This window comes from Taudactylus pleione, unplaced genomic scaffold (assembly GCF_031769625.1).
Source record: "Taudactylus pleione unplaced genomic scaffold, aTauple2 ptg000073l, whole genome shotgun sequence".
Classification (NCBI taxonomy): Eukaryota; Metazoa; Chordata; class Amphibia; order Anura; family Myobatrachidae; genus Taudactylus; species Taudactylus pleione.
Window position 1 is genome coordinate 7,311,917 of NW_028284475.1, and position 72,089 is coordinate 7,384,005.

The 72,089-nt window shown below is 46.2% G+C and overlaps 1 protein-coding gene across 3 annotated transcripts; it reads left to right on the forward strand.

Annotated features, from left to right (window-relative positions):
* The first annotated feature begins 3,899 nt into the window (after positions 1-3,899).
* GOLPH3L (golgi phosphoprotein 3 like) lies at positions 3,900-28,888 on the forward strand. Of its 3 annotated transcripts, none has more exons than XM_088467656.1 (5): positions 3,900-4,014; positions 6,466-6,634; positions 21,381-21,512; positions 25,020-25,134; positions 25,770-28,888. In XM_088467656.1, the coding sequence occupies exons 2-5, from the start codon at positions 6,467-6,469 to the stop codon at positions 26,195-26,197; spliced, it is 843 nt and encodes a 280-aa protein (XP_088323782.1). In that variant the 5' UTR covers positions 3,900-4,014; position 6,466; the 3' UTR covers positions 26,198-28,888. The 3 variants fall into 3 exon arrangements, with proteins under 3 accessions (XP_088323782.1, XP_088323783.1, XP_088323781.1); XM_088467657.1 differs by having other exon boundaries at positions 4,011-4,076; XM_088467655.1 differs by lacking the exon at positions 3,900-4,014 and adding an exon at positions 5,090-5,133.
* The last annotated feature ends 43,201 nt before the right edge of the window (positions 28,889-72,089 follow it).

Genomic DNA, 72,089 nt, shown 5'->3' on the forward strand with positions numbered 1-72,089 from the left:
GTCGGAACTTGGAGCCTTGTCCTGCCGTTCCCCTTACTTGATTTTTCACGAAGATCGGGCGGAACTTCGTACCCGGCCTTCCTTTTTGCCCAAGGTGGTCTCGGGTTTTCATCTGAATCAGCCGATTGTAGTGCCAGCGTTGTCGGACTCTTCTGGGGATTCTCACTCCTTGGATGTGGTTCGGGCACTTCGCATTTATGTGTCCCGTACTGAGGGGCTACGTAAATCAGAGGCTCTATTCGTCCTTTATGATGCTAATCGGCGTGGCTGGCCTGCGTCTAAACAAACTTTGGCCAGGTGGATTCGTCTGACTATTCGTCAGGCATATGTTGCTTCTGCTCGACCACCGCCGGTATCCATTTCTGCGCATTCTACGCACTCTGTGGGTACTTCTTGGGCGGCACGTAGAGGTGTCTCGGCTTCACAGCTTTGTAGGGCAGCGACGTGGTCTTCGGTTCATACTTTTGTACGTTTCTACAGATTTGACACTTTTGCGGCTTCTGCTTCAAATTTTGGTCGTAGTGTCTTGCAGGGCGTTCAGCACTCTCCCCCCCAGGAGGGTAGCTTTGGGACGTCCCCACTGTCATGAAGCTCCAGTGTCCCCTAGTGGATGAAGGAGAAAACAGGATTTTGGTACTTACCGTTAAATAATCCATTTCTCCGATTCCACAGGGGACACTGGACGCCCACCCAGTGCTTCTTGCCTGTTCTCAGTTGCTTGTTCTGCTTCAGTTCTGTTGCAGTTTTGTCTGTTTTATTGTGTGACTGTTTATCACTGCAGCCTGCTGTGTTCTTGCAGTGTGTCAGTATGTTGGATGTTTCTTTTCCTGTTCTCCTTCTCTGTTCTTCAGTCTGTTCTCCGTCTCCTCTCGGGCTCAGTTCTTTAAAACTGGGGTTGATGGGGCATAGAGGGGGAGGAGCCAGTCACACTTGTAGATTTTTAAAGTGCCAGGCTCAACTCAACCCACCGTCTATACCCCACTGTCATGAAGCTCCAGTGTCCCCTGTGGAATCGGAGAAATGGATTTAACGGTAAGTACCAAAATCCTGTTTTATCTCTTGCCAACATATCTTGTCCCATCTGTAACTCGGCATGCCTACAATAAGTGGTCTGGGTGGTGCACCAGAGCTCACGTAAAGGACTCTGGGACTGATTCAGGGACGGTCGCAATGCCAACGGTTTCGCAAATGGACGATTTTTTTTCTACTGTGCAGGCCTGGACTGATTGTGGGCAGCAATACGGGGTGGCAACTGAAATGTAGGCGCGTCGCGGACGCTTTCAGGGTGGATCTGCAATACCAATGGTTGCGTCTCCACACGAATGCCAGCAGCTGTGACATTTACATATATGAGTCAGGCACTCTGAGCCTTGTTGTCAAGTGACATCGGATGAGAAAGCTCCTGCTTACAATAATGTAGCAATGATCCATGTGTCCAGCTTCTCCTTCCGCTGGGTGTTCTTATGTCTCAATCAGCTCTCTAAGTCATCCCATTTCTAAAGGCATGCAGGTACCCTCCACTGCCCCCAAACTTCCGTGGTGTTGGCTGTGAGTTTAGAGGAATCATCGTTTACAATGGCAGATTCATCCCATAACTCATCTTATAATTGCTGACAGTGAATCTACCTGCTGTGGCTATGTGGGGTAGCTGCTTCCAGAGGGTGACCCACAGCAGGGCCTGGTGGAAAGATGGTCGCTGCATTGTCATGCACAGTTTTTTGCTAGCTTGTGCGCCATGCCCTGACCATACACTGATGGGGCTGTTTGTGCTCTGTAGCGCAGGCAGTCCTTCCCCAGATGTTGTGTGGTGATGCTCCATTCAGCTGCGCACCATCGGGCATCTAGTGGGGGCCATTTTATGCCTGCAGGTCCTTGTATGCACTTTTTGTGTTCTTGATGAGTGATCAGAGTATCAAACAGCCTCACACATCATACAGCCTGTGAGTTTGCCGATATACACGCTCCTGGTAAAAAAATGGCAACTGTCTCCAAGGTTCTCAATTTGTAAATAATCTTTCCCACTGTTGTATGATGAACTGCAAATTGTTGGGTAAGAAACTTCTAACCCGTTCCAGACGGATGAGTGGAAACAATGACCTTTCGTTGGCATGATTTTCATCAGAAGCCTGACTGCCCCTGCTAGCACTGCCAAAGGGTCAGCTTGTATATACATGTGGTTGCACTTCCTGGTGATCAGATAATCTATCTTATATTATCTTATTAATTAACATGGATGTACAGTAGTAAGGCCGTACTTACTACTAGCTATCATGGAACTACAGCTCAAGGGCTGACAGGGGCAGCTGGTGGTGCAACGGTTAGCCTTACTGCCCTATAGCCTGGGGTCATGGGTTCAGTTCCCACCAGGCCCCTATCCTTGTGGAGCTATTATGCTCTCACATGAGCCTCCTCCAGGCACCCCGATTTCTGCTGCGTGTATATGCTAATCAATGCATACGCACGGCAACCGCAGCACAAGATGCAGACGCCCAGCACTACACAACGCTGCCCACTTGCCTTTACTCAAAGCCTGAGTAGTCCACAAGACAGTGAAAACATCGATAATATCGTGATCCATCGGAACCAGATGCACAATAGAGGATGACCTGATGTCGTGCAGGATTTTGGCCACTTCCTGCGTGCATCGAGTCGTCTGGCTGTGTATGCCGCCGCACTGCCTTAATTATGCACGCCCTTATAACGGTGTCCCAACGCACAGGCACGCCTGCGTTCGTCCAGCCATCACATGTCACCACCCACAAATGGCACTTCCTGTCAATCAATATCGAAAGGGTCTGCGTACACACTGCGTGTAGTCTGCGTACCCTTATACGATCGCACTGGCTAGTTTGCGCACGCACAGTGCGATGCATGCGCAGTGCAAAAACAGGCCGAGGCCCTGGCTTACATATAGGGATGGCCATCAACAATCGATGGTTAACAACCATTGATGATATGCCCTGAAGGTTGATGGTTTGTGCCATCAATGGCATAGATCCAATGGTTCTCCATCGTGTGTACAGCAGACAATGTTTTCCCCACCCCATTTGGCGCCGGAGAACAGAGCTAAACCCGACTCCCACATATGGGCTGCCGAGTCTTTCTTAGGGATGGACATCGATGGTCGATGTTTGCCGACTATTGTTTGGTAATGATTCGATGGTGCTGTAATGGTTATTTTTATAATGCTGAGAGCTGCGCTGTCCCTGCCTGCAGCTCTTAACATCGTGCATCTTGCCCCACATCCGATCCCACCCCCATCCCGCCCCCAGTGCCATCCCCTGCCATCCACAAAATAGGGCTATTGCGTATGCGCAAAAAGGGTATTTTGCGCATGCGAATATCAAATTAATAAATTTTTTCATCTAATACTTTTGATGTGATTGTTATTTACCATCGCATCAAAAGTTTTGATGGTGGAAGCCCAGCCATCATTTGATGGTGGGCTTTCGATGTCCATCCCTAGCCCTACTCCCCTTCGGTGATTTGCCGCTTGCCAATCCCAACACCATCGAAAGTTCCCTGACAGGGGTTTCATACCATTGAGGTTAACCACCAATAGTGACCATCGATAATTATCCCACCGATGGCCATCCCTACAGTGACAGGGGAAACAATAGAAACAAAACTCAGCCAATAACCTTCCGCCCTAAAACAAGCCCCTCCCCACTCCCCACCGCAAAATTCCCGTCTCTCCCTAAACCAAGATGGCCGTCGGGCAATGACAACAAATCGCGTAGCTCCCCTGTCTCCGAGCAAGCCCCGCCTCCCCCACCTTCCCATTGGCCGTTGTACCCTGTCACCGTACAGGTCACCTGTACACAAGCTTGGCAGACGTGCAGCAGAGGCGGGCCCGTGGATGGGGACTGGACGGTGCGCGTCGGAGTCGGCATGTGATTGGACGGCTTCCCTTGTCCATCAGTGCGGATGGAGGCAGGGTAGGCTGCGCTCAGAGCTGATGTGTCCGATACCAGGAAGTGAAGTTTTTGAGCAGCTCGACTGAGAGCGGACCAGGTGAGACTCGGGGGGCGGGAGCGGGGGGCTCCATGTTCCTGTCCTCACATGTAACGTGTCAGGTGTGTGTGTGTGACTGCATGTCTCCTCTCTACACTGTCCCTGCTCTATAGCCCTGGCCGACTGCCCCCACTGCCTGTCTCCTAGGTGTAACCCTCATATATTACTAAACTCTGCAAGCAAGACTTCCTAGGCTCCTCTAACACACTGCAAGTATTCTGGTGTCATCTCCTCTCCTCTATACTGGTCTAGTGTCAGGGGAGATTCACCTAGGAATGCTATCTATCTGTGTGCATATATATTATATATATATATGTCATGTTGATTATATGGCAATTTTGTTTTTAGCTTTGTAGTGTCTAAAACATAACAAGGGGTGTGTGTTTAGCTATAGATCTATATCCAGACATCTGCATTCTAGTCCCATCCAATGCTGTTGTTATTGGGCTTTCCAATGTGTTGTCCATCCTGCCCACCAACCTGTTTCCCCCCTGCCTGTCCCACCATCCAGCTGGTGTGATTCTTCTTATCCTTTTATTTTTGGAAGCATTTACATTGTTTTTGAAAGTCAGGTAAAGCTCCTTTCCCCATTACTGGAGAGGTAGTCATGAAATTATTCCCTACGTAGCTGTGTGGTGACGTTTTATCCGGCCACTTATAGTGAGGTCACTGTCCTTGTGTCTGTACCCAGCGGTCCCTTCAGCTCACGCGACAGAGGCAGTCTATCCGCATGCTGACGCCTTGTAATGTTTCTTAGTGCTCCATTGCTACACACTGGCTCTTTGGATAATGATTATGATGTATCCCATGTACACATATTGGGATGGGTACGGGATCCTGGTGGTCAGACTCCCAACGCCGGCTTCCCGGCAGGGTTAGAATACCGACACTTGTCTGTCAGTATTCTAATCCTCTCCCTATCCCTCCCTCCCCTAGTGCTTAAATCTAACCTCCCTCTTCCTGCACCCTAAACCTAACCCTTCCCCCCCTTAGTGTCTCCTTCCCGCTAGTGCGTAACGCTAACCCTCCCTGCTACTTGCCTTCGGGATTCTGGCGGACCGGATGCTTGTTAGGGAGCCCCCACATGATGCATTCCCCTGTTGTATTAAATAAGGAAATGTCAGTGTTGTCTGCGATGCTTGTGTCTGGAGCACTGAATAGCTACTTGGTGTGTCATCCAGTTAGTGTCCCTATCACAAGATTGTAGTGAAGTGTCAAAGTAAGGCATGTCAGACCTGTCCTGCAACATACGTCGTTTTACTAATTTAGAAAATACCATATTGTTATTTGTGGCCAGAGCTTTTTTTTTCAAAACAACTGCATAGGGAATATCTGCAAAAACCATGATCTAGACTTGTATTTAATTTCTAATTATTTTAGATTGTAAGCTCTCAGGAGCAGGGCCTTCTTCTCTCATGTGCTTTTGCCTCCTTCGCTCATGCCGTATACCCCATTGCTGACAGTGCACCGACCCTTTGGGTTCAGCTGCTTCTGTGGCTGTTGTGACTGCATGTGCAGCCATGGTTACATATCTTATATCCCATATTCTGCAACGTTTTGTACTAAGTCTTTTTCTCTTTTTTGGTGTTTTGTTTGCACCTTTACTGGTTATGTACTAGCATTCCTGCTAGACTATTTTAGCGGGGCACAGCACCGGTGAATACATTCCGGGCACATGCGCCCGACATCTTTTCACAGAGACTTGCCTGCCTTCACCGCGCGCAGTAGTGCCCGTTTCTAGGTCCGACACCCTGCGTCCGAAGATGCAGCATCGGATTATGGCCGCAGTCATCGCCCATATGAGTCTAAGCTTACTCAAAATGGTCGATGGGACTCCTCTGCTGGGGACAAGAAACCTGCGTCCCTGTCGCTGCCCATTCCCCGCCCTCGGGCGGCCACAGTCAATATGGCTGCGGGATCCTGGGTACATGTGCACTGCGGCCCCGTTGCATACGCAGACCCCCACCAGTGGATTTGTACGCAAACAATCGGGGTGGTGGGCAGCTCGCTGGAAGGAGGAGTGGGCGGAAAGGGTGGTGAGACTGATCAGAGGTGTGGCGGAGCAATGAGGGAGTGAGCCGTCATGTCCCCTTAACTAGTAGTAATAATAATAGTAAGTGGTTGTGGTGTCTATTTACTAAGCAGTGTTAGGAGACAGAGTGAAAAGTGGTAAGGTGCCAGCCAATCAGCTCTTACCTGCCATCTCACAGGCTGTGTTTGAAAAATGACAGTTGGGAGCTGATTGGCTGGCACCTTATCACTTTTCACTCTGTCTCCTAACACTGCTTAGTAAATAGACCCCTTAGTCTCCATGCTGTCAAAATCATTAATGTTAAGTTAAATTATTAAATGTACGTTACTTATGCTGTCCGAGTATTTAGCCATAAAATATTTTTGTTAGCCATTGTGTACGAATTTAATCTTTTCTACCCTCCCTGCTTCCTTTTAAAGAATGACCACTTTAATACGGCGCGGCCGGCGTGGAGAGGAGGGGCAAGACAGAAGAGTGGACACTGAGGACTCCAGCAAAGACAAAGATGACGAGAGCTCGGGGGATTGCAAGGACATGAGGCTAACCCTTATGGAGGAAGTTCTTCTATTGGGACTAAAAGACAAAGAGGTACTGCAGTTAGTATACTCCTATGGGGTATAGTTACTGAAGTGTTTGTTTTTTGAAGTGGGGTTGTTGCCCATAGAAACCTATCAGATTCTAGCTATTATCTTCTAGAACAGTGGTCAGGGAGCAGGGGTAAATTACCCCACATGGGGTAAAAATGAAATTCCTGAGGGTAATGGACGGACAGCCGGGCATGCATATGAATCATATAGTATAATATAGAATGGTTCATATGCATGCCCGGCTGTGCCGCAGGGAGGCTCTAAGCCGGACGCTCGCTGAGATGTCATTGCCAGCGTGCACCCGGCTCCGTCTCTGCAGCGCCACGTTAGCCGGAGGCTGGAGTTCTCTTCTAAACTCCAGCTTCCGGCTCTCCCCATGTGCATTATGGGAGAGACATCATGACGTCTCTCCCATAGTTCCGAGGAGCAGCCGGGCGGACAGGACGGCGGCGGATGCAGGAGCGGGGATTAAGGTGTTTTTTTGTTTTTTTTTGTACAAGTGGCACTACAGGGGCATTATATGGGGACACTACTACAGGGGCATTATATGGGGACACTACTACAGGGGCATTATATGGGGACACTACTACAGGGGCATTATATGGGGGCGCTACTACAGGGGCATTATATGGGGGCGCTACTACAGGGGCGCTACTACAGGGGCATTATATGGGGGTGCTACTACAGGGGCATTATATGGGGGTGCTACTACAGGGGCATTATATGGGGGCACTACTACAGGGGCATAACGATGGGGACACTGCTATATGATTTCCTTTCAAATCAAGGGGGTAACGACGGCGTATCTAAATATATTTTTTGGGGTAAAAGGTAAACAAGTTCCCTGACCCCTGTTCTAGAAGGTGCTAGTTAAATAAGTATAATCTGATTGGTTGCTATGGGCAACAACTCCACTTCTATAGACCCGCACTTCAGTAAATATACCCCTATATTTCTTCATAGACCAGCACTGGTAATGCGGGGGTGGTTTTAAAAATGTGTTGTTAGAAAGCCATGTCATAGGTGCTTTAGTAGGTAGCTAGGAGCCTCCCATGTAATCCATTATTTCATTTTTTGTCTCTTTTTCAATGCTCAAAAAGAGGACTGGTGTCACTAGTCATCAAAGGATGATAATTCCCCCCCCTCCCCTTTCTACACACTTGTGCTGCACCTGCCCCGTCAGTCTGACCTGATCCGGCAGGGCGAGGTGATCTGTGACCAAAACAAATGTATGAAATTCAGGCAGGAACAGGAATCTCCAATGGGCGGAAACCATTATTTGTTCTCTGCAAGTGATCTACCTATCATTAACAAATGTACTCGTACAATCTCTACAACGGTCCGACACCTGGTTCTTACCATCTCCTTGAGCAGGAAGCCTACTTATGAGACTTATGTTACTAAGCAGCCAAAGTTCGCTAGCTTAAGTCTGTTGCCCAAGTGAGAAAGGAGGGGTACTCGTGTATGGGGCGTTTTTTGTGGGATAGGGTACAGTGGCGATTTTTACATTGGCGCAGTCTTACGTGCCTGCTCATCACTTCTGACACTTAATCATCGCATTTTTTAGTTTTGTTTTTTAACTTTATTTAGATGCATCAGACGTTGTCATCACACAACTGTTCATTCTCCCTGTTGCCCCAGCCTTAATCACCGAACTTGAGCTTCAGCCTATTAAGAGCATCCACAGAGCTCAGTGGGATAAGTTGGGGACCTCAAGAGATTCTGGGTAATTCTTGGGTATCGACGCTGATTTGCAATAGAGCAATTCTATTAAACATCTGGGCCTCCAGCTGCTGTGGAACTATACTTCCCAGCATGCCTTGCCACAGTTTGAGCATGCGCTGATGGCAACACTGTGGTAGGGTGCGCTGGGATGTGTAGTTCCACAGAAGCTGGAGGGCCGCATGATCAATACCCCTGCAGTAGTGAGTAGATGAAGATTTAAACACAAACTTGCATTCCCCCCCCCCCCCCCCCCCCCATGCTGGGTATTCCAAAAAGGCCACTAACCCTCCAATTGTGAATTAACCCTTTCACCACTGAGGCTTTTCCCACCCTTTGTGCACTTTTTGGGCTTGTCACATTGCAGTATCAATATTGGTACTTTTTGTTTGTTTCTTATGTTTATGCAGTAATCGCACTGCTTGTGCCATGTGTTTTTGCAGAATGCTGAAATTTTAGAACATAGTGCTTGTTTGACTTTTTTTTTAGTACATCAGGAACAAATGTAACCAGCAATTAAAGCTTATTGTGTTTGCATAAAGCCTGAAGTTCAAGAATGGCCAATTAGACAGGGTGTTAAATGTTTCCTGGTTTTTGCTGCGAATGAAATGCACATTGTGTGTAGGAATAATATGGTAGCCCGCATGGACAAATGTTGGGAACCCCTTCGTTTATTAAAGCCAGGATGGGATATCGGACCACCTCCCCGTCCCATCTCTGGGCTTTTTGGTCTACAGGCTGAACATGATCCAATTTGATCAGCAACTTTAATTTGAAACATTGTCACCCTGGGGTGGTTGCAAAAGGGTAAGTAACTCGCAAATGCCAAAATGGTTCTAATAAATATAAAGTTCATTATTTTGGAAACATGAATCATTTTTCCTTTGACGCACAACTTTGTCACTAATAAAATATATATATATATATATATATATATATATATATATATATTTTTTTTTAAATACGGTCATTGTAGAAAAGAGATATGTAAATGGCCTGCGCAGGTCATCAGTGTCGGCTACGTGCCCCCATGCAGTCGTGTCGGCTACGTGCCCCCATGCAGTCGTGTCGGCTACGTGCCCCCATGCAGTCGTGTCGGCTACGTGCCCCCATGCAGTCGTGGAATGGTGAGGATGTTGTGGTCCGTCCCGTTGTTCCCCTGCGTAACTGCAGCTTAGTGCGGACCGTCAGAAGTTACACCCTGCGCCCCCTCCACAAGTGTACAGGCAGTCGGCAGACCGCCCATACACACAGCACGACGGACAGATATATCTGCCATCGGCTGTGCAGCAGAGCCAACGTGATATGTATGCGAACGACGTCGTTCACAGACCTATCGCTGGTACACACTGGCCGACGGGCACCAGATATATTGGCCAATCATTTGATCATCCAATATATCTTCCAGTGTGTACCCAGCATAATACTATCTATACCCATTTGTAAAAGGAAAATATGTAGCCGTTGATTAATTACACCTCACGAAAAACAACTCTAATTTTAAATAACCTTTGGGATTGCTGAACTCGTTTTAAAAGACAGACATGAAGCACAATAAAGTCTGATGAACAAATGTATCAGCTGTCCTTTTGTGTGCCTAGTATGCTCGTATATGTCTTTACTGAATGTGCTTCTATTTGTTATCCTATTAAAGGTGCCTATACACTAGAAGACAGGCAAAAGACTGCACTATTACCACATTGTAATCGTGCAGTCCTTTGTCAGTCTGTGATGAGCCTGCACTGAGCGAGCAGTCATTCAGTGCAGGCTCCTCAATCATCTGCAAACATGCTCATCCTGGCGTTATAGTCAGGTTTTCCAGCATGTTTGCCCGATGATTGATAGGTGTCTAAATGGCCAATTTTTCTTTAAACAAACGATTATCGACTATCGTTCAATCGCTCATTTTAATCGTCTAGTGCAGTGGTTCCCAAACTGTGTGCCGTGGCATCCCGGGGTGCCTCAGGGCACTTGCAGGGGTGCCTCAGGTTGGTGGTACAGTACCAAAGAAAATGATTTTTAGTCAATGTGACCAGTGCTGATCGCTGCCAATCCAAAAATATGTGGACAAAAAGAAGCACAGCCCTGTCAGCCACCACATAACTGAACCTAAGGGTGACCTATAGCACAATTTACTTCATTTCATTTTTGCTGAACTTCTCAAAAAATAAATGTTTAGCCCAAGGGTGCCATGGTAAAGATGCTGGTACTCTAGTTCAGTGGTTCTCAAACTCTGTCCTCAGGATCCCACACAGTTCACGTTTTGCAGGTCACCCAGCAGGTGCACAGGTGCATTCATTACTCACTGACACATTTTAAAATGTCCACAGGTGGAGCTAATTATTTCACTTGATTCAGTGTGGAGACCTGGAAAACATGCACCGTTTGGGGTCCTGAGGACCAAGTTTGAGAACCTGTCCTCTAGGGCGCTGCGATTAGAAAAAGTTTGGGAACCACTGGTCTAGTGGATAGGCACCCTAACACTTGTGGCTATTGTTCCGTTATCAGCCCGTGCAGACGGGGAGACTGCAGTGCTCTTCAGTGGGATCTTTGTAAACCAGAGTTATTCAAATGTATCTGCTGTCCTTTTGTGTGCGTAGTATGCTCTCATGTCTTTACTGTATGTGCTCCTATTTGTTACGGTATTAACACTTGTGGCTATTGTTCCGTTATCAGCCCCTGCAGACGGAATCTCCAGTGCTCTTCAGTGGGATCTCTGTGAACCAGAGTTATTCAGCACGGGGGCCCCCCGGCTGCTGTGGAACTACACATTCCAGCATGCCCTGCCACAGTGTTAGCGTGCCCTAATAGTAAAACTAGCAGGGCAATACTAAGATGTGTAGTTCCATAGCAACTGATGGCCCATATGCTGAATACCCCTGCTGTAAACTCTTCCAGCAGGTTTAGTGACACATTTAGAGAAATTGGGTTAAGTCCTACAGCAAGAATATTATACACTCATTGCTTAATATTTGCTAGACTGGTGTGCCTTTAGTGTCTCCGCTGGTCTGGTGTGCCTTTATTGTCTCCGCTGGTCTGGTGTGCCTTTAGTGTCTCTGCTGGTCTGGTGTGCCTTTAGTGTCTCCGCTGGTCTGGTGTACCTTTAGTGTCTCTGCTGGGGTAGTCTGGTATTTAAAACCAATTCCCCTTCAACCTTCTCTGGTTATTCGTACTGTAATCTCATGTCTCTAATGTCGTTACTAGTACTATAAACTGTGTGTGTAATAATGTGCCTTATACAGCAGACGTGTACATTAAGGATCACATAGACCCAAGACAAGTGAAGCCACTGTGTGGTGTATAGGAAATGCTATGTCTTACTGAGGAGAGTTATAGACCTGAAATAACTGCAGTGTTATACTTTGCTAAATCTGCTCACTAGTTTGGCACTGCGATTAGTGGGGCATCATTGACCAGAGGGGCAAGATTTGGGTGACCGCAGTGCCCAAATGCCCTGTGTGTATTGGTTGGTTGACGCATGGGAGCAGGGCCATTGGTGATGCACTAAATCAGATGTTTGCCCAATTGGCTTTTGACCTGTATCAGAAGAGCCAGCCCTAGGGATATGGGAGGAGTTACAGCTTTCCCGGGTGGGGGGGGGGGACTGTGCTCTTTAACTGTACTGCATTGTAACATCGGGGTAACGCAGAGCAATGTAATTTACCCTAATGGTACATTTCTGGGAATGTGGGCTTGAGGGTCTGGTGCTATTTATTTTATATATTTTTTTAAAGGAATACTGTGCATCAGATTGGGTGGTCTGACTTGGATTTTGCTTGAAAGTTGTAGAGTGACATTGATGGGAATGGTGCAGAGGCTCCTCTACAGGCCACCCCGGTTCAGCCAGTGCATTATAATAATGTGTTTGATAAATGCAGCCGTCCTGTGTTCCCCTCCCTGACCTCCAGCTGTATTGTGATGCTCCCTGGCGCTAAAAAAGGGGTGTGGTCACTAAAAATGGGGGTGTGTCCTTGAGACACCCACTCTTTTCATCTCTGTAGGGGGCATGCCCGACACTCGCGGAGATGCCGGGCTGCCCACAGGCTCTCATCGCGGTCTGAATAGATGCTGTGCGCATTTCAGCCACTTCAAATTGGGCCGGGCGCTGCGTCCTGCTGAAACAGCCTAGTGGGAACACTAAAACACACAGGGGGAGATGTATCAAACCTTCTAAAGTGGTTACATCCAATCAGCTCCTACCATTCATTTTATAGAACGCACTTGAACAGAAGAAGCTGATTGGTTGCTATGGGCATTTTCTCTAGGAAGCTTGTTACAGCTCTCCCATTTTCACTAACAAACTGATAGTGTGGGCTATAGCCTGGCTAGCCTAAACTACCGAGGGATCGTAGCAAGGTGCACAGTAGCTGCCCCTACAGAATAGTGCTGAGACTGTGGAGGAGGGGTCTAGACTTGTAGCCTCCCCATGGCGATGCTGTAGGGATCTGTATGATCCAACGCCAGAAGACCGGCAGTGAAGATCCAGACAGGTAAGTATTTCAACTATTATTACGCTAACCCTCCCTTAGAGGTGCCTAACCCTAACCTCCCCACCAAGTGCCTAAACCTAACCCCCCCCCCCCCCTTCACTGCAGCCTAAACCTAAGGCTCCTGGGGTGGTGCCTAAACCTAACCTCCCCTGGGGGTGCCTAGCCTAACCCTCCTGGGGGAGCCTAACCCAACCCTCCCCGCGGCTGTCCGCGCCTGGCTTACCCTCGATCGGTATGTTGGGCGTCGGGCTCCCGGCGTAGGTAAAATGACAGGCGTCGGGATTTGGACGCCTGTCATTAGACCACTGCCGGGATTAGACAGACGGGAAGCCGGCGGTCGGCATTTCAGCCGTCTGCTTCCTGACTGCATCCCATGCTTGGTACCTGGAGGCATAGTATGAGCCGTGGTTAGTGGGCGGATGTCGTGGCCCCAGGACATACAGGTCTATACATGCGGTGTGTATTAGGTGAGGCGCTTGCTGTTCTCCCCTGTCTCCTTCTCCTGGTAGGTAGAGCTCATGTAATGCAGACTGTCTGGCTGCTCTCCAACCACCCAAGTTAATATTAACCCAGATGATCATAGCTGTGCCCTCTGTATCCTGGAGGAGATGCAGACTGTATCCTGGAAGACCTGCAGTGCTGGGAAGATCCTGAACTCTTCTGATATCTTAATGTGCGGTGTATTTAGTTTTTTTTTCTTTTTTAAATATTTTTCTTTAATACATTTATACTGTACATTGTAACAAATAATTTTACTTCCATATTACGCAGCGCTGTGCAGAGTCTGTTTAGTGACTTGCATCAGCTCCTGCCCCCCTGCACTCTGTATTTCCTAACACAATAATACACAAGATAGGTTAGCTGGCTTCTGACAAACTATCGGTGTGTCTTTTGGAGAACACAGGGAGAACATACAAACCCCACACAGACAGGGCTCTGGTCAGCATCAAACCCAGAGTAGTGACTCGGCAATGCTAACCACTGTGCCTACATGGCGGCATACATATGTTAAGGATCACATGGAACAGTCTTGTGAACTGGACTGTGTTAGCAGCTGGTTATTGCAGTGCACATTTAGTTTTACCATGTCATAATGTAATGCACACACGGATGGCGTAAGGAACCACCGATGACTTGCTGGTAGAGCTCCCCCACCTGTATACTCTCCTGTGAGCACAAGACCAGTATACGGCTTGTATGTGGATAAGCCCTGCCTTTTATCCCTTTATGTAACCGTTTAGCGTTACTTTCTGTCCACTCTTTGTGATGGTTAAATGCGTTATACTAATCTAATTTTATAAGTGAGTGACCTATTATTAATCTCTCTATTAAAAATATTGATACTTTTATAAATAGTAACTAATAAGCCAGAAATGCGTACAGCTATTCTAACCATTGTGGCTGTAACACTTGGGCCGGGATCGATGCCAAAACAACACGATGGTCGGTCCGGTTTCCCTTCATCCCAGAACACACGATACTGAGTCTGCACACCGTGCAATCTTTCATGTGACGATTTAACGCGTTGTTTGATCCTATACGATTTATCGTTGCTCCTGTACGCACTAGAACCGCCATCTTTAGATCACCTGCTAATTTTAAATAACGTCCTATCGCCCGGTCGTCCGGGTATCGTGACGATATCTTCTGATTGACAGTGCAGCACAGCCAACCAGAAGATGTCGTATAAGACACACAGGAGCGCGCAATTGAGCGCAAACTCTGTACAATCCCCACGATAGGTCAGTCCAGTACGATCCGCATGATAGGTCAGTCCAATAAATTTGCCTTAAAACGACATATCGTGCCAATATTGCTCTAATGTGTAACCAGCCTTACACAAACGTGAGACCATAAGAATGAGGTACTTGCTCAAAGAGCTTACATTCTAAAGGGGGTGGGAACCAGGTGACATCAGTGTATTGTGAATGAGATGCCTTGTAATAGATCAGATAAGTAGAACAAGTAAAGGCTTAATTAGTCACCTCTGTTGGATTACTTGTCATGCTGTCAAACAGGTTTTAAGGATTCTCTTGATTACAGAATAGATCATGGAAATGTATAACGAAAGGTGGGTACACACCTAGCAGATATATCTGTAGATGATGGTCGTTCATACACACGACCATCATCTTCCAGGCAACCGCGTGGGAAGTGTAGTTCCACAGCAGCTGGACTGCCACAGGTTGCCTACCACTGGCATATATTATATAAGCACTTACTGGTTGCCACAATAAATCCACAAAGCGTGCCAAGCGTCTCGTACCATCGTCTTGGAGCTTCTCTGGTCCTTTCATCATAAGGTTCTGAAACATGGGAATAACTGTGTTGTCACTTTGTAAAAGGCCTGATGAGCTGAGGTCCCATGCTGGTGAGGACGTTGTACATGTTACTCTGCGTTCCAGCAGACGTATATTGCTGCTCCACTCAGAGGTAGTGTGGCAGACTGGCTCTTAATCTTAGATGACTTGTGCCAGAGATGATGGCAGTAGCCCTTGATAGTGCACTGTGTTTATTTATGATATAACTCTGCTACCTTGTGCTGTTATATGTGATAGATCAGTGTTTTGTCCACAACGTTGAGAAAACGGAGGTCCCATCCTATGTTGTGTGTAAACTAGGTTGCGTAAGAGTCGGGGCGCGATGAACGCCATGTACACTGGTCGTTACATACAAGGAAAGATTGCGTAATACGTACAGCAGTTAGAGCAAATGTAGGTTTCCAATTTCTTATTTAGCTCCTTTTTCTCTTTTGTAGCTCTGCCAAGTATACGTCTATTAACCATTCAGTTGCCCCTTTTATTTCTGTTGTCTTGAAGCGTTTCATAGTAATTTGTATTGTAAGGCTCCCCTACCTTCATTCCCAGCCCCTAAGATGCCACGTGTGCTTCCACTGCAAATGTTTTTTCATTTATCACAGTACTGAGGTCACCAGTTAAACTTTTTGACCAAGACACAATCTGTGTTGAGTTTGTATGTTCTCCATGTGCATGCTTGGGTTTCCTCCTGGTACTTTTGGCTTTCTAACACACTCCAAAAACATACTGGCAGAGTGATTGGCTTCTGACAAAATAAATGAACCCGTGTGTGTGTGTGTCTGTAAATCGCTGCGTTGTGTGTTTGTGCTGTATAAATAATGTTAATAAATAAAAAAAAAACTCCTTAAAAGAAGAGTATTTCCCAGTTACAGCACATGTAAGGGACTTACACCGCCCCAGCCCGTGTTGTGGTTTCCTCTTTGTGTAGGTCCTGTAGCTTAGTGATAAGGGCCCAGCCCATGGTACACATTCCTCCTGAGTTCCCAACCTGCAGCACTGGTACAACCAGTAGAGCGGGGACCAGCTATAGCCGGCAGTGCCTGCACCGTAGCCAGTGACATGTCACTGCTTTTTGTTAGTCAAATTGAAATTCATGAGTAATGTTTCAGCTTTGCCGCCCAGTCACTGTTTTAGCATTTCTACCATGGGCTGGCTTTGATATGGTGCTGTGTTTTGTTTTTTTTTCTTTAAATTGTTTCGTGTTCTTGGGGGGGGATAGTAAATTGTTTATTCTAATTGGCGTGAGTGCCGGGGGTGGGGGGGTTAGTAAATTGTTTATTCTAATTGGCGTGAGTGCCGCGGACGCCCATAATTTGTGCTCGTTTCCTTCTGAGGTGGTGAGCAGAGAAGACTGGTCGTTTTGGCAGTACACCCATTTCATTGCACGGGTTTAGCCGCTTTATGCGTTCAAACAGGCGCGGTAAATAATGGGTGCTCGCGGGCATGCAAAAACAATTTAGTTCACCCCTTATTGTCATTCGGACTTTTAAAAACTAAGGCCCTCATTCAGAGCCGTTCGCTATTTGCGGTCGTTCGTTTAAAAACAAGGGGTGGCTATTCAAATGATCCGTACGCACATTGCTGTCTGTTCACACCTCTAAGTCTGAACGAGCGTGCAAAACATACGCTCGTTTATTTGTTAAAAACGCCCCCTGGCCGCTCGCATCCTACGTCATGTCCGCTATTTATTAGATTAATCGAGTACATCGACCAGCGTATGAACTGCTCGCTATTCTTGTGGTTGGTGTTTGCTACCACAAATTTGCGTGCAGTTCTGGCTATAAAATAACCCAGTGACGTGGTCAATGACGCTGCTGTTTTAAATATACACACCCATAAAACGCCCGTTTTGACCTTTAAGCACGCCTGCGTTCGGATCTCCACTCCCCATTTTCAAGCACCTTCCCCTGTTACCACCCACATACGCCTCATTCTGTCACTCAAAATAGCAGGCACTCGCTATATAGCGTACAAAGGATTTTCGGCCGCACTGACTGGTTCGCGCATGCGTACTAAAACGCGTACGCATGCGCAGATGTGCAAACATCGCTCGGAACGAGCGTACTGCCGCTAACGAGCGGCTCTGAATGAGGGCCTAATATTGGATAAATTGTCAATTAAAAACAAAACAAAAACCTGTGCCCTTTTGTGAGTATACTGTTTCCCAGTTCCAGTTTAGAGCTACAATTTGAGGGTTGTCCCTGTGGGGGTTGTGGCTGAGGGTTGGCCCTGTGGGGGGTTGTGGCTGAGGGTTGGCCCTGTGGGGGGTTGTGGCTGAGGGTTGGCCCTGTGGGGGGTTGTGGCTGAGGGTTGGCCCTGTGGGGGGTTGTGGCTGAGGGTTGGCCCTGTGGGGGGTTGTGGCTGAGGGTTGGCCCTGTGGGGGGTTGTGGCTGAGGGTTGGCCCTGTGGGGGGTTGTGGCTGAGGGTTGGCCCTGTGGGGGGTTGTGGCTGAGGGTTGGCCCTGTGGGGGGTTGTGGCTGAGGGTTGGCCCTGTGGGGGGTTGTGGCTGAGGGTTGGCCCTGTGGGGGGTTGTGGCTGAGGGTTGGCCCTGTGGGGGGTTGTGGCTGAGGGTTGGCCCTGTGGGGGGTTGTGGCTGAGGGTTGGCCCTGTGTGAGTGTAATAAACTCCAATATGGTGACCTTATGCAGTACACAGGATGCTCACTGCCATCGAATGATGGTCTGATGATAAAATGCAGCTGTTAAAAATACAGTACGACCTCTGGTCTCGTTCAGTCACAAACCTGGATTCCTTTCTTGTGCATGCAAGAATAATTGTGATGGTCCTTCCATCAAATGGGTTTGACGCATTGGTTAGTTACCACCGCATCGCAAGATTCTATGCCTTAAGACTGTCCACCATTCGATGACTGGCTTATGACCATCTCTAAGTAACACCAAAGCAGCAAGCTTGGAGAACTGATAATATTTTGGTGGTGTTGATGAGGCAATGGGAAGGAGCTTTAGTTTTGGACATGTTGAACTTTTAGTTAGCATCGGAACATACGTGTGCAAATGTCAGAGAGGCGATATGTCACATGAGATGTTAGGTATGGGGGGAGAGGCAGATTTGGCCTTGTCAGTGTAGAGGTGGTACTTACTGAAGACCAGATGAACGACAAGATCAGAAGTGTACAATGAGACGAGCAGGGGCCTTACAGCAGAGCCTTGTGGGAGTGGAGGGGTGGACGTGTCGGAGGTGACAACGGTGCCGTGGAGGCCAGTGGAGTGAAGGGTGCACAGAAATGGATGCAGTGGTGAGGGCAGCAGAGCGGTACGGGCAAAGGAGGAGTATGGAAACGTGACCAACAGACTAGAATTGTGAAGATGCCACCAAAGCTGTCTCCAATGATCTCCTAAATAAAGCGAAACTGATAGGTAGTGAACCAGTTTGTTACTGTGTGTGTGTGCGTGCGTGCGTGTACATATTACAGTTCAATTCTGAGCAGTTTGCGAATGCCCCGAATTACAGTAGAGCGACATGTCTCGCGTTCCTGCGATGTTCTGGTATGCCGCCATCCGGAGCCTTCGGACGGTGTGTGTATCTGTATCATTCGTCAGTGACTGACTGACTGCACACCACAGCCAGGTTAGAACCCATGTACAGGTGTCCTCATACACTATTGCTGCAGTTGCGCCTTCTCGACGTGCCAGCACCCATGCGACTCAGATTTCTTACATCTTTTTCACTCAGAAAAATGCCTCTTCGTCACAAACAGTCTCGTAAAGGTGTTTGTCCCATCGGTATGCAACTGAGACACATTTTGGTGCAAAAAAAGTCGCTCGGCGTAACCCCATTCGCATGGGAGCTCGTGACGCATGCCGGCTGGGTGTATGAGGACACATCTGTACTTGTGTAAAAAACATGAGGATTTGACTGCAGGATGGAGTCGGGTGTCGTCCTCGTTTTCCAGGCTTGTCATTCACTTGTGGCTCCAATTTCTGTCCTGCCCGTGACGCCATAATTGAGTTGTTTTTAAAATAACAATATTAATACAGGACGGGGGGGCATGGGGTCCACACATCCCTTCTCCGTTTACTTCTCCTAATTTGCAAAAGTTTAGAGTCAGATTATACCTGGTACTTTAGATTGAGTTGACTTCCAAGTTCATTTTTACAGTTGGTCACTACAGTTCCCTTAGCACCGTCCTACAGTTAATTTCCTGGGGCTAATTGTATCTCTGTCTGCATGTGCGAGAATACTAGGTCATGCTCTAAGTGGGATGACGCAGGCGAGTTTTCTGTTTGCCGAGTGTGACACATCCGGGACAGGTTGGAGAGGTCTGGGTGGCTTTGTACATATGACCAGCAAAGAGCTGCAGTAATTAACACTTGAATATTTGCTTAATAAAAATGTATGTAGATCATATTTTTTTTACTATGTGGAATTCCTATTGAATGTCATTCTTAGCTGTGTCGGTCACACATGGTCCATAGTTTACCATCACCTTGTATCGTGTGCATTTATGGAATTTGGGTCATGTGACCCGTTCCACGAGTAACCCAGCGATGTCTTGTCAGTGGTTCATTCTTCACCTAGTCTTGTAAATATTCATTCTGGAGCATATTTTTTTTTTTAATGTTTGCTGCCATAGAACTATCAGGTCAAATATGGTTTTTCGTAAAGCACGATTTTGGAAATGGTGCCGGGAAATTAGCACAGAGCCGAGAGAGCCTATTACTCTAAGTGATGGCGAGGCCTGTGTAAGTGGCACGGGAGCCATAACACAGTAGCCAGCTGACTAGCAGGCAGCGGTTCCACAGAGATTCTGACTTAAGCAGTAGGTGCTGCCTTTAGGGCCTGGTTCAGGTATGGACGGTATAGAGAGAACTCACACAGTTTTCAAATTATTGAAAAATTTCGCATGTGCAGGTCTGGTCCTGCGATCTCGCTCGCAGATTCGTCACCCCCACCCCACGCCGCAGCATGATCGAGGTGCTGCAGCGTTTAGGGGAGGAGTGGGGGCGTACCCGGGCTGCAGCCCCTGGACACGGGGGCAGAGCCCCTGTTTTTCGGGAGTGGCGAGGCCAAGGTCTGCATCAGTGGTCGCAGATTTCCTGGCTAAGCAACCTGCCAGCATGAGTAAGCTGAAGCTTGCTCAGACTGGCCGGTGCTGCTAGTGGTCCGATGCAGCGTCTACTGACACTGCACGCTGATCGCTATTGCTGTCAGGAGGCGTCTGCTTTCTTATAGATGCCTCCTGCAGTATTTAAATATTTGCTGGAGGGTATTGCCCAGCCGCTTCCTTGGGCTGTGCAATACAGTCTACATCTCAATCGGGCCCTTAAGCTGGTTGTGAGAGCTCCCAGGATACAATAGATGACCACAACACTTAGACCCCTTTTACACCAAAATCCCGGGTTGGAACACGTTTCCAACCCGTGCCAGACCGCTTTTACACCGCGGCATATGCCTGGGTCGGCACCGTTCACACTGGAGCCGGGTCTGCAGTGACCCAGCCCTTCCGGTGTTACAGTGAGCACTTGGAGATTGGCCGGCTTCAGTGGTGCTTGGAGATGACAATCGGGCAGCATGCGGCACGATCCGGGTCATCGTGACCGGATCACACCGTTTACACTGCATGGTGACAGGGGAACGACCCATGGCCATCCCTGCAAGCTACCGGAGTTGGATCCCTGGCCCCGGGTGGATCCATGTACACTGACAAAAATCCCAGGTTGATGTGCCTTCACGCGCGCCAACCATAGATTTTCAGGTCGGTGTAAAAGGGGTATAAGTGTGTGCTCTGTTGTGTATATTGTTTTGTTTTTTTATTCTGGTGCCTTTCTTTGTATATATTTGTAGAAAAAAACGAATTGCGAAGCTCCCATAATGGGATGGATAGTATCAATTATGGTGGTAGCAAAAAAAATATATATTGATTGCATTATATTGTCTAAATGGGCAACAGGATCTTGCCATAGAGCGGTGCCCTAACACTGGTACCAGGTCTAAATGGGCAACAGGATCTTGCCATAGAGCGGTGCCCTAACACCGTTACCAGGCTCTTAGGGACCTCAGTGTAGGTGACTTGTGTGATAACTGGAGTATGATCTTAAAGTGAGACCTTTTCCTGCGTCATTGATGTGCTCATTGCCAGCCACATGCCGACCATGTAGTATGTGTTTAATGTTCTATCTCATTATATTACTATTGCACTTTCCTCACGATAGCATGTAATTAATTTGCTGGGATGTAATGCTTTATCTCATCACAGGGTTACACCTCCTTCTGGAATGACTGCATATCGTCAGGGTTACGTGGAGGTATCCTAATCGAGCTAGCCCTCAGGGGCCGCGTAATTCTGGAACCAGCTACCTTACGGAAGAAGCGCCTTATAGATAGGAGGGTAAGATCCGTAACTGTATGTGTCTCCAATTCCAGGGTGACCAGAATGGTATTGGCAGGTGTTTATCATCTTGTTGGATATATGCTATATGTGCGTATTTTCTGCACCTTACGGAGCCGGTTCAATGTAGCGCGCTGTGCCGGAATTTGGCTGCGCAATTTTTTTTTCGCAGTTCAGTTCCAGAATTCACAACTATTGTCAAAGCAAAATCTCCTTTTTGTTTTTTCGCAGCTCCCCTGAGCAGGGGTAAAGGTGGGGATAGTTCTTATTTTAAGTTAAAAATGTCGAGACATATGGAGCGTACACACTAGACGATATGCTCCCTGAGTGATATCGTGTAGTGTGTCTCCGGCAGGCTGTGCTCAATGTCGTTCATGACATTGAGCACAGCCGCTGAACGATATCATTAACGATATTGTTCAGCACCGGGCTCTCTTCCCCCATTCCCTGACATGCAGCAACCTGACGAGGTCGTCAGGTTGGGCTGCATGTTAACCTGACGAACGACCCGCGGGAACGCGCGTCGTCGTTATCGTTCATCGTTTTGGGGTTAAAAATGGACGATAAAGTGGACGACTGAACGATAACGATATCGTTATCGTTCAGTCGTCCACTTTAATCGCCCAGTGTGTACCCACCAATAGTGCAAAACCCCTGGTACACCCCTCTTTTTCTGCTCTTTCCCAGGCCGCGCACTGTAGAATGAACACGCCACATCGCCACGTATGGTCGTTAACAAATTGCGAGAATCCCAGGATCGCACTTCATGAAAATTAGCCGCGATCTGTGTTATTTTTAAAGGTGCAAATTTATGCCCCCCGAAATCCTGCAGCATTGGAACAGTCCCTAAGACTTTAAATGCCTGCATCTTGTTGTGTGTTGCCCCGCAGCTGCCTGTACCCTCCCGGTGCCCGCTTCTGGCATGAACTGATTTTGGGAGGTTTCCATGTGGCACGAATGCTTTGTGGTCGTGTTCAGCGTCTGTATTGTGGCGCGCAGGAAGATAACTAGTGGCAGCGGCAGAAATTGTGATGTCACTATTTCCGACAGTCCCCATGAATGACCAGTGCTGCCTTCTCAGATCCGCTGCCTGCGTCCCAAAAGGCGGCATCAGATCTGGCTTGAGCACGCTCCAAAAATGGAGACGTCACACCTCCGTTTTCAAAGCCGCTCCCTTTCCCCGCCACTAAACTCCTGCAGCCACTTTACGCGGCTAATTGTTTGCATTTTCGGCATGAGCTCCCCTCATTGTGGCTGAGAGCTAAAGGCGCCCAAAACCATTGCCTCCCCTCCCCATAAATGTGCTCCAATCCCTTTTCTCCTAGTGAATAGCATGGAAGACCATCTTTGTGTATTATATGCTATATTGCATTTGTACCACTTGCGTTGTGCTTGGTTTGTCCATGTACGACATTGTTCCCTTTTATCTGCAATCTTTCCAAACAGTACACGAGGCACAATGGGGGCGATTCAATTCGGTGCACTGTTGATGCTGCCCGGGAGGGGGCTCCTGGAGCTATACAATGCAGCGCGCTGGTAGGGGGACTAAAGGATTTCTTCTCACACATCTCCTGGAGGAGCAAAGAGAAAACAGTTTAAAGTGCCGGCCGCGAGGCTGTTTTCCGTCTTAGCGCGGCGCTCACAGCCTCGCGGCCGGCACTTTAGTCAGAGAATGCCGCTGCTCGCGACTAAACACCCAGGTTAAGTTTCGGGAACCGGCATCTTCCGACTTAAGTTGTAACAGTCGGACTAAATGGCGCGCTGAATTGAATAGCCCTGGGACCATCTTCCCGGCGCTGTTCAACTACCGCTGAATTGAATCTGCCCCAATATGTTCTCAGGGACTCTGTTCCAGTAAAGCACAGGTTCTCAAACTCGGTCCTCAGGACCCCAAACAGTGCATGTTTTCCAGGTCTCTCACACAGAATTACAAGTAAGCTAATTAGCTCCACCTGTGTAATGTTTAAACTGTGTCAGTGATTAATGAGTGCACCTGTGCACCTGCTGGGTGACCTGCAAAACATGAACTGTGTGGGGTCCTGAGGACCGAGTTTGAGAACCCCTGCAGTAAAGTGTAGAGATGCTGTAAGCCAAGGGGTCATTGGGCAATCTCAATGCATGCTAATACGGGGCCATAGGTAACGATGGCCACACAAGCACAATTTGTTCTGTACAAAGAAACTTCCGCGCTCTATGAATATTCAGTAAAGTGTGTTACTGGGCGACGTTGTTTGCTATGGGAGATCTCATTGTGCTCAGCTCTGTGCAACACACCACATCACAGACCTAATTACCACTATAAACAATGGTTCTAATAAACAGCGTTGTCCGGAATGTAAATCCTGGGTAATGTTCCAGATATGTAATCATATTGTGTATGTTCGCGGTCAGTGGTGTTTTTGATAAGCCAGGACCTTGATATAAATCCAAACAAGATCAATATTAAATTAAAGATTAACACACAAACCTGTTGATGGCTGCAAGTGGCTGCATATGTGGTGTTGGGCTCTAGCGGAGGGGTGGGGTTAAACTTTCCGTACTGCGGCACCATTAATGTCCTGTATATTAACAATATTGATCATCACTGCAGGGGTTAAGCGATGCCCAGAGCTTTAAATAAAAATGAAACATGAAGTGCTTAAATGCATATTATTACTGATTCAGAGTTGGGAGCTCAGTTGCGGCCCATGTGTGTGGTGCCTGGAGAGTTACGTCCCTCGCCCGCACAGAGAATGCATATGGATGTATGCAGCGAGGAGCTGGGAATGGCGCTGTGGTAGGGAGGCGAATCCTGATTTCCCACACACTCCTGTACACTGTAACACTCTTTGTACCAAACCTTCCAGCATCATCGCCATTCACAGCTCCTTTTCCCTAAGGGGAGGAATGTGCAGCACGTGTGAGGCCTCTTTTACAGAATAGATATACACTTTTTTTAAAATTGGCGTTACAAGCAGGATCTTGGACCCCTCCTGTGCCTGCAGTGCTTCCTGCACTTGCCCTTTGGGAAAGGAGCTGTAAGTTGCAGAGAGTGGCGCGTTCAACATCCCTGGCTGGGCCACTGTAAAACACATTCTTCCAGTCGATCCTCAGAGTTCAGCTCATGACTTGCCATGTAACTGTGTCTGCACAGACTGTCCTGGCTCTGTTGCTTTGTCCTACACACCTTGGTAACAGCAGACCTGAACCCCGGAGCGACTCTGCATTTTGTACGTTGAGGATTTTTTTACATTTTGTTTAACCCGCTAACACAACTAATCTGGTTATTGCTCAGAGTCCTCCTTGTGTCGCTGTCTGCTGTGAAGCCATGTAGCCATATTGCCTTGCTGCTTGTAATGTATTGAGGTAACCTAATCTACAAGGGTGTGTTACAGTACAAGTCATGGGCTTTACCCATGGTTATTACATTGCTGTATAAAGGCCTCAGTGGAAGCTTTCATTACTACAAGTGGCTCTGGTCCAGTCCCGGAAGGCTCGCTTACACTTCTCGCATTTGTTTCTTCACAGGTGCTGCTGAAGTCGGAGGCACCAACGGGAGATGTCCTATTGGACGAGACCTTGAAACACTTGAAGGCCACGGAACCTGCGGAGACTGTACAGAGCTGGATAGAATTACTCACTGGTAAGACTTGAGCACGGTGACTGGTAGCTCTAGGAGCTGCAATCATTGACCATTATAAGAATTCGGTGTGTTACTTAAACCCATAGGCCACAGTAGCAGCACTGTATGACCTTACCCTGAATTTACGCGGCAGCTTTGCAAAAATACTCTAGAATATGCACCGTCTTAGAGATCGATACGGGATCGGCATGTCCGTGTTTAATGCTGAAAATAATTGTGTAAGTGGTGTTGATATTACTCGCGATTTACGTTACTTTTCGCATACAAGGTTATCGCAAGCGTTTAAAACTGCGCATGCACAGTAAAAAGAAAGAAAAGCTGGCGCAGTCGAGTGGCATTGTGATTTTTGGATCAATTCTATCAATACATTGAGCCTTGGGAATCGATCCAAAATCACGATGTGATGGGAGGAGACCGATGCCCGTCCTTACTCCGTCTGCTTGTAACCAGCATACGGAGGAGCTGCTGAGGCCTCCAGAGCCGTATGTTGGGGCGCTTTTGTTTTATGGAAAATGGGTGACCTGTTTTGATTCCCATAATGTAGCTTTTAGCGATGGAGCCTACAAATGAGAAGTTTGGCCTGTAACTTTTTATTTTTTATTTTTATCTTTTTCTTTCTTTCTTGGTTTTACCAGGTGAAACTTGGAACCCGTTCAAGCTCCAGTATCAGTTGCGCAACGTGCGGGAGCGCATCGCCAAGAGCTTGGTGGAGAAGGGCATCCTGACCACGGAGAAACAGAACTTCCTGCTGTTTGATATGACCACCCACCCTGTCACCAACACCACAGAGAAGCAAAGGCTGGTGAAGAAACTGCAGGAAGCCGTGCTGGAGAAATGGGTGAACGACCCCCACCGCATGGACAAACGGACACTGTCCCTGCTGGTACTGGCCCACTCCTCCGATGTACTGGAGAATGCCTTCTCCACCCTGCCGGACGACAAGTATGACATTGGCATGAACCGATCCAAAGACCTCCTCGATTTGGACCCCGACAGCGAAGCCTGCAAGCCCAACGCCACAGAAATGATCTGGGCCGTACTGTCTGCCTTCAACAAATCTTAAAGCGTTTTTGCCCGGACGGTTTTCCCAGGACACACTGTAGGGTAGGAGGAAGAGCGGAGCTCGAAAACTGTGTCTTACACGTTGGCTCGGAATATCCAACCTCCTACTCTTGGATACCCCACCACCTGCTTGCCCACATCTTCAGCTCCCACACTGCTCAGAAGTACCCAGTGTGTCTGCAAAGCACATTTAATGGAAGATAGAAAGTGGACGTTGAAGCATCAATGTTAATACAACTCATCCCCCCCTCCCCCCCCCCTCCCCATTAAACTCCAGTATCTTCTCCAATATGGGCAATTCTAATTTCCCATTTGATTATCCCCAGTAGCTCACTTTGGTGTGTTCCTAAATAATAGTACTGATCAGTGTAAAGGAGGCTGGTCAGTCTGTTACTCGGTAAGAAATGGAACCCCGCGAATCCCTTTTGGAATTTTCAAGAATAAAAGACAGTTGGGCTACTTGTCGTCGTCATCGGGAATGTGCACATGACAAACCATGTAATAGAAGTTAGTGTCATTAGACTGTGTGTTCCTATAGCCTAACTGTCTAGGCGTCTGTCCGTTGGTTTCCCATACTCCCAGTCATTGATGGTCTGTCAAAAACGTTTTTCTTTTTTTTTTTGTTTTGTTTGAACTCTTTTATGTTTTGCACAAGATGTCGCATAGGGTTTTGTTATTGCGTTTTATGCCCTAATGGCGATCTCCGTTTTGAACTCAATGATGTATCCGTCTTCTGTATACACTCTAGTAGTGATATTGCTTGTCGTGAAGCCCCTGCCACCATTGGGGGAGGGGAGGGGGTGGCACCGCCGCATCCTACTGCCAACATCATAGGATTTAAACAGAGTGGTGCAAAAATATGTTTAGCGTTGTGGCTTATAGGGGCTAACATTAGACGGGGGACTCATTAGGGCCAGCCCCCCAGAAAATGGCAAAAACTTGAGGTCCAGGAGATAGGTAGATATAGATATATATTATTAATGATTTATATATTAATGATATGATCCGATTTACAAGGGAGGAGGATTAAAATGATAAAAGAAAACTTCCCTAAGAGAAAATATGGCTTTTATAAGAGAGTGAGGGTCTCCTCACAAAGGGCCGAATGGGAAGTTTGTGTTTTATTTATGATTTTCAGAAAATGATGATTTTGGCATTTGATTAAAGGAGATTAAGAATCCAATATTTTTTGGGGATATTTTTGTCTGCGCGCAGGTATTACATAGTAGAAGGTCGCTTTGTGGCTTGCGCGCACACGTGTTTCCGTGCCCGTGGTCTTTGAATTGTTTTTCGCATACCACAAACGCGACTCGCATTCAGAACGGCTGTAATTGCTTTGCTAGCAGAAGTCACTTTATTAACATTTTGTCTGTAAAATCTGTTGGTCAACCTGCACTGTCCTCTTTGGCCTATAAGAGACGACTATGTACAATGAAGGTGCGAGGCAGGAACCAATCCTTGCAGGTCTGGGTAATTCCATTGTGCTGCTCGTCCTGATCTTCTCACCTGTGAACTCTGCATGAGTCTGTGCACACCTAATACATTCCTGCAATACTCTGTGTAGTTGCAAACACGTTCGGGGATTTAGTTTGTCACCTTGGTAAGATCGAAATTCAACTTGGCTTACTAAAGATCATTTCAAAGCCATATCCGTTCTTTAGATCCTGCCCGGGGAATATTTCTACGCTTCCGCCTGCACACAGGAGTCGGACCACATTGTCACTTGCGGTTTCTGTTAAACCTGGTCTCAAGCGGGATCAATAACGATCGCAAAGGCCACATGAGGCCAAAAAATGGAAGATGAAGCACAGATCAGGGTAGGGAGGATGTAACAAAAGTTGCATCTATGATCTGTTCCGTATTATTCTGAATGGTCCTTTGTTCCTCCCCTTTTTTTTTTTTTTTTTTGCTTTTTTTTTTCTATAATTTTTATTTTATATTATATAAATTTTCATTTAATTTTTTTTTTATTTTATTTTTTTATACTTTATTCTGAAATTCTCATCAACTTGGCTGTTTGCAGAAGCTACGTGGACTGTGCCTGTAACCCTATTCATGATAATAAATGCTGTCCCGTAACTGCAACGAGTGGGTTCGTCACTGTGGCCTCCAACCGGCAAAACAATAAAAAAAAAAATTGGGAACAATTTATTTTTAAATCGGACGAAAAGCCTAGAATTTTTCTGTCAAATGAAGTTCTGTTTTCACACTATTCTATTATTTGTTATTCTTTTCATCTACTATTATATATTTTATTTTTTAATATTACTGTATGATTTAAACCTTTTGCAAAAATATAACTTTGCTTTTTTTTATTATTATTTTTAAATCTTCATTGCAGTGGAACTAGCAATCAAATATATAGGGGTTATTTATAGAGTACCTGTGCGGACACAGCGGAGGCAGACATTGTGTGGGCTGCGGCGGCGGTGTTGTCCCTAGTTCCTGGTGAATTGACCGGCTGTGTTTTCCTAAATGTTGGTTCAGCCCATATAATGTCTGCTTCTGCTGTGATTCTGCGGCAGGTCCACTTTAATAAAAATAAATATATATATATATGTGTATAAAATTTGTCCTTTTTGAAGGACTTTGGTCCTGCATATACTGTTCTTTCTACTGCATCATGGAAGTGATGAGTACTTGTTGAGGCTCAATGAAGTTTCTTTCAAATAAAAGTCTGTATAGTATTTTACATTTCAAGTTTCTTCTGAATTATTTGGAACTTGGTAAGTAGTCGAAAGTTTAGACCGTGGACTGAACTGGGCCAATGTCTTCTCCCGGGAGTGCACGTCCTATTGAGGTGTGCCTGTGTTGTGTTTCCGTTGAGTGGGTGAGTGTCCCCTATTTTTACAAGGACATTAAAGATTTTACAAGAAAAAGGAAGATTAGTTGATAAAACGCCCTGTCCAGCTATAATGGGGTCTTTTTTTAGAACTTGGTGGCAGACCTTAATGCAACACGCAGGCGGCACCCGATATTACCATATGTTAGCACTGTTATATAGTCCTAGTTCTTGCAATCCTTGTGTCAGATGATACTTGGATTAAACAGCGGCCCCTGCTTGTTTATGCATTTATATCTCTACTAGTATTTTGGACCAGTCATTCACATTTCTTCTGCCATCAAATCCCTTTTCATGCGACGTTCAGCTCTGTTTGTTTTTCCTATTTTATTATCTACATTCCTAGTACTCCCTGTGCCACAATAATTCCCAATACAGGTTGAGTCTCCCATATCCAAATATTCCAAAATACGGAATATTCCGAAATACGGAATATTTTTGGCATGACTCAGATTATGAAACCTTTGATTTTTGATGGTTCAATGTACACAAACTTTGTCTAAGACACAAATTATTAAAAATATTGTATAAAATTACCTTCAGGCTGTGTGTATAAGGTGTATATAGAACATAAATGCTTTCTGTGTGTATATTTGGGTCCTATTCCCAAGATATTTCATATGGTATGCAATTATTCCAAAATACCCCTGGTCCCAAGCATTTTGGATATGGGAGACTCAACCTGTACATCTCTTTGCATGTCACCCGTCTTGGATTTGTTTTGTGCCCATTTGCTGGGAGTCCCATCCCTGGTGCCCTTCCTCACCTAATGCACCCCCTGCTGGCAGTCCCACCCCTAGTGCCCTCCCTCCCGGACATCGCCCTAGATCAGGGGTAGGGAACCATTTTTCTGCCAAGGGCCATTTTGATATATATAACAATATTTGCGGGCCTGGTGCAGGCCACGCCCCCTCAATGTGATGTCACACGGGGTGGGGCCACAATCGCTGGTGATTACAGCAATGTCCAGAGCATCCTGAGGATGCTGTAAGGGCAGCGGTGTGACTGTCTGAAGAGTCCTAAAGACGCTTCAGGCGGCACTGCTGTATAGATTCTGGCTGCATTCTCGGCACCCTGATAGCCAGATGAGGCTAGCAGAAAAAAGCTCAGAGGGCCAGACCAAATGATTCCGCGGGCCTTATACGGCCCCTGTGCCTGAGGTTCCCCATCCCTGCCCTAAATGATCCCTAACATGGTAAATTCGTAGGGCGAGTGGTGGCTGGCGCACAGCGGTATCTGTTCTGGCTCAGAGATCCACAAGGTCTTTTGGAGGTGTGCACCTTCCTTTTTAAACAAGCATGCACCTCCAGGGGGCGTTCGCCATGCGTTACCCAGGCATGGCTTATATAATGAAGATGGGCAAGATTTCCAGGCAATGTAGATGAGATCCCCACATGGTGTGTGCTTAGGGCGAGGGTGTGAGTGTAGATGGCTGCGCTGTAGCATAAGTTGATGTACAGGGAGCCAGGGGCTATGGCAGAGGGTATAGCCATGTGTGCACCACCAGGACGCATCCGTGTGTATGGTGTCCTTTTGCTCTTGTGCTATAATGACACCATTCACCAGGCCTGGCCAACCTGTGGCTCTTCAGCTGTTGTAAAACTACAGGTCCCAGCATTCCCTGACACCGATCTGCTGGTAAACATGCTCTGACTTGTAGTTTCACACCAGCTGGAAAACTACAGGTTGGCCGTACCTGCAATACCCTGAGGCAGAATGGCAATTTATCCTGATGTCTGAACTGATGAGAAATGACAACTGTAGGGTACATGTGATATCTTTCATCATTGGCAGAACTTGAAATGGTTACCACCTCCTATGGGTAATACTGTATGTGTTTGTCTGGTGTTAGGAGAGCTTGATTAAGACACAATGGAGTTCTAGGCAAGATACTGGATTAAGGCCCCTTCCTCAGACCCACACAGACATCCATCCCTCCCTCCCTCTAGAGATGCCCTGGGCAGCAGGGTGGTTTTGTTGTCACTGTATCCAATTCAATAAAGTAATATGCTGTCTGGGCAATGAATGGATTAAAAAGAGTTCATACATATATTAATTGTATATTATTAAATTTATCATAAACATGATTGCACCAGAAGCTAAAATGCCTTCACACCAACAATTCTTAGACCTATTCCATTGATGTACAGAACCGTATAATGAAATAAACATGTATTTGTTCCTGTTAATGCCACCGTAGTATTGATTCCTAATAGTCGCTATTTAGCGCTGCAAGTCGCTTAAGAAAGAATTGCTTTCCAGTCCAATCGTGTGGTTCCAAAGCACAAAAAGTTATTTATGTAAAGAAAAAGTAACACGGTGAAAGAATTAACAATTAGAGTAAAAAGCAATCAATAATAGTACAAGCCGATACATACGCATGCACACTGGTCCCAGTATACAGTCATCAATCCAGAAGTCTGTGATCATCAAAGAGAATGTCTGTACACTGGGGTCGGGTCACTGCTTATATACCTTACAGAGTTCTACGTTAACAAAGGAACTAGTTTACAGGTTTCCATTGGTTCTTGCTTCTGGATTATCTGGTCATTGGTTGATTCATACGTTGTCATCAGGGGCATGTCTCAGTTCTCCAACGGTCTCTCTGTGTAGTTTCCCACCGAACTGCTTAAATCTAGCTACAACACTGCATATAGATACTAACATTCAATGCAATAACTCCCTAACATCCATAACTAGCGGACGCAAGATGCGACTCCTTTGCCGATAGGAACGGGAGTCTGCAAATAAACAGGGATTTAGTATGATACCAAACATGACATGTCCACTATGCTCTAAACCTTAGATCTCATTTAAGTACATATATCATAATTATTAGTTAAAAATACCTTTAATAACTCTGGTTAGTAACTTGTGAATGGGAACTATCTTGCACATATGCGTCCGCATATGTGCGTCTGTCTGTTGAATTAGCAACTATATACAAATGAGCGTCCATGTGTAAGTATATGCATATGCGCGTCCGTGTATATTAGTATATATACATTTATGTGTGTGCGTTTTGTGCATCAGTTTGTGTGTTGTGAATACGCAGTTTAGCGCATCGGATTGTGCGACGCAAAGTAGCGTCGTGGTTTACTCGACATCAGACTAGAATACCAGATCGTCAGATAGTAATTGAATATGATTGCACACAATTATCGGACTTCGACAGTAGTCAGCAGTCCCCTATATATTATTACTATTATTATCCTTTATTTGGCGCCACAAGGGTTCCGCAGCGCCTCACAAAGTACAAATGAGCAAACTCGTAAAACAGCGACTTACAGTACAAGACAATACAGAATAAGAACATGGTTTATAAACATTGCTGCAGCGATCATAACACTCAAAAAAGCAGCAGGGCGTCAGCTACCAAGTGTTAAGGGCCATTGTGGAGAGTTTTGAGTAGATGATCGTATGAGTGAGGGAAGGAAAAGCACATAAGGGAAGAGGGCCCTGCTCGTGAGAGCTTACATTCTATAAGAGGGGAGGGGGAGAGAGAGACAGACAGGGGTGACACAAATAGGGTAGACAGTGAGGAAGAAGCATGTAAGCAGCAGGTTAGGATGAGAGCTGGAAGGCTTTGAAGTAGTGAGTCTTGAGAGGCCGTTTGAAGATTTGTGGAGAGTCGGAGAGGGAGAGAGTTCCAGAGGTAGGGAGCAGCACGGGCGAGATCTTGGAGGCAGGAGTGGAAGGAAGTGATTATTCTGATGGTGTCTCCTTGTTAAAATGGGGCTGTCTAATAATGTTCATAATTACCATAAGTGGTCACCAATAGAGGGGCGGTCTCCTCGAAATGAATGTCTGTGATGTGACCTGGAGAGCCTCGATTCTGCACGGTGTTAGTACAAAGTCCAGACTGGGTAGGCAATGGCGATGAAGAACCCATTGTAGGTGGACTTTATAAGCTGAGAAAACTGGAGGCTAGTTCAGACACACGGCAGCTGTTCTGTAATAGTGGTGACTGGGTGAAGGTAGGTGCATTTTATATACTTCGTAACACAATCCGCCTGGCGCTCTCAGCCTGGGTTCTTGTTATCACTTTCTGTATAGTGTTCCATCACGTGAAAACAGTGAGAGCCTGAGCTGGAACTAATAAAGGTGTCATTATCCACTTGGACCACAAGAGGTCACCAAATAACTGAAGAATAAATTCTGGTGTCAATACTTTCCATCACTTGCTGTAGTAAATGTTTACTTGTTGCAATAATTATTTTACATATAAAAAGTATGTAACAATTATTTAAAACTGTAATTTCAAAGTCTTGTTTTGTAAGTATAAAGTCATTCTGTATTAAGAGTTCTTGGTTTTATTTTGCTGTAATTGTTCTGTAGAAAATACAGACATAAGCCGTATCACACAGAGAATATCCGTTATAGAACGTACACAGAATCACATCCATCAGTTATAGAACGCACACAGAATCACACCCATCAGTTATAGAACGTACACAGAATCACACCCATCAGTTATAGAACGCACACAGAATCACACCCATCAGTTATAGAACGCACACAGAATCACAGCCATCAGTTATAGAACGCACACAGAATCACAGCCATCAGTTATAGAACGCACACAGAATCACAGCCATCAGTTATAGAACGCACACAGAATCACAGCCATCAGTTATAGAACGCACACAGAATCATATCCATCAGTTATAGAACGCACACAGAATCACATCCATCAGTTATAGAACGTACACAGAATCACATCCATCAGTTATAGAACGCACACAGAATCACAGCCATCAGTTATAGAACGTACACAGAATCACACCCATCAGTTATAGAACGCACACAGAATCACACCCATCAGTTATAGAACGCACACAGAATCACACCCATCAGTTATAGAACGCACACAGAATCACACCCATCAGTTATAGAACGCACACAGAATCACACCCATCAGTTATAGAACGCACACAGAATCACAGCCATCAGTTATAGAACGCACACAGAATCACAGCCATCAGTTATAGAACGCACACAGAATCACAGCCATCAGTTATAGAACGCACACAGAATCACAGCCATCAGTTATAGAACGCACACAGAATCACAGCCATCAGTTATAGACCGCACACAGAATCACAGCCATCAGTTATAGAACGCACACAGAATCACACCCATCAGTTATAGACCGTACACAGAATCACAGCCATCAGTTATAGAACGTACACAGAATCACATCCATCAGTTATAGACCGCACACAGAATCACATCCATCAGTTATAGAACGTACACAGAATCACAGCCATCAGTTATAGAAGAATCACAGCCATCAGTTATAGACCGTACACAGAATCGCAGCCATCAGTTATAGAATGTACACAAAATCACATCCATCAGTTATAGAACGTACACAGAATCACATCCATCAGTTATAGAACGCACACAGAATCACACCCATCAGTTATAGACCGTACACAGAATCACATCCATCAGTTATAGACTGCACACAGAATCACACCCATCAGTTATAGAACGCACACAGAATCACAGCCATCAGTTATAGAACGTACACAGAATCACAGCCATCAGTTATAGAACGTACACAGAATCACATCCATCAGTTATAGAACGTACACAGAATCACATCCATCAGTTATAGAACGCACACAGAATCACACCCATCAGTTATAGACCGTACACAGAATCACACCCATCAGTTATAGACCGTACACAGAATCACATCCATCAGTTATAGACTGCACACAGAATCACACCCATCAGTTATAGAACGTACACAGAATCACAGCCATCAGTTATAGAACGCACACAGAATCACAGCCATCAGTTATAGAACGTACACAGAATCACAGCCATCAGTTATAGAACGTACACAGAATCACACCCATCAGTTATAGAACGTACACAGAATCACATCCATCAGTTATAGAACGTACACAGAATCACATCCATTCTTATTACCCCCTTTTTCATCACCCTTCTGTTATCACATCACATCAAAGGTGTTTGAAACCAATTTCAAGAGAAAATTGAGAAAACTAGAAAGTTTTGTTGCACATCTTTATGCGCCAGTTTATGAAGCCGCAGCTTTTGCAAACCAACGATTCTTAACAAGTTGACCCTGGAATTTAAAAATGGAAATAATATTAAATACAAAAATAGGCATGTTTTGTATTTAATATTTCTTGCTGTTTTAAATTTGAGGATTAAGCCCTCTGAGAAGCGGCACCTTGCAAAAGATGTGGCTTAGTAAATCTAGTCCTTTATCTTTCCACAGGTACCTCACTATCTCCCGTTACACAAGACACCATCAAACTCATCATTAAAACAAAAACCTGCAGCCATATCCAGCACAAAAGTAGAAACTCTTAAATGGCGCAGTACACACCAAACCTGCAGCAGGTGAAGTATAATATAAGAAGTAAAAACACCTTTACTCAAATAGGATTAATGAAAAATAAATTATTATATTCACACAGTGTTTTTTGATGTTAGATGTAGGTTTTCAAGTTAATATAAACCAATTAAGTTCCCAAAATGATGGCATTGAGACCAAATGATCAAACAAAAGGATCACATTTATTTCTCAAAAAAAGAGATAAAAAATAAGAATTAAAAAAAAACAATGCCGTGTCAATGGTATCAGTTGACATTAAAATGTTCTGCGCTTGAAGAAGGTCTGAATGTCAGAAATGCATGGTGCAGCTGCCATGATGAACTGACCTTGGAATCTTGGATCTACCATTATTGGAAAACGGCTAAAACTGGTGTGGTGTGGTGTGGTGTGGAACTCAGCCCAATCCAGATCCCGGCTTCATAACATCAAGTTTGCACACACCCCAGGCCTATTTTGGTATGATTTTAATTATCCTACTTTATTTCTATATACATTGTTACATTTTATTGTCAATTGATGCTATCGACACGGCATTGTTTGTTTTTTAATTCTTATTTTTTATCTCTGCTTTTGGGAACCTAATTGGCTTATATTAACTTGAAAGCCTACATCTAACATCAAAAAGCGCTGCGTGAATATAATAATTTATTTTTAATTAAAAACCTGCAGCCCCCTCGTTCCTCTCCAGCCTATAGTCAGTCTTTCTTCACCTTTTCCAGCAGAAATACTGAAACCGATCTATATTTTTCGACAAGAAGTCTAAAAAAACCTAAGCACAAATGTTTTGCATGTCACAAGGTAAGACATAAAGCCTCTAAGTACAGGCTGAGAGATGCAAGTCATGTGCAGCCAGTCCGCTATAAAAGCCACAGACAGTCCCAGGAAGGATTGCTGGTACATGGCCTTGGGAGCCACGAGGTAATTCACTTGCAAACCATAGTGGTTTTCATTAGTGAGCACTTGTGGTCCTATGAAAGTCAGAGGGATCGGACACAGCCACAAAAGTCGAGAAAATTACATTATCCTTAAGAGTGAGAGGCAACATTTTCAGTCCCAGGCTCATGTGACCCCAAATCGGCCCTGCAAAAGATGGTTGTATGGATCCAGCTGGAACTGCAGCAGTAAAAAACATAGTAAAAATGTAAAATAAGACCTGAAAGCATAGGAAAGGATTGGATTTATCTCATACTACTACCCCTATATCAAAGACTTCTAAAAAAACGGTGTATACAGACCTCTCTAGCCCATGTGCGTTCCCCTCTGATGCATGTCTAGCAGGATTAATAAGAGCTGTGCTGTATTGGCAAATTACAGTCATTGCTGATGTCTGCAGAATGCTAAATCCTGAGGAAGATTAACGTTATACAGTGTGGAAAGCTGGGAGCTTTAGCAATGACTGTCCATGTGCGAAAGGTTCCACTGAGGCTGATTGCAGAGCCAGATTAACAATGGGGCACATGGAAGTACAGCACCAGGCCTCCACATAAACATAGGCCCATCATCATGACAGCGTAATGATGACCAGCCACACAGTTGGCCATAAATTATAAATATTAACATTGCAGTTCAATTTTTCTCACAAAATGATACAACTTTTCTCATTTACATACTTAGAGAGATATTTGGGCCAGTGGTGGTTGCAAGGTGGAGGAGGAGTCCAAAACTGCCGGTGCGCTGATTAGCATGCCCCCCAGACTCCTTTGTCAGCTAGCTCCCATTGGCCAAAACTAGTCAATAGGAGCTAGCTGACACAGGAGTCTGGGGGCGGACTAATCCGGTGCATCTGTCAGTCACACACAGACCCAGTTGATCCTTCCCTGGTGAGTTTAATGATCTATCCCCGGCAGCAGCATTTGGAGCAGACTTATTGTTTAAATGCCAACCCCTCCTGGCAGTTCTGGTAAGGGCTGAAGGCCCCACCTTGCAACCGCCTTTGATTGAGGCTGATGGTGTACACGCCCACACAGCACTGGCCACACCTCTGCGGCTTCTCACTGTAGGCGCTGGATCATTCTCAGGCCCATAATGCCCCTAATCTTGCCCTGGTGATTGATGACATTGAGAAACGTAGATCCGATTGCATGAATCCTGAAATGGTTCTGCCAGCTCTTAGAGCTTCCGCTGGTGTTAGTGGTGTATAAGTTCTAGTTCTTCTCCCCATCCTTCCTTTTAGATCCCAGAATTTTACACCAGGTTAATTATTGACACTGACAAGTCACCCTCCAGCTTAGAGCTTAAACTCAGCAGACTAATACCCCTTTTCCACCAAAATTCCGGGTCTGACCCAGAGTTGGAACAGACTTCCTATCCTTTTCCGGCGTGAAAGTGGACGCTTGGAGATGACGTCATCTCCAAGTGCCACTGAAGCCGGACCAATCGGCCGGCTTGTAGCGCACTCCCAGGTCATCGTGACCCGGAGTGCGCTGTTCTCACATCATTGTTTCACGGGCTACGCCCGTGTTAAACCCTGCTATTTACCTGGGTTGGATTGCCGGGTCACTCGACCCGGCGATCCAACCCTCTCCCTATTACACCAGGGAGCTGCCCGGGTTAACCCTGCAATAACCCGGGTTTTAGCTCCGGTGTAAAAGGGGTATAATATTCTGCTCCTGCCATCAGCAGTATTGGGGTGGTTCCTGCTTTGGATCCCACGTTAGGCTTCTTTTTCTCTATATGTTGATCAATGTTGCATGATATCATTATTATAATCTCCACTCTTATGCCAGTAACCGGGGCCTCTGCTGCTAGTGATGGGGCAGCTCCTGGGTTACATAACCAGACAGGCCACCTTCCCATTCCTGCACTGTTGCACATGTTGCAGAGTTAATGACCGTAAGAATTGGCTTCTAGCTCCCAAAGGTAGACGTGTACTGCTAGTCAAATGTGTTAGTGGCAGGGTTGGTCTAGGCCAAGGGTGTCAAACTAGTGGCTATCCAGCTGCTGTGGACTATATATCCCAGCAGGCCGTGGCACAGTTTTAGCGTGCCCTAATAGCAGAACTGGCAGTGCATGCAGGGATATGTAGTTTCACTGCAGCTGGATGGCCCAATTATAACACCACTGGTCTAGGCCCTAGTTCTAATCACTTGTTTACCCTCTTTTAGGGGCACATTTCCAGAAATGCTGGACATTCCCCAAAAACACATACTAACAAATATTAAGCATTCCCAGGATTTATGTACGTTGGACCACAGCAAATATCGGAGGCATCTTCTCCAGTCCCCTGATTTCATTTACAAAACCAGGTGCTATATGGGGGGCAGCTAAATAGTCAAATTTACCAAGTTTCGTATGCGATCCATTTCGGCACTACCACTATCTATAGATATGTTAGCCATTGTAGCCTAAAGGTTATATTACACCAAATTTTCTGGGAGCAGGATCCATAGTATCCATACCCGGTACTCTCCGGTTACACATACACAGTTTGGTAGAACCCAAAACTTTTTCAATATCATTAATCAGCCATGTGCACCATTTAAGGCACCGAAGGGCAGCTAAACTGGGAAAATAGACAATACAAAATAGTAACCTACATGGGGATTAGAACCAGGGTCACCATTAACATCACCATTAAAGCAGCAGGGTATTATTGCACCAAGCTATCCTGCTCCTCTATGGACACCACCACTTTCTAATGTCATTAATCAGCCATGTGCACCATTCAAGGCAATAAAAGGAAATCACATGGGGGACTTTACCCATGGTCAACACAAAGAAGCACCTGGCTACATGGATTTACTCTGCTGTTGGGACCCTGCTACTGGTTTATGTAAGCAGCGAGACTCGTCATCCAGCAAGATGCAACATCCAAGGTGCTAAAATAAAGCCCAGATATGAACCAGGTAAACCAACCATCACTCCCAAAACAGCTACGCTTACCCACCTAATCTGGGATAGCTCAGTCTGCATGTTGGCTGGCTCTCTATGGTGGTGGAGTCTGGGGATCTAATCCCATATGAGCTTGTTTTGCTCTATTTTCGCCATTACACTGTGTTTATTGATGACATTGAGGAAAATCCCATTGCTATATAACCTGAGCTAGCTCAGTCTGCATGTTGGCAGGTCCTCTATGGAGATGGAGACTGGGGTTCTAATTGCATGTTTTTCTGCCTGTTGCCTTTGCACTGGGTGAAGTAATGACACTGAGAAAAATATTGCTGGCTCTGTTTAACCGGAGGTGGCTCAGTCTGCATATTGATAGGTGCTCTATGATGATGGGGACTGAGGTTCAAGTCTCATTCTGTGCTTGTTTTTGTTGTATATTGGCCTTTGCACTGATTTAATTCATTACATTGGGGAAAATATGCTTGTTACTCTAAGGCAGGGGTTCTCAAGGCACGCTAACAGTTCAGGTTTTAGGAGTAGCCATACATGCCGACATTCAGTTCCCTCCTTCCGGGAGGGAGCTGAATGTCTGTGCACAGCGGGGGGCGTGGCCGGGCGATGACGCAGTTTTAGGGGCAGAGCCACATGATCGTGTCATCGTGGCTCCGCCCCCTTTTCACAATGCCGAAAATATTGGCATTGTGAAGCAGGGGGCGGAGCCACGATGACGCGATTCAGCCCGAACCGCGTCATCGGGCCCCCCCACTGCAGGGGTTTCTTGTAGTAGTTTTGGGGGGTCAGGCGGCAGCTGCCTTTCCAGGGGGTCGGGAGCAGCACCCGATATTCGGGAGGGTAGCCAAGCCTGACTTGAGCACAGGTGACTTAATTAGTACCTCAGTTATTTTGATTTAACCATCTGTGCACAATCATGGAAACCGGGACTGTTAGGTTGCCTTGAGGACCGAGGTTGGGAATCACTGCTCTAAGGCCTAAGGTGTTACACTCTCTATATTGGCACAAGCTTTATGGTGGTGGAGTCTGGGGTCCTAATCCCAGTCTGAACTTATATTGTGTATTACGTTTGTTACTTCTTAAGGTACTCAAACAAAGAAACTGCTAAATGCTGCCCAAGGCTCTTCTAGCTGCCCTCCCTACAGGCAATGATGGGGGATGTCCTGCTCCCTGCATGTTCTAACATCAGAACGTGGAAGTAGCATCTTCCATGTGCCCAATGAGGCACAAAGCTATATGGATTCACTAACACTGTCAGAGGGGGGAGCCTGTTACCTCTCGGTATACAGGGAGACTTCCATCATCCAGCAGGGCTAAAGCAGCCAGGCCAACCTGCGGCTCTCCAGCTGTTGTGAAACTACAAGTCCTCCCCTGGCCAATCTATGGCTCTCCAGGTATTGTGTAACTATGTGTCCCATGCTAGGACTTGTATGTATTTAAACATCATTGCCAGTAGGAAGAGCAGCTATTAGACCACTAAGCCTCTTGGGTTACAGTAAGCCGGGAATCTTTTTCTCAGTGTCATCAACTAGTCTAGCGAAAAATCCAAAATATTAAATAAAAATCTATATGAAGAGTAGAACCTGGACCTCAACTTACATTGTCATTAATGCAGCAGGGTATTAACGCACTAAGCAATCTTTCATTTCTTACTGCTGAAAAAGAAATGAGAATTAAAATAAGTTCACAGTAGAATTTGAACCCCTGATTCCATCACCATCGAGTATATGCCTACAGGCAGGCTGAGATATCCCAGCTTTCACAGTAGTTAGTGGATTTTTCTCAATGTCATCATATAATCCAGTGCAAAGCCAATATATAGCAAAAATCCAAGAGCAAAGAGAAAGATTGCCAAATGTGGAGCACATATACTGTACTAAATATAGACTATAAAACATAACTTTTATTGTCATATGCATATAGAAACAGCAATATAAAATCTGACAGATATAAAAATGAGTGAAAGAACAAAATAGAAGTGCCTAAAAACTCACTGTGTACTTGTACCCGCACCCCAGGTCATGTAATAAGATATCTTATTTTACATAGAGAATGTGTCTCCTTATATAGAGAGTTTTTACAGGTAGGGGTCAGAATATTTTATCAAAGTGTTGGGATTACACTATTCTGTTCATTCCACAATGTAGGAAATAGTTGGTGCAAGTGATAAAAAATATAATAACCAAAATAAATAATAATTTTTGTATATTTCCTTATTTTTTTGTCCTTTATTTAGGGAAATGTATATTTAGTATTTGTAATAAAATGTATTCACCGTGGATTGTTCCTTATTATGAAGAGAGATATTGTGATATATGTATATAAATAGAGTTTGTAAATCTCAGGGTAACCAATAAATCTGGTTTACATCTCACTGTTGTTGTGAATTATTCATTATATTATATACATATTATTGCATATTCCGAGTCTTAAATACCCCACTGGAATTTTGGGTATACTTTAAGGGTATTTAGTTAAATTGTTAGTATCTTTGCAGGTGTGTTTATAAAGCAAAGAAAAATAAATATGTTTCTATTGATTCAAGGTCACAGACAATGATATTATATTGTGAGTACTAGGGCATTTGTTAATTAATTTGTTAATTAATTAATTTGTTAGGTTTTCAGATGCGTCCTTGAATAGTTTTACATACACAGAAGGGGCAATTCAGATGTTGCCTGGGCAGCGATAATTAATAAGCACCCAGTTGTGCAATTCAATTGTTCTGGGCGCTCATTAATTATCGCTCTCTTCACGCCTTATTAGACTGGGTTTAGCCGTGTAAAACGGTTAAACCCATCTAAATTTCTGGTCAGGGTGCCATAACTGTGATTAGCGCGACCTAACCACGAGTTTCTCGCACATTTTTGCTTGCATCCTCATGGGGGTGTGAGCAGAAATGTAAACGCTGGCGGCTATCGCGCTCAGACGGAGCAACAATTGAATTGCTCTGTCAGGCGTCTTAGAAAAATAGCTGTGGGTTAAACAATTGCATTGCCCCCCAGAGGGACATGGACTAAGCTCTGGAATGGGATAAAAAGGAGAGTGATAAAGTACCAACCAATCAGCTCCTAACTCTCATGTTACAGGCTGTGTTTGAAAAATGACAGTTAGGATCTGATTGGTTGGTAGTATCACTCTCCAATTTTTCTCTTTTCAGAGCTTAGTACATCTGCCCCACGGTCTTTATCTGACAGTCTTATACCCCTTTTCCACCAAAATTCCGGGTCTGACCCGGAGTTGGAACTATAGCTGTGGGTGGTCACCCACAGCTATGCGAGCGGCCAGGAGGCCGTTCTGAAAAACCAGAGGGCCGGCCCTGATTCAGAGCGAGCGCTCTGTCAGAGCGTCCGGCTCTGAATCAGGCCCTGAGCTACCTCAGGCTATACAGTGAAGAGAAGATTTTTCTCAATGTCATCAATTAGCCCAGTGCAATGGCCATTATACATCAAAAAAAGCTAACATGGGATTTGAACCGCAGAATTTTCCTATGCAGTCAGTCTATTAGACCAGGGGCAAACATAGGATTTCTAAAGGGGGGTTCATTTTGTAGTGTGGCCAACCCATGAAGGAGGCATAATGAGCACCTAACAAGCTATAGTCTGGTCTGGTGCACTAATAGTGTGCTACAATATAACTAACGTGGTCATGATTTCAGCCGATGGCCTGGAGAGGGGTTTCTGGGAAACTGGAAACCCCCCTTGCATTTGCCTTTGTAGTCCATTGTGCCATCTCATACCTAGAGCAGAGATATTTTTCTTTGTAGCACCCACTCAGTACTAATGTGTACCCTAGACGATTTTTTTTACTATTTGCTCGATTCCGATGCATCAGAACAACAAATCGTTCAAATCGTCAAGTGTGTATTAACGGCGTTGTAAAGCAGTGGGCGGGGCAACGATGACGCGATTCAGATATATCCACAGCATCATACTGTAATGTAGACATTGTAATCAAAATTCCCTGCTCCTCCATAAGATGTGGTGGGTGATAACATTAGAAGAGAGGGGTGAGGGACTAAGGACCAGGCAGTAACTATTACATTCATTCTGGGATTCTGAGCTAATATTTGGTATAAAACTATTATCACTTTCTCCAAACACCATTTCATTTCTGGACAAAATAAAGTGGATGCAGGTCATTAGCGCCAAAATCTGAGGCTTAGGGTCGGATTCATTACGGATCGCAACTGCGATTGCAATGGCGATTACGCCCGCAGTGCAACTGCGATAGTATGCTAATCCACTGCGATCGATATGCTGTGGCAGCACTACACAAGGATGCCCACCTTACCTTACACACATCCATAATGTTTAGTAAGACTGTGAAACCATCGGTAACAGTGAGTACCATCGCAGCCTCACACACACTTGCACAAGCTCTGACCTTACTCAGGAATTGCTAACTTCACCGCACGCAGTGGGTAATTTATACACGGCCCTGCAACGGCGTTCAAACGCACTGTCACGCCTGTGTTTCGCCGACCACCCCCCCTGTCACCACCCCACAAACTGTGCTTTCTGTCACTCACTCTGTGATGGGTCTGCGCAGTCACTGTGATCGCAGTCCCGATCGCAGTGTCCGGTTCGCGCACTGCGATGCATACGCATGCGCAGAAGGCAACAATCGTCCGATAGCGTGCATAATCGCAGTTGCCATCAGTAATAAATCAGGCCCTTAGTTTTTTTGTTAATGATTATAATGTATTTCAGACCCAGGCAGGGGACATGTTTATGGAAGAGGTTCCATTGAGCAGGAAACAAGGCAAGTTCGGCCTTAACATTTAAATTATCATAAGTAAACAAATAGAGATTTAAAGAACATAACTAGGGATTTAAAGGAACATAACTACTGCAGTGGTGCTCAACTCCATCCCTCAAGTACTACCAACAGGTCATGTTTTCTGGATGCCTTTAATCATGCACAGATAAGTTCATCTATTGTCAGTAATGATCCCACCTGCTTCCACAGACAGAAATCCTGAAAACGTGACAAGTTGGGAAAGGGATGGGTACATTATGCCGGTGCTCAGGATCCTGGCGGTCATTATCCCGGCACCGGCATCCAGACCAGGTTACAATGCTGACGCCTAAAGGTAAGTAATCCTAACCTAACCCCTAACCCTATCCCTCCCTTCCCGTAGCCTAAACCTAACCTCTCTACAAGTGCCTAATCCTAACCCTCCCTCCCCACACCCTAAACCTAACTTCCCCCCCTGCAGCCTAAACCTAACCCTCCCCCTAGTGCCTAATCCTCCCTCCCCACACCCTAAACCTAACCCCCCTCCCCCCCGTAGCCTAAATCTAACCCCCCTCCCCAGTGCCTTACCCTAACTCTCCTCCTATTCCCAGTTCTTACCTTTGGGATGCCGGTGCCGGGATTCTGACTAGTGTCGGGATTCCGGCGTCGGCATTGTGACCGGTCTGGAGTCTGACTGCATCCCTTTGGGAGAACGTAGGGGTTGAGAGCTACTGGGGAGTGTTTCCTTTAGCCCACATCTCCATCACAAGACTAAAGAATACGGTGAGCACAGCAACAATAAGTATCACTCCTTGTGCACCACTGATTTCCCCCATCTGTAGTATCGCACACCAGTGCTAGCTAAGTGATTATAGTAAATACAATGGCCATAAGTTTGAAGTACATTTAAAAATCAATGGAAAGTGTAATCCTTTTATTTTCAGCTAAAATACGATTCACAATATAATTCCTTAACTTTATCAATGACATTTCCCAAATCGCGTCTTAGATTTTTGTGATACATCCAGATTGGTATTGACACCTACATATGTCTCAGCACAATGGTCGGGAAGCAGCGGGTAACTGTGCCCAAATATTATTTTCCTGATCAAATATCATAATCTTACGCACTAGAATTTACTGGAAACGCTGGGTATACTGGATATAAGGCTGTCTGCAATGGTCTGCTGATAAACACACTCGCTACCATGTAATAGACTGTGACTAACTTCCCTGCAACCATGGGAGCAGACTATCTACACTGTGACCCTCATTCAGAGCCGCTCGCAAAAAGCGAGCACTCGCTCTGAATGAGGGCGGCCGCTTTTTTTTTGTGCCTGCGGCACTCGGCTAGCTCTAAGCCCCATGGGAACTGTCTGGGGGGAGCTGCACTCTTCCTGGATTCAACCAGCCAGCCTCAATGTGGATATGAGGAGACTGCTGCCGCGCTACGGACAAAGCTGCCTCCTGTTATTGGTCATCTGCGGCGATGGATCGGCGGGCAGGGGGGGTTTCTAGGTACTCGGAAACCCCCCCTGCGTGCGCTAGTGCTGATGATCCAACGGATTGGAACGATAAATCAGCTATAGCATTCCGTATGTATGTACGATTTCGTGCATTGCGCTCCCCGGGGTCGTCAGTCACTTAGCCTGATGTTTCTGCATGTTCAAAAGATTAGGTGAGGAGACTGATGATCCCATGCAACACTACGTGGGGGAGGGGGGGAGGGCGGCATATCGGGCGGTAGGGCACCAGATTGCCCCGTGTGTAGGGCCCGCCCGATATGTCGGCCTTGGGATCGTTGGTCGCAACGGTGGGTACACATGATACCGTGTATACCCACCTTTAGTGTTTGGTGACGTTGTACATGTTGGCCCTTTTTGCAGTCTCGCTGTGACACTGTCTATGTATTACAATGCTATGGCCTGTCGTCAGATCAGATCAAGGGCAGTAATGCAAATAAAGCCACTAACCAACATACACTGTACAATGTACAAACAATGAACCAGTGCAATGGAATGCCTACACACAAGAATTGATCAAAGGAACAGTGATATAATTATGTACATGAAAATAGATGAGTATTATTTAAAAACTGATTAACAGAGTTCATCAGCCGGTCATGTGCGCTCTGTGGTTATGAATATAGGCAAAGGTTACTGTAACTGGTAATAATTACCAAGTTCTGACTATACATTGTAGATATAAAACAGTATATATATATATATATATATATATATAATATTATTATTTATTTCTGGGGTTATATAAGTACCTTTGTAAATAATATTGGTATAAATTAGGTGCATAGTCTGCAACAACTAATCCAGCTAGGGTTGCCACCCCGGAGTTTTGAAAGCTGTAGAACTCTGATGGTGTCCCCCTCTCATCTGTCCCCGCGGACCTCTTACTGCCTGCCCTGGTGTCTCAATCCCGCTTGCCTCCTGACCGCCATGCGGCTCACCTCCCACCTACCCACAGGCTGGGGCCCATGGCTCACCTCCCACCTACCCACAGGCTGGGGCCCATGGCTCACCTCCCACCTACCCATTGGCTGGGGCCCATGGCTCACCTCCCACCTACCCACAGGCTGGGGCCCATGGCTCACCTCCCACCTACCCACAGGCTGGGGCCTATGGCACACCGCCCACCTACCCATAGGCTGGGGCCCATGGCTCACCTCCCACCTACCCACAGGCTGGGGCCCATGGCTCACCTCCCAACTACCCACAGGCTGGGGCCCATGGCTCACCTCCCACCTACCCACAGGCTGGGGCCCATGGCTCATCTCCCACCTACCCACAGGCTGGGGCCCATGGCTCACCTCCCACCTACCCATAGGCTGGGGCCCATGGCTCACCTCCCACCTACCCACAGGCTGGGGCCCATGGCTCACCTCCCACCTACCCACAGGCTGGGGCCCATGGCTCACCTCCCACCTACCCACAGGCTGGGGCCCATGGCTCACCTCCCACCTACCCACAGGCTGGGGCCCATGGCCTACCTCCTGCCCTGGAGCCTTCTTCCTGCCCACACTGGGGCCTGTCTCCCATCTACTACCCACCCGCCAGCAGCTCGCCCTTCTATGTCATTAGTATTTTTTGGGGGGCTGCATGACGGCCTAGTTCAGGTAAGTATTGTGGTGTTCATGGGAGAACCATGCAAGTAGGCTCTATGGCTATGAAGATCTCAGTGAAGAAGATACCACCAATCCGCCTGACACATCTATGAAGCAGCCAGTGATGCCTACGTTGTGTGCGGATTCTGCGTAACTTCCATGGTCACAGAACGATCAGTGCTAACTTCTCAATGAAGGCAGGGGTAGGTACGGCCAACCGCCAGTCCCGTATCCATCTTCTGGATCGATGCGGGATCGGCATCTCTGCATATAATACGGAGAAAAATCAGCAAAATAATATCAATCTCTGCGGGATCGATATTATTTTGCCGCATGCGCGGTTGGGGAGTCATTTAAAAGAAAGTTGCGCAAGTGCAGAGGAGGAGAAGACGCCAGAATATCGATTCTGCTAATACGGCAAGTCTCTAGGATCAATTCAATTCTTTTTATATATTGTCTGTGAAGGAATCTGATACTGCAGTGCATAGTTGGTAACCCTAATTCCTGATTAAAACAAAACGGGGCCCAGAGTCCCCATACTGATCTATAATTCTCATGCCAATGCAAGGAAGGCATCCTCCATATAATAGGATATAGAGGCTGGCTGGGTCTGAGGGCCATGCAATGCAGAGGTCCATTGAGCTGAGTGATGTTTTGCTACTGTGCATGCACTAAGCTCTCTGGTTCCTGGGCTGTGATGTGATTGTGGCTAGACAGACTGCCGAGATGCTGCATACAGAGACGCATAGCTGCTCACATAGGCGGCCATACTCGGATAGTTTGCACCTAGCATAGGGTTGGTGCACGTTTTGATGCTGCAAACGACATACTAAGCGGTATTTCAGCGCTATATTGACAGCAGCTGTCCCCGCTATCAGTATCACTGCTACAGAAATAGCAATGATACCTACCGGTGCCCATCTGGCCGACCTGAGGTCACGCATAGCTATAGGTTGCGCTGTGCAGCGGCGTATTCCCTCTTTGCAACCCCGGCCCGCCTTCGTATAGGAAGGAGCGGGGTTCCGAGAACCAGGGCCAGCTGACAAATGCTGTTGATTCTCGTAACCAAACTCATAAAACGAATGGGCCCATTACTACCCCCTCAACCACTTTACTGGCATGGTCATATGTGATGTGACCGGAGCCAGAAGTGGTTCATCTGGCAAGGTCACCCAAGTGCAGAGCGGATCTCCTCTGACTCCCTGGAACCTCCTGCAGAGATGTGGCGGTCTGTGACTGCCGACATCACTGCCAGTTTTGAGCCCAAAATTGTTGTGGGGGGGGTGGCATCTTTTACATAGTGACACATGGGGAGGGGGAGACTAAACTGGGGACCTATTGTCCCTGGGGGTGAGGGTGGGGGCTCTGCCGTGGGATCTATTACTACTAGGGGGGTGGGGAGTGATATTGCTGAGGATCTTTTGACACGGGGGGCTCTTTTTGATGGGGGTGGGAACTGAAATTACAATGGGGGCCAATTGACACAGGGGTTAGGGGTAAGGTATATTTATTTTATATACTGTAAAAAAAAAAAAGATTGTTAAATATATTTATTGATTTTTCAAACAAAAAAAGATCTCGCAGGACATAAAACAAATGAATATGTACCACGATACAATAACAATTAAACGTAATTAAATTAAACAAAAGACAATGTCCCTCATTCAGAGGCGCTCGCAAGAAGCGAGCGCTCATTCTGAATGAGGGCGGCCGCTTGTATATTTAGGTGCGGCCTCCTGGTCACTAGCTAAGCTGTTGGTTACCACCCACAGCTTTAGCGACTGACCATGTTGAGCGACCATCAGGGCTTGCGACGAGACCCTAAGGTTGGGTCTCGGCAACCGCAAGCCCCAGGGAGCTTTCTGCTAAGGTCGAGCAGGAAGCTCCCCACTGACATTAAGGAACGCCTCCGTTTGTGAAATCACCCCCCCGCCACGCCTACAAAACGGGCCGAGCTGCCGATCAACATCGACAGCCGGCCCTTTTGTAGTGAGCTCCGGAGCGAGAGAGTTTCTCTCTCGCTCCGGGGCTTGCGCACGTGCAGTGCACCGCCGCACGTGCGCAGGGTCTACACATCGACCCGGGTGCGAGCGCTGAGCGCTTGCGACCGGGTCTGAATGAGGACCAGTTTCTGTGCGGGTTTGGAAAAAAAAAAATCTGTTAGTTAAGTGATAATGAACAGGGTTAAGCTTCTCCCAGCCAGTCGTACGCTAAAAAAAACCACCTAGGTTCCCCTAATGATAGCATATGTGCCTGCTGGGAAGCATCTGACACTGTATTGGTTAGGAAGTCACTTTTCTAGGCAGCCTGAGGCCTGATAGTGTGCGCGGCTGTTAGTGAGTAAGGTCAGGGCTTGTGCAACTGTGCGTATGGGTCCGATGCTACTCGACTGTACCGATGGTTTAGCTGTTCTGCTAAGTATTACGGATGTGCATATGGTAAGGTGGGCGTCCTTATGTAGTGCTGAGTTTGCGTTGCGATCTCAGTGGATTAGCATACTGTCGCAGTTAAAACCTGGAACTTGTCTATGCCATGTTCCAGCATCACGCAGAGGCCAGCGCAGCCGAGGTCTAAGTTCTCCTGGCTGTGGTCCCTGCTCCTTGCCAATGGCTATCACATTTACAGCTGGCGCCTCAGCGCTGATTGGTTCATTCAAAAATGGCGCAGAAGCACGAGGGTTAACCCCTTCAGTGCTGTTGCGGTCATTTTAGCCACGTGGGCTGGTTCTCTACTATTCGGCTTATAATATATTTAAATTTGAATCCAGGGGAACCCAGTTACAAGCTTAGATTATTACATTTGTGTCTTGGGCCCTCATTCAGAGCCGCTCGTTAGCGGCAGTACGCTCGTTCCGAGCGATGTTTGCACATCTGCGCATGCGTACGGTTTTTAGTACGCATGCGCGCACCAGTCAGTGCGGCCGAAAATCGTTTGTACGCTATATAGCGAGTGCGTGCTATTTTGAGTGACAGAATGAGGCGTATGTGGGTGGTAACAGGGGAAGGTGCTTGAAAATGGGGAGTGGAGATCCGAACGCAGGCGTGCTTAAAGGTCAAAACGGGCGTTTTATGGGTGTGTATATTTAAAACAGCAGCGTCATTGACCACGTCACTGGGTTATTTTATAGCCAGAACTGCTCGCAAATTTGTGGTAGCAAACACCAACCACAAGAATAGCGAGCAGTTCATACGCTGGTCGATGTACTCGATTAATCTAATAAATAGCGGACATGACGTATGGTGCGAGCGGCCAGGGGGCGTTTTTAACAAATAAACGAGCATATGTTTTGCTCGTTCGTTCAGACTTAGAGGTGTGAACAGACTGCAATGTGCGTACGGATCATTTGAATAGCCACCCCTTGTTTTTAAACGAACGACCGCAAATAGCGAACGGCTCTGAATTAGGGCCTTGGTTTGTACCCATAGGAGCCCTGTTTTTCCACCAACCTAACATACAACATTGTACTATGCTGATTGTACCACAAGATGGCAGCAGTGTCCTCTGCTACTGGAACTGCCCATGCCTCTTTCCACTAAATACATCAAATATATATTATTAATACAGATCTAGACAACTAAGGCTTATTACTCTATTAATTATTTAAGTCTGTGCAGTCTTCCCTTATTTTTCATTTTTTATAAAACACAATTAGAACTGCGGATTATTTTGTAATGTAACTGTAGTGAGTTTATTTATGGCAGCTCAGGGATTCATGGGCGATGTATCGGTTTTGATGTTAGGATGCACTGTAGGAAAATCAAAATGGCAGCTGAATCCTAATGACGACTCTATGGGGAATTTTCTGTTATTATTGGGCATATTGCCGGAGGTACTTGTTGCTTTATTACTCATACACCTTATAACTGCGCACAGTGGAGAAAGCCATGTATTAATATTTGAGTCTCTAACCAGCCTATCAATTCACTACCAAACAGTTTGTAGCGTTAACGAGGGAGGAATTTAAAGAAAAAACTAGATCAATTAGAACATGCCCCTGATTTGCTGAAAAAAACCGCTGCCTACTAATGAGCGGACATTCAACTCTGTATCACTCTCTTTGGGGCAGATCCAATTGTGCTCAGAAACTGCAGATACAGGTCCCGACGACTTCTGTATAGTAACTGCGGAAGCCAGTCATCATGAGCGGACAATGCTCAACACAAGCTGTTGATGGCAGCTCGCAGGTAATTGAACCCACCCTTTGTCTCCAGTACAGTACTGAGTTGGTGGTGGAACCAATAGGTACTTTGTAACTTTCCCATAGAGCCTTCTGCGACAAGGCTCTTGGCTTTAGTCTGTGCACATATGGGCCCTGATTCAGAGCCGGACGCTCTGACCAGAGCGCTCGCTCTGAATCAGAGCCCACCTCCATTAATATGGAGCGTCCTCCTGGACGCTCGTATAGCTGTGGGTCACCACCCACAGCATATACGAGCGTGCAGGATGATGGTCGCGATGGTCTTGTCCATCGCGACCATCGAAACTGCGAGCAACAGCCTGTGGTTGAGTTTTTCAACCGTAAGGCCAGGAGTGATTTTGGCTCTATCAGAGCCAAAATCACTCCCACTGACATCACAAGTGATGTCAGTGGGGCCGGCTTCAGACGGTAGGCGTTCCCTTGGGAACGCCTCCGTCTGGCAGGCACGCCCCCGGCACGCCCACCAAAGGGGGCGTGCTGTCAGTCAACATCGACAGCACGCCCCCTTTGATGAGACACTCCGAGCGAAGGAAAGTCCTTCGCTCGGCGCGTCTCGCGCATACGCACGACGGAGCTCCCTCCGTCGTGCGCATGCGCAGTGCGGACCATCGACCCACTTGCGAGCGGACAGCCGCTCGTGAGTGGGTCTGAATGAGGGCCATGGTTTGCTCTGGATATCGGACCGGCTTGTTTAGTTCCAGACCCGTCAAGTAACAAAATAAGTCTCTGCCACCCCTAGCCACAGGTCCACACTCTCTATACTTTATAAACTTGCTTTTCCCACTTAAGGTATCTCTCGTCAGTCTCCATTTACCTTTATTACATGATAACCTGAATATTTTAAGAATGTAATAAAGATATAATAAAACATCATGTTCCCTTTACGCTGAATGACGTGGGACTGGTAGATGATAGAAGTGGAACAAGTTTGCGTAAATGGTTAGCGCAATGGTTTCCTTGTCTCTTGGTGCAGCTGGGTGCGCAGAGGTTTTACTCTCAGGCCGCAGTTGTACAATATGCTGCAAAACAAAAGTTGGAACATGACCATCTTTTGCCAGGCCAGCAAACCAGCTCTTAAAACCAACTGAAGCAAATACAAGGCCCCCTTTCTCTGTCATGCATAACAATGGTATGCAGTCGCGATGCCAACGGTCTAAATGCCGACCGTCGGCATCCCGATTGTCTAATCCCGGCAAGGGTCTAATGACAGCCGTCGAATTCCCGACGCCTGTCATTTTACTTATGCCGGGAGCCCGACACCCGGCATCCCAATCGAAAGTAAGCTGGACGCCGGGCACGGACAGCCGCATGGGGGAGGGTTAGATTAGGGGCTCCCGGGGGGGACCCCCACTGGGAGGGTTAGGGTTAGGTTAGGGGTAGGGGGGTTAGGGTTAGGCACCCCCCGGGAAACTTAGGTTTAGGCTGTGGGGAAGGGGGGGATAAGTTTAGGAACTTACAGAGGGGTTAGGCACATGGGGGGGAGGTTTGGGTTAGGCACCCCTAAGGGAGGGTTATAGGGGGTTAGGTTAGTGAATAGGAAAATACTTACCTGTCGGGATTAGAACCACCGGTCTTTCAGCGTCGATACCGATCCCATAACAATTCCTGTCTGCTTTATAAAGGAAATTTTACCAAAATTGGGATGACCTACAGTATACACCCTTCCGGCAAGTATTCAGCATTTCGGCCACATAAGGACACCTGAGCTGTGCAGTGTCGGGCTGTACAGAAGATCCTGTATTCGGGTCTAGTGCAGTAGCTTTCATAGCTGTGAAGCTTTCAGATCTGTAATCCCTAAAGAGCTCAGCTCAGACTAAACAGGATCTAAATGGTGCGGATGGAGTCGGTCACATGTTTTATATACTCTCCTCTGGTAATTGTTACTTCTCTGTGATTACTAAACAGTTTAATTTTGCCAATAGGCAGAGAAAAACAATTTCCCAACACATTAAAAGACATGTACTTATCTTTAATGCAGAAGCTTTGGTTTATTAGCTGGGGAATTACCTGCATGAATACTTAGAAATTGAAATGAATTAGCTATGCGGTTTTATCTTAAAGAGATGTAGTGTTGCTGAACTAATTCATCTTTGTGAAGTCTAAACCACTTATTAATATCTAATACTGTCAGCTTTGGAATCAGGCCGCAAAGCCCTTTGCTCACAATTCCCCCCCACACCCTCCCAATCAGCCCCCACCCTCCCAATCAGCATTCAAAATGGCCGACCCATGGCCCGTAATGTCAGGGCTGCTGCTATTTCACCTCTACTTCAAACGTGGAAAAGGTCAATATTTTTTGGGGGGGGTCTAGATAGAACATGGGTGTGATATATACCTTGCAGCTTGTAAAAAAAGGCTTAAATCACATGACAATATACAGTAGCTAAGCGACATATTAGCATTTTTCTACGTCCCGTCGCATCACAGGATCTGAATGAATAACGTCTCATAAGTGGATGTGACACTCACAGCGGGGTTTGCTGAAAGCCGAACACACCCGAACTTCGGGGTTCCGAGTCTAGCAGAGTCCCATGTCGGGTCACTTTGGGGCTCCAAGAAGCACCGGGTCCCGTCTCAAGTTTTCTCGCCAAGTTCGTAACTGGAATCTAAAAGCTGGATCTTGTTTTTTTTCTGGATGGCATTTAAGTCCCACCCTCGTGACTTCAGGTGCTGTGATGTGGTCAAAATTGACTGGAAATGATGGGAAATGAATGTTATTGATCTTAACAATACTAATTAACGAAAACAGGTCCATGTTACATGGTTTTAGCTGTTTTTATCCATTTTTAAAGAAATCCAAAACCGAACCAAAACACTTGAGGGTGGATTTGCCAAAACCAAAACACGCGAGTCCAACAACATCTCTAATTTATATGCCAATTACAGAGCCCGGCATAACTCATGGTGCTCCAGCCTCTGCATTAGCAGCATAAGCATCATCATTAATGTGAACTTGCATCCACGACGGTAACCTTGCCAATGTGAAAACGCCTTATCCCATCCCAGTTCTGGTCGTTAAGGGTTGACGCATCCAAACTGCATACGTCTATGTATAGGTGCATTTGCCTACAGTTGTTATCTGAGCATCCGGAGTGCGAGTTCTCACTAGATGTACAACGCTAATGGGCATCAGCCCCCATATGGTTACAGAAGGACAGACTGATTGGTCGGACAACAGCAACTGCTGGCTCTTGGCTTTCGCAATGACATGGTAGAACATACATGTGCTACAGCTTGCAGTATCTGCTCATCACTGACGTGTGAGAAACCTTTCACAATACAACGGCTTGGGTGTTGTTACTGGGGATTACGTGCCATTGGGTGAGTGGCTAAGACCAGAAACATGACCAATCAGACAATGGGGGGGTCTCCTGACCTGTACAGAGTGATTAGCAATTCTGCCTTCCAACACAGGGGTCATGGATTCTATTCCAATCAGGGCCCTATTTGTGTGGAGTTTGTATGTCCCCCCTGTGATTGGGTGGGTTTCCTCCAGATGTCAATGAGTAAAGCACTGCGTCTTATGTGTTCACTCAGGCACAGACTGAGGCTGTTATTCGGCCACAGAATCCCTTAAGGTGCGTACACACTGGGCGATAAAGTGGACGACTGAACGATAACGATATTGTTATCGTTCAGTCGCCCACTTTATCGTCCATTTTTAACCCCAAAAAGATGAACGATAACGACGACACGCGTTCCCGCGGGTCGTTTGTCATTATCGTTCATCGGGCTGACATGCAGGCCAACCTGACAATCTCGTCAGGTTGCTGCATGTCAGGGAATGGGGGAGAGAGCCCGGCGCTGAATGATATCGTTAATGATATCGTTCAGCGGCTGTGCTCAATGTCATGAACGACATTGAGCACAGCCTGCCGGGGACAACACTACATGATATCGCTCAGGGAGCATATCGTGTAGTGTGTACCCACCATTACTGTGCATAAAAAGGGGCGTGGTCACACCTTACTGGGGTGTGGTCATGTCATGAGTCACAGGGGCGTGCCCTCTCGGGAATGCCCAGTCTCTCTGCATGCCAGCCGTGCAGAGCGCAGGGAGGCGGAGCTTCTCATCCAGGGTTTCGAGCGCCCAGACCGGTCCATGAGGCCATTGGCCCTTTTTGGCAATCGTCCAGGAGTGCCTGGCGGCCAATCCGGCCCTGTGTGCGCTGTATAAATAATAATGGCAAAGAGAGAGCATAGACCTATGCCTGGCATACACCTTCTCGCCACAACTGAGCAAAGAGCATGCTTGTGCTTCCAACACCTGCAATGCCAGCACTGCGCCATACATGATGGAAGAGAGAAGCAAGACACACAACGTAACGAAAATGCAAGTGGTTGGAGGACTTCCTCTCCCGCGTCCACTGCCTGGCTAAACACTTTCCTTCCGGACCCTGCCCCAAGTCTCCAGACATCAACGCACATCACCGACAAATAGACCTAGTCTGTCAATAAAAGACGCACGGTATAAAAACAAAGAATCCAATCATTTTCCACAGGAGGAAATAAAAAAGACAGGAGAGAACAATCGCAGAGAGGGAGACATAGCTAGAATTACACAGGCAGGAGAGGGGAAGAGAGAGCAGGGGCTGGGAGGGCAGGGAGGTATTGATTGGTGTCTGTCAGGTATTGTGGAACAATGGAGCGGATTCATGTCTCGGCACTGCACCAAAGCACGGATCAATGGGGACATCGATGCTGGAGGAAGGATATGCTCTGCATCCATAGCAACGGTATAAGGAGAGGCAGTGACGGGGAGCCCTCTTCCAAACTTAGCTGTATATATCCACTGACCCAAATTTCCGTCAACTGGGCACCCTCTCCGGACAGGCTTAGTGCACCTGTCTCCTCCACACAGGGAAGGGCAGCCATTTTGTCAAGCCATATTCATGAGGCTGCAGACAGCCGTTATCGTCGTCGTCTCACTAATCCTGTCACCTGTTACCTGGCATGAAGTGAGGGAGAAAATGTCGGTGGTTATTTAAATATGACAAATGCATCATGAATCGTTGTCAAACGATTTAGGGTTTCATTTAACAGAACTTGGCGGTATAAACTATGTAATAAATCTGTACAGTGGCCGCAGTACAGAGTTTGCTAATAAACACTGAAGTGATGACAGACTTTAGCAATCAATGGCATCAGAAATGAGGTTTTGTTCGCTAAATAACCCTTTGGGGGCGATGCAGAGTAGGAAATAAAATGAACTTGGAAAAGAGCGGGAACATTAGTGCGCAGAGCTGGACTTGTCTCGTGGTGCATCCGCCTCATACTCTACTTGTCCACTCTCTCAGAATTTTCTAAGATGCTCCCAATTTAGAGGGAGAGTCTCCCAGCAGACTCAGCGCTTACCGTTAAAATTGGGGGGGGCATGGTCATGTGATTCACTAATGGCGGGCCCCGCCCCAGCTACACAAAGCAAAGATTTATATACTGTGTGTATATATATATATATATAATATATATATTTTTATTTTTTTCTCATCGCAGGCATATGTACACTTACGTGCTGGTCTTCATTTGACATATGTTAACATCACTTGTATGTTATAGAATTCTAATTCTAATTGCATTTTAATCTACATGCTTCATCATTTCCCTACTAACATTTATTTAACTGGTTACAGAGAGAGCATCTTATTTTGCAAATCAATTTTGTTCCCTGTCATGTGATTGACGATTATCATGGCAGTCACGTGACTGCCGAGGAGAGATCACATGATCACAATACTCCAGACAGACCCCAGCCACAAATGACTTGTAAGTTGCAGCACTCAAGAGGTTAACGCATAGGTCAACTGGAGTGAGCTAAAGAAGTGGGACCTGCGGTTTTTAGGGCAGAAATAAAAAATAAAATATTAATGCACATGTAGAGATATCAGTCTGCCCAGTCTGTTGATGAGGGGTCCCAGGACCTGTATTCAGATGATTAATAAGGTCAGTATTCCCTATCCTCCTGTGTGGTTATAGGGCGGCACACTAACGGGATTCCTGGAAGGCACAGTGGTTAAGTTTCTCCGCACTCTACTCATTTCCAGGAATCCCACGCATTTGACCCTCTCGTCCCAGGAGAGGTAGGTTCCACTAGTCCTTCTAACCGTCTTACAATAATTCCTTTGCTTCCTCTAAGTGAGAAACATCTGATACCTGATCAAGTGCAAATGCTTTTTAAATGGCTGACGCAGTGTCTGTGTGATGGCTATAATACCACATTGCCACATAAGGTAAGGAATCATCCAGACTTTCTTAAGAATTTTATTATAGATTTTTTTTAATTTATTTTTAAAAATTTTATTTTTTAAATTAAATTAATTTAAAAAAAATATATAATTAAGAACCGGTTTGTGTTAAAGCTTTGAAAGCTAGCTGATTAAACAGAATGGACATACTATAGTTTATGTTATGTACATGTTTTGTCTGCTAATTACATAGTTCCAGTTTCTGACTATAAACAGGGGTGCTGAGAGGAGGAGGCCACTGTTTACCTCCGGGCCTGATGCTGAGGGTGACCCCTCTGCAGGGGGTGACTTTGTGATGCCACGCATAGTAATTTGCATTAGGGTTTTTTTTGGAGCGGGCTCGGCCATGCCTCCCTGATTTGGTGCCCAGGCCAGGTTGTTTGAACCTCCCTGACTATAAACAAAAGTGATGATCTGTTTATTAAGCTCAAAAATGTAGTCCAGTGGTGTCAAACTCGGGCCCTCCAGCTGCTGTGGGACTACATATCCCAGCATGCCCTGCCACAGTTTTAGCATGCCCTAATAGCAAAACTCTGGCAGTGCATGCTGGGATGTGTAGTTCCACTGCAGCTGAAGGGCACGAGTTTGACACCAATGATGTAGTCAATCCTTCAAAATGGCTGGTTCCAGGGGGTTGATGCCTTTTTGAGCATTGGGGCTATTTAACAAGGGGATATCGCGGCACATATAAGAGTTACCCTCAGCCCCTAGCATTGACACGCCCACTGACCAAGCCGCTTTTGCCTGCACTACTGGGTAACGCTGGCATCGTAGAGAATTTCTGACATTTTGGTGCAAACGCAGTTGCAAGAAATCCATCCACTACATGAACAGCAGCATTGCGCGCAGCTCTGAAACAGGCCCAGAGTGACTGACCATCAGGCAAACTTGCTGTGGACCCACCTCTACAGTCTATAGCAGGGGTGGGGAACCTTTTTTCTGCCGAGGGCCATTTTGATATATATAACATTATTTGCGGGCCTGGTGCAGGCCACGCCCCTTCCAGGTGTTGTCACACGGGGGCGGGGCCACAATTGACAGTTATTACAGCAATGCCCGAAGCATCCTGAGGATGCTCCGGGGAGCTGTAAGGGCAGCAGTGTGACCATCTGAAGTGTTTAAGGACACTCCAGACGGCACTGCTGCATAGATTCTGGCTGCAGGGTGCCATTCTAGGCACCCTGCTAGCCAGATGAGGCCTGCAGAAAAAAGCTCAGAGGGCCACACCAAATGATTCCGAGGACCTTATATGGCTCCCGGGCCTAAGGTTCCCCATCCCTGGTCTATAGTGTTGTGCGCATGTGCAAAGCGACTGATTTACCGCAGCTTTATTTATATGACTTACGCCCAATCCTAGATCAGCCCATTATAAAAAAAGGAACACAATTAGCACATACACAATTAGAATGTGTGTATTTTCCAGAGCGATAAAGACAGTAATAGCTGCAGAGTCTATTACATAATCAATTTTAATATTTATTAAAGAGAAATTGCGGGAAATACCTTGAAAAATTGTGTTTTTGGGGGGATCTTTGCAAAATCTAACTTGCACCTGTATTATGCACTTGTGGTCTCTTGTGTACCGGGAGAGGAGGATCATGAACCTTAGTGTGCAGAATGTGACGAGATCACCATAAAGTGGCGGAACTTGTAAATGGTGGGCTAATGTGCAAAAATGTGCTTTGGGCCCCATCCTCCACTCCACCCTTATTTCATAATATGTCACATGGCAGAGGGTGACGGGGAGAGTCTGTGGGTGATGGGGGCAGGCCCGGCGACAGGCGGGGACTAAGGGGACAACCGTATCCGGGGACGTACTAATAGGAATGACAGTCTGGTCTGGATAAACAGAATGCCAATTGATTAGAATGGGAGCAGAATGAACTTTTATGTAATGTATATTTTATAAAAATCTTAAACCTGTGCACTATATCTTCAGCACACTTCTTGCTAAGATTATTTCACATATTATACATGCGGAATGATAAGGAATGACGACCATTTACTTTATTATGATCCCCTAACCGCACACACTTTTCCCTTTCCATATGTGTCCACCTATACCTGTACCTCTCTATACAGGTCACATAATGCGGAATGACGGCTGCTTACTACGGAATGACAGCTGTTATAGTCGCCATCCCCATGCAAAAATGTCATGAAAACAGTGCATATGTCCCATATTTAGACCCCGCATTTTTCTATGATCCTCTAAGTACATACACTAATCCTGCCCAGTCCTGTACCCTACTATACAGTATGTCCGGAATGTGGAAAGGGAACTGTTTACTAGGGAATGACAGCTGTTTTATTTGCCTTCCCTAAAAAAAACCAAAAAAAACATTGTGCCCTGTCATATCAGTGGGTTTCCTTTCCACCATAAGTTGGAGGGGGTGGCTGTGCCCTATTCCAACCACGGCACCCCCTATTGACAGCTTCGTGCCACTGCAGTTATTGGGAAGGACTTAAGATACGTAATAAATACATAAACATTAGACAAAATATAATAATAATATATTTAGACACTCTACTTGTGGACCACACTCTACTTGGGGATGGCAGAGGATAAATGGACACTTCATCCACCACCAACCTTGACCATTAAGCCTGGTGGGGGGAGCCCACCTATCACTAATCCCAGGGAGGGTTCTGTTCCATGGGCTCCTTGAAGACCCAGGGTTCAACACACACTGGTTCCCCCCAACCATTAAGCCCAGGTAGCGGAGTCTGCTGGTGCCCTTCCTTGACAGTGACACCTCCGATTATTAAACCCAAGGAGCGATATACCCCAGGAACCACTGCCAAACCAAGGGTGACCACCTACCACCCGTCCCTGTGATGGCAGCACTGGTCCATCTGCAGTCCATTGGGGTCTCCATACAAATTTGGCTGCTGGGATTTCGCTTATGTGTGAGGCCCTCTCCTCTGGGGTGCAAAATAGCCTTGGTTGGATGAGCTGCCCCTGCGGTCGACAAAAGCTTAGCTTGATGGATGACTTTCAATCAATCATAGTGAGTGATCTGCTCTGCTATGCATGAAACCCTGACCAAGAATCAGGTCATCTACGACTTATTATCATAGGAGAGTCAGCGGACATGCACTGCGGGAGAGAGGTGGGCCACTTCCGTCCGTGCTCCAGTCCCATGGTGAGCGGCCCTACGTGCCGGGTTCTGGTTCCCAAGGGGACTGGCCCAGCTATCCTGGGGAAAACACTGGCTTGATGGTGCTGCAGTATCATTAAGCTTTGGGGGATTCTGACTTAGGGTGATGGATCCGTTCCTTAGGCCCACTCCTGTCTCTTCGCCCCACCTCATCTTTTTTTTTTACACAAAGTTTCCCAGTCTGGGAGACACACACATGCCACAGTCCATCCATCCGCCCCTCACACGCCTCTGGGCCTCTCTGTTTGTCTCTGCAGCTAAGCCATTAATGGACCTTCTGCAGATTCTCCTACAAATACCTTGTTACAACTTTTACATCCCCCTTCTTTTGAGGGGGTGTGGCCACACCTTCCCGGGATTTGGAAATGCCTCCCCCAAGTACCCGGGCCAGTGACAACTCTCTGCACCTCTGTCAGGTAGCAGAGAAGCCGGCGCCTGCCCCATCCCCTACCATCGGATATAAGTTAACTAATACATGATGCCTCTGGAGTCAATTTGTACAAAGTGTTATACATCAGTCTTGCTCTCTCTATCTATATCCCAGTGATGTGCGGGGAGGTCAATGGCTGGGGAGGCACACATGTATAGAAAGACACAGTTTTTATATCATAACTCTGGAGCATGACAGGGAGTATGATTTGGGAGGGAGTATGACAGGGACTATGACATAGTTGGCTACTATCTGGCTGCTCCTTCCGGGAGGGAGCAGCCAGATCGTCAGGGCAGGGGGGCGTGGCCGGCAACAGAGGGTGTGACCGAGTGGATGACTGACGTTTGTGGGCGTGAAGGGGACGGGGTCACGTGATCATGTCATTTTGGCCAAGCCCCCCGCTACACAATGCCGATAACACAGGCATTGTGAAGCAGGGGACGGGGCCAAATTACTCAACCCCCCCCCCCGCTGTGGGGGTTTAACAGTGAATCGTGGGTGAGATGGGGGGATCGGCTTGCCTGCCTTTCCAGGGGGCCGGGAGCTGCACCCGATTATCAGGATGCTCCTGACTGAATCGTAAGGGTAGGCAACCCTGGAGTATGATAGGGGAGGGAGTATGATGGAGTATGATAGGGGAGGGAGTACGACAGAGAGTATAATGGGGAGGGAGTATGGCAGGGGAGGCTCTGCCTCCCCTGCCCGCACGTTCCTGCTATATCCTATACTAGATGGAGTACCGGGTGTTGCCCGTTTACACATGTTTGTTTACACTTCATTGCCCAACAAACCTCTACTTAGCCAGGCCTCACGAAAAGTGTGACAAACTTCCCCATCCACAGTCCTAAGGTCTTCGAAGGAAGTAGGACCTGTAACGGTGTAAAGGAAACTTTGGAGATAGAAGCATTCAAAATTTGTCGGATGTACAGTGTAAACACGGCCAAGAGCTTCTGTTGCTCCGATACCAGGATGACTGTGTACTTCCTGTTTTCTGGATCACACTATGAAATGCACAGCAACTACTTCCAGTTCCTTGTGCAGCTGTTTTCGGAATTCAGGGTCTCCACGGTGTATAAGATTCATCCAATCGGTTTTACCCTTCAGGGGCTGACAAAGGAATAAACAGGAAATAGCCTCTGTGCTTTCGATAGTGCGGTCCAGGAACCAAGGAGGTAGACAAAAAAGTTTGGTTGCCACTGTTGACACCATCTAGCTGTGTAAGCTCATGCATGAGCAAGTATAAATAAAAAATTGTGCTGCAAAGCTGTGTTTTTGCATCCCAGTATAGTTGCCCTCTTTATGGGCCTGATTCTAAAACAGATGGATCTCTCCTCATGGATGCAGATAGCAATTTTTACCATATTCAGACTCATAATAAGCCTGGCTTAGTGGTTATAAATTCATACAGCATTTGAAAGGTACTGTGAACTCCACATGAGAGCCATAGTAAATGATGTTCAGAGACTTATATTATATGCTACAGAATAAAATTCCATAATTCCTTAGTATGTAGCAAAATGCATGTTATAAAATCAAATTATGAAATGAAACAAAAATAACATTATAATATTTTTATTATTGACCTTGCAGATGGCCCAAGAAGGATGGTGTCCAAATCTGCATCTAACAATAAACCAAACAGGAAAATGCTTTTATTTTTCTTTGGTGTTTTAGGTGTAGAACCAGGAGAGATGTTGGCTTGTAAACTGTGGATTTGTATAGAAAGTCAGAATTTTTTTTTTCGCTTTTATATAGTAGATAGTAGAGATAGAAAAGAAAAATATAGTAGATTAGCTAAATCCTTTTCTAATTCCGTACCTGACCTGTAGAGGGCGAATGCAATGCAAAAATTGTGTTTTTTTAATTAATTAAAAATGAACAGTAATTAATTTCAACTATAGTTGCCTCCGCTGTGTTTTAATATGCTCGTATGTAAAATTTCACGATCTTGGCTTGTAAACTGAGGATTTGTATAGGAGGACAGAAGGCCAAATTTTCGCTTTTATATAGTAGAAAAAAATAAAAAAAAATATATATATATATATATATATATATATATAATCATATCATATCCCTGAAAGGAGAAATCTACTGGTAAATTTAAAATCGCATCAGAAGAAAATTTCCTTTAAATATGGGAGGAGTCTGTTATTGACATCATATCGGGATTGCTCTGTTCATTGAGAGGCTACTTTAAATGGAGAGGGTGGTGCTCCCCTAATTCTGGTGAGAAGATATTAGACACGGTTTTGGATGACACAGAATTATCAGAACTCTCTTTACATTTATGTGCATTTAGAAGCGCCACATTTTTCTATAGTGTTCTGTATTGGCAGAAATAAGAGGTATAACCCCTAATGCAATAATCTGCGACTGTTAACCCTCAAACTGAAGTGCCTGGCACTTGCAAAGAATGTCCCGTTTATCGCCCATTCTGGAGGAGAAGGGTTATGTGTATATAGACACAGCACAGCAAAATTCCTGTGGCATTGATTTTTGTGCTCCTGTCTCCAGCAGTTCCCCGTAGTCTCAATCAATGAAGATAACTGGTAAAACTCACTGGGGGTCCCACCACCTAGAGCCATAAAGTATCATGTCTCACACAAAACTAACTGTGGCCTGTTCCTTACCACAGGTGACAGATAACCATGTAAGTTTCATATTGGGTTCCAGAGTTCCTGGAATGCTCGTCAGCCTGGTAAATGCAGTGAAGGATTGTACCTAACCCTGATGTTACGGATAGGTGTTCAGACCAGTTAATGGCATTCACACCGCTGGGCTGATTCTCATTGAATTTCTTGAATAAGATGCAAACCCCCAAAGACAGATGTAACATAAAGCCATGGTCACAGCCTGGTGTTATAGGAATAGTCCAGGATTTGTGCATGTCTGGCACTGCCTATGAGAGAAGGGACGTGTGTGTGTGTGTGTCTGTGTGCGTGCGTGTGTGTATCTGTGTGCGTGTGTGTGTCTGTGTGTGTGCGCGTGTGTGTGTGCGTGTGTGTATCTGTGTATGTGTGCGTGTGTCTGTGTGCGTGTGTGCGTGTGTGTATCTGTGTATGTGTGTGTGCGTGTGTCTGTGTGCGTGCATGTGTCTGTGTGCGTGTGTGTGTCTGTGTGCGTGTGTGTGTCTGTGTGTGTGTCTGTGTGCGTGTGTGTGTCTGTGTCTGTGTGCGTGTGTGTGTCTGTGTGCGTGTGTGTGTCTGTGTGTGTGCGCGTGTGTGTGTGCGTGTGTGTGTGTGTATCTGTGTGTGTGCGTGTGTGTGTGTCTGTGTATGTGTGTGTATCTGTGTCTGTGTGCGTGTGTGTGTCTGTGTATGTGTGTGTATCTGTGTATGTGTGCGTGTGTGTGTCTGTGTCTGTGTGCGTGTGTGTGTCTGTGTGTTCTCGCATACACGCGTCGGATTTGAGCAGCTATAACATTAAAGTTTTTTTTTACCATATCTTGGTGGGGGAATCGGTATGATTTACCGCCAAAACCATGCCCAGCGGTTGGAATCCCGACAGCGGCATCCCGGCAGAGGAGGAAATCCCGATCATCCAAGGTAAGTATTGTCTAACCTAATTCTACCCCTTAATCCTAACCCTCTCTTAGGGGTGCCTAACCCTAACCTCCCCCCTCTAAGTGCCTAAACCTAACCTCCCCCCTTCCGCGCCGCCTAAACCTAAGTCCCCCGGGAGAGTGCCTAACCCTAACTCTCCCTCCCCCTAGCCTAACCCTAACCTCCTGGGGTGGTGCCTAACCCTAAGTCCCCCCCGAGAGCCCCTTCCCTAATCCCCCGCGGCTGTCCGCGCTCGGCGCCTGGCATCCCTTCGATCGGGATGCCGGGCGCTAGTCTCCCGACGTCGGTAAAATGACAGGTGTCTAGATTTAGATGCCTGCCATTTAACCCTCGCCAGGATTAAGCAGTTGGGAAGTTGGCTGTCGGGATTAGGTCCGCCGGATTCCCGACTGCATACCCTTGGTGGGTTCTAACCATACTTGGCTACTCTCCCGGAATGGCTGGGAGGCTCCTGAAATCAGGTGACACTCCGAGCCACCTGGAAAGGTGGGCAAGTCTGCCAAGGGCTGGAGCCACCCGTTCAGCAGCTGCCCACTTCCCCAGGGAAGTGGACGGCATAGGTGGCTGATGACGCAATTTACGTTAAATCGTGACTCTACCACCTACTTCACAATGCAGGAAATCTTGGCATTGCATGGCGCAGGCTGGGGCTACAATAACGAGGTTGCGTCGTCACCCACCAGACAAGCCCCTCTCCTGAGCAGTGCCGACATGGCTGCCTCCTTCCTGTAAAATTAGTTCTGCTGATCAATAACAGACATCCATGCGAGCAAACGCTATCTATACTAATATTATTTTAATTTTGTGTCTGTTTGATCCAAGTTGGCGCAAAAACTACTGAAATGATTTTCATGGAAACTGCATCATTGTGTAGTGTAAACTCCTAGAAATAATCTGCACTTTGTTTCATCTCAATGCATCACGTTACATCTGAGCCATAACAAAAACAACATTTATTGACCTCATTAAGGCAAGAGATAGGTGTGGGCACCATGCACGCGTCCGGTGAAGGGTAGGGGGAGAGGTGCTTTGGGCCCTCGGTCACTTCAATAGCAGATGCTACACGGTGACATAGGTATGAGCGGTGGGTGAATAGGAGAGGTTACATAGCAGTCTGTGCACAGGGCACACAGTGACATAGGTGTGAGTGGAGGGTGAATAGGATAGGTTACATAGCAGTCTGTGCACAGGGCACACAGTGACATAGGTGTGAGAGGTGGGTGAATAGGAGAGGTCACATAGCAGTCTGTGCACAGGGCACACAGTGACATTGGTGTGAGTGGTGGGTGAATAGGAGAGGTTACATAGCAGTCTGTGCACAGGGCACACAGTGACATAGGTGTGAGTGGAGGGTGAATAGGATAGGTTACATAGCAGTCTGTGCACAGGGCACACAGTGACATAGGTGTGAGAGGTGGGTGAATAGGATAGGTTACATAGCAGTCTGTGCACAGGGCACACAGTGACATTGGTGTGAGTGGTGGATGAATAGGAGAGGTTACATAGCAGTCTGTGCACAGGGCACACAGTGACATAGGTGTGAGTTGAGGGTGAATAGGATATGTTACATAGCAGTCTGTGCACAGGGCACACAGTGACATAGGTGTGAGAGGTGGGTGAATAGGAGAGGTTACATAGCAGTCTGTGCGCAGGGCACACAGTGACATTGGGGTGATTGGTGGGTGAATAGGAGAGGTTACATAGCAGTCTGTGCACAGGGCACACAGTGACATAGGTGTGAGTGGTGGGTGAATAGGAGAAGTTACATAGCAGTCTGTGCACAGGGCACACAGTGACATTGGTGTGAGGGGATGTAGTTGGCATCCCGGCTTGCGGCTAAATACCTGCGCCGATATCCCGACAGGTCGGAATCCCAGCACCAGTATCCCGAACGCTGGAAACCATGAAGATAAGTTTCAGGGTGTTAGGGGGAGGTTAGGTTTAGGCACTAGGAGGGCGGTTAGGTTTAGGCACTAGGGGGGTGGTTAGGTTTACGCACTGGGGAGGGAAGGTTAGGATTAGGCACCGGGGAGAGAGGGTTAGGATTAGGCACTGGGGAGGGAGGGTTAGGTTTAGGCACCGAGGAGGGAGGGTTAGGATTAGGCACCGGGGAGGGAGTGTTGGGAAGGGGAGGTTAGGTTTAGGCACTAGGGAGGAGGTTAGGTTTAGGCACTGGAGAGGGGGTGTTGGGTTTAGGGGAGTGGGAGGTTAGGCTTAGGCACTAGGGGTAGAGGTTAGGGTTAGGCACTAGGGGGGTGGTTAGGTTTAAGCACCGGGGAGGGAAGGTTAGGATTAGGCACCGGGGAGCGAGGTTTAGGATTAGGCACTGGGGAGGGTTAGGTTTAGGCAGCGAGGAGGGAGGGTTAGGATTAGGCATCGGGGAGGGAATAGGGTGCGGGGAGGTGGAGGTTAGGTTTAGGCACTGGAGAGGTGGTGTTAGGTTTAGGGGATGGGGAGGGGGAGGTTAGGCTTAGGCACTAGGGGGGAGGTTAGGGTTTGGCATCGGGGAGGGATAGTTAGGATTAGTGTGTGAGGAGGGGGAGGTTAGGTTTAGGCACCAGGGAGGGGGTGTTAGGTTTAGGGGAGGGGGAGGTTAGGCTTAGGCACTAGGGGGGGTTAGGGTTAGGCACTAGGATGGGAGGGTTAGGGTAGGGTTTAGGGTTAGGAAAATACTTATTCTGAACAGCGGCATCCCGACAGCCGGGATTTCATACCCAACCTGGTGTAAGTGGTGGGGGAAGGCGTTGCTGCCACCAGTCTGTATAGCGCTGCTAGTCACGTGGGCCACCTCCGAGACAGGGCCCCTATGCAAACCAATACAACTAGAACATATAATAAGATAAAAAATGATGGCAGAAGCAATTTCATTGTGGGCGAACCCTCAAGCAACTGCTAATGTTATATATAGCCCTTTCGGCCACTAACTGCAGCATTAAAGAGGTTTTCCCCAGTAGTTTTACCCCCCTCCCCTTTTTTTACTTTTTCCACTAGCACTTTCTTCAGTTCAGCAGGCTCCTACAATTTATAATCACTAGGGACCTCTGCTGGCCAGCGTCTGTATAATCATTTCTGAGTACTAGTTTGATGCAACGCAGTGTTAGAAAGGACAGCTGGCTACTCATTGGAAGGGTAGCCACCCAATCAGGAACCTGCCATTATGTCTGCCATTTTGTTGGGTCCTCAGTGCTCTGGAATAGTTAGAGGCTAGCCAGCAGCAGCCTTTAGTAGCTGGCAGCAGAGACTTGCTGAATTGAGCAAATATTAGGGCACAACAAGAGTAACACACACCAAATAAATAGTAGAAGGAAGGGATGAGAGTCTAAAATAGTTTCATGGGGAGGAGGCCCAGATGGCAGATGGCGGGCAGGGAGGCAAGGGTGGAGTCGTGAATCGTGTAATTGGCTCCTGACGATCAATGTTACAATTGCGGATCGCGAAGTCTCCCCGACATTACAGGAAAGAAACTTGTCATTGGTCAGCTGGTGAAGCATAGTAATAGTCTTTCACGTTCTACATATTTTTGGGGAAATATGCAGTATTTCACGTGCTATTTACCCCAGTAGCCTAGCAATGTGTATTGAACTAGGATGCCAGCGGTGTACACCAACCTGATCAGAGCCGTAACTAGACTTTTTGGTACCCTGTGCCAGAAAGAGCATTGGCGCCCCCTCATTTTTCAAAAGGACATAATGCACCCAAAAAAGAGCCATGGCCTCATGGGGAAGAACCAGGGAAGAGATAGGGGAGGCCAGGAGATGCTGGGGATGAAATAAGAGGAAGCTACAAGCAAGAATGATAATAAACAGAAATTTGACAGGCCCATATAGCGCCCTCTGACCTGTGGTGCCCTGTGCCATGGCACCGGCCGCACTACCCTAGCTACAGCCCTGAACCTGATAGATGAAAGAGCGCTAATGACAAGCTTATAAGAATTTATAAGAGGTAGAAGTTCTTTGTAAGGCTTCAATTGCAATACTATCAATTAACATTCATTTGTACTTCCCATACTGCTACTTAGGTGACATATACTGTATGTACACATACACTCACACAGACTCATGAGCATCTTAATAAACAATATACAAGAAGGGTACCTTTTGGTGGCCTATATACCGGGGCGCCGAGAGGTGGGGTGGCCTTTGCGACACAGCAGATACTGTTTTGTGGGAAAGTTTTGTAAGGAGATGTAGCCACACCTCCCTCAAGTAGGCCACACCCCTGCAAGGGTCTCCTACCTATATATAATTCAAAAAGCATCTTAATGAAGAAGATATAATACAAAGTGCACCTTAATAGAAATATACAGTACAGAGGGAATACAAAGAACATTTCAGTGACCTCTGTACAATAATGAGAGCATAAAAATGACCGATATACAATACAGAGAGCAATATAATGACCTATATACAATACAGAGAGCATCAGAATGCTGTAAACAATAAACATTCAGCAGAGAAAACATTTTTAGTGATCACTACACAATACAGAGGAAGTCCTAATGACTTATATATGATAAACAGAGTACCTTCACAAACAATAGCAAGCAAGATACTAATATATATATATATACATATATATATATATATATATATATATATATATAGTTGGAATCTGGCTGCTATGGGCACCACCGGTACTTTAGAAGACTTTGAAATTGTGAATTGCATTCCTAAAAAAAGTAACATATAGATGTATGCAATTCGTATATTCTTTTATAAAAAAAAAGTTACTGCCGGTAAAGGTCCTTCTAGTATTGCCATAAGAATTAAAAAATGCCCATGTGTACATCACGGCACAAGGCCTGATTAAGAGATTGGCGCATTACCGATGTTTAAACAGTTGAGTGATTATTAGTGGTTTGCGCATACAGTACTGTGCATGCGTCAAGTTACATTACCGTCCTCGGTCGCAGCAAAATTGTTCCTGCAGGGTACCGGACAATCAGGGAGCATTTTGGGGAAGGTAACTGGCATGATGGCTAAAACGCAAGTGGTGCCGCTACTGATTTCCAGCCGTGACCGCGATCTCGTATGTTGACATTTGGCTCTGGCGTCTCTGTTTCTGCACGACCATAGGATTAGTCAGAAGGATGATTATCGAAGGATCTGCGACCCGATTGGTGCCACTTTTGGCACAGACGCTTGGATTTGTGAATTGTGCCAGTGGGTGTCTCAATACAAATCTAGGTGTCTGCGACATTTGCATACTTTAGCACATCCAAGGCGCACACATATGCAGCTGCGATGGCTTCAGCATACATCTCTGAATCAGGCCCATGGCTAGGAACTCCTGATTCAGCGGTTTGATAGTAAATGAAGCTGACTGGGTGTGGGCAGTGCCTATCGCCTGTGGGGAAAGGTAACTCCATAATAATATAGAAACAGCTTAATGTATGACCATAGTTGTCTTCTTTCCGGAATGTCTGGGAGATTCTAGAAAGAGGGAGACTGCTCGGATTCCAGAGATAGCACGCTATTCTCCTAGACCATTTACCAAGGTAGGGGCGTGCCATACTTCTTTATCGAGGTGTGTGGGGCTTGATGGGATTATTACTGTGAACTCTAGATGCAAATGTTGTTGTCAAGACCCCACCCACCTCTTCTTTTCCTACCTCATCTTTGTACCTCTTGTCGAGGGGGGGTTGGAGGAAAAATTAGCTAGCACGTTTACTGCTGAAGTGTATCTGCTAACATTTCTGATTAAAAAATTGGAACAAATCACATTACACTCACTATTAACGCATGCCGTGCTCATTTCCAGCAAGGTCGCTTCCGTACTCCAGTAGGCCACAAGCCTTCTGACCTTGGGGGTTTGTAAAATTACAGGCACAGTGGGAGCAGACAAAATGGCATTTGAACCAGTTCCTTCTGAGTCTACAATGTGCCTCATTCCTCAGTGCTGTCAATGAGGCACTGAATTGATAGGTCGCTGTTTCATGTACATGTGTTCAGCCCACTAAATGGCTGCCCCTCGGTGTGCGTTTAATTAGCAAACTTTGTGCTTTCATTGAATACATTTTAAAATTAGTTTGGTCACTTTATTACAAGCTTACTGGTAGTTGAAAGCTCGCTCTTTACTCCCAAATACACGATTGTTCCCAATCACATTTTTACAAATATATAAAAATACTCTCTATCATTTTAATATTGTTATATATTTCAACATCACCATTACACCATGTACATATCTATAAATATAGAATTGTTTATGAGCAGCCAGTAGGGATGTAACTGTATGTCTTATGCATAAGGGGTTAAGAGCCTGGACAAATTCTCTCATAGTTTCCATGGCAACATCTGATGTATCGGCCTATTGATCAGCAAATAGATATATTGAGGCCTGAGATCTTGGCTAGCCCCAGTTATGCTGCATGCTGCACATTTTTCTTCTAACCGTAGGCCGAAATCAATAGCAGACACCGTTTCCCACCACAGTGCCTCTCCCTTTCTCCGTCTTCGTCTTGCCTTGTAAAACAAAGCGTGCACAGTGATTCATAATATTTATATGGGAAACTATGTTATCCTAAATGGAGATGCAGAATTTTCCACCTTTCTATCTTATCAGAATTTCCCCCAACCCAAGACAGAAAAGGAGTGGGGGGGACTTTCAGGACAATTAAAACATTTCTCCCATTCTTTATGTACTAATGTGACATTATTAAAGGCAAAATAATAATAATAATAATAATAATAATAATAATAATAAAAAAAAAACATCAGTTGTCGTACCTGAAATAGCTGATACACACCGCAATTTTTTTAGTTATTTATTCACATTAAACAAATGTAAGCAAGGGATCAAAAATGTACAAGACAATAAGAAAAATACAGTGCATATTGGCTTTATTTCAATGATTTCCATCACAATTCCACTCTGCTAATTAAAAAATTAAACTCCTAGTGTTACCACATTTGTCTTTTTTTGCTCAATATATTTGTTATTAACTTTCCCTCACAATTTATCATGATAAAATGTATTTTATATTGTTTTTACATATTTTTAGCTTCTCCATCACAACCGGTAATATATTTTCTTTTTCTACACAGTAATTATTTACTGCCTTCAATTTAATTTAATTGAGGGAAAAACTTTAGATGATGTTCAATCTTAATAGCTTTTTTCATGTATATTTGTCACTCCATTTTGTTTTATCGCTCTAGGAAAAGTTACTTTTTCTGTTCCCAGTAAATAGAAATGCAGTGAGGCTTTAAAAAAAAAACATTCTGTTTACACCAAGTGTGTATCCCACTTACAGAGGAGGATGTACGGCACACTTTTACCCAAAAAGGTCACACTTAGAGGTTATTGGATTTTTTTTGTAAAACAAAAAAAGACATTTGTGGCAAAAGCAGCTGCAAGGTATACAAATGAGCCAAACACC

What these genes read in the sequence shown, in the direction of transcription:
- GOLPH3L (XM_088467655.1), top strand. Translation starts at nt 5,099, where the DNA reads ATGATGCATTCCCCTGTTGTATTAAATAAGGAAAT. An exon ending in TGGGACTAAAAGACAAAGAG is followed by an intron (nt 6,635 to 21,380) that starts GTACTGCAGTTA and finishes ATCTCATCACAG; the next exon opens with GGTTACACCTCCTTCTGGAA. An exon ending in AGCGCCTTATAGATAGGAGG is followed by an intron (nt 21,513 to 25,019) that starts GTAAGATCCGTA and finishes GTTTCTTCACAG; the next exon opens with GTGCTGCTGAAGTCGGAGGC.